At 38.5% G+C, this 72,089-nt stretch overlaps 1 protein-coding gene and 2 pseudogenes across 1 annotated transcript; all 3 read left to right on the forward strand.

Moving 5' to 3' along the window:
• The first annotated feature begins 10,160 nt into the window (after window positions 1-10,160).
• On the forward strand, window positions 10,161-12,211 carry LOC149802068 (leukocyte elastase inhibitor-like; annotated as a pseudogene).
• A 15,891-nt stretch (window positions 12,212-28,102) lies between these two features.
• Window positions 28,103-32,256, forward strand: LOC149802069 (serpin B3-like). The gene has a single exon (XM_089954380.1). It carries the CDS (start codon window positions 28,650-28,652, stop codon window positions 29,121-29,123), a length of 474 nt encoding a protein of 157 aa, XP_089810506.1. The 5' UTR covers window positions 28,103-28,649; the 3' UTR covers window positions 29,124-32,256.
• Window positions 32,257-40,810: 8,554 nt separating this feature from the next.
• LOC149802070 (leukocyte elastase inhibitor pseudogene) lies at window positions 40,811-42,742 on the forward strand (annotated as a pseudogene).
• Window positions 42,743-72,089: the final 29,347 nt, after the last annotated feature.

The raw sequence follows: 72,089 nt of genomic DNA on the forward strand, positions 1-72,089 counted from the left end.
GCGCAGGATAGTAGGATTGTGTATTTGGATAGTATTGAAAAAATATGTGTGGGATAGTATCTAAAGATTTGAGATTACATATCCCGTACACTTCTGTTTGTATATCTATAAGTATAGATTGTATATATAAACTCCTACCAGTGCCAAAGTGTGTGTGATAGTTGATTATATTTATACGAGGATATAGAGTGTGTATAAACACTCCTATCATTGCCTACTTGTGTGTGAGAGTATACTATGTTTATGTGAGTGTATATAGTGTATAAATACCCGTATCCTTGCACGATATTATGTTTGTATGTATATAAGTATAGCATGCGCCTATAAATACTTGATAGCAAGGTTTGTGTTGGAATGTAGGGTGCGTGTTTAGATATCGATCATAAAGCAGGTGCTGTTTGCTCGGGTATGTGTTTGGTTTGTAGACAAAAAGTCAGTTTTGGGTAGTAGGGTGTTTGGATGGAAATAGAAAAAGAGGCTGGATAGTGTATGTAGTGTGTTGGATTGTATCTCTATATTTTTACTTTCCTTCTAGTGGTGCCCCTAACTGCCTCCAGCATGTTAACCTATGGCATAATGCTGATTCCCACTCGACCCTAAGAGTTGAAAAATGTATAGGGCTCATGGGAAATTTAACATTGGGAAGGATTTTCCATCGTGCCCCAAAGTGACTTCCGCATGTTAACCTGCAATGTAATGTTAATTCGCATTATGCCCCCCAACCTCGACACCAGCATGTTAACCTAAGGACAATTTTGGCATAGGGTTTCCCTTGTGTACCTACTGCGACTAGTATTGAGGTCAACTCTGACAATGTAATAATATGGCCCCAATTAAAGTCAGTCACTTATAATGTTATCTATATTTAATTTGATTTGTTCGTTATTTTTTTCTGATTCAGTATATGCCGTTGATAATTGTATTTTTGACTTGACCTTGTCCAAAATCAAGTTCTTTTTCTTCCTGAACTGAATCATTTTTTTCTTCTTGTATTCTGTAAACAAATAGTTTCCTATGAGTATGGATTATCTATTAGGAATATTATCGTGGCCTGAGTCAAGGACATTGGGTTTATCACATTTTACATTCAAATTACAAATAACATTTTATCTTATAAACATTAGAAACCTTCTAGAAGGTCATTTTCCTCTAAGTAATTGTGTTTTATTTTAATAACAAATGCTAATTATGACATGAGGAAAAACTGAGTACCATAGAATCTTGTTTTTCTAGAAATTATTCATTCGTGCTTTAAGATCTGAGAGAATCTTTGTATTATTGCAATGCGCAGTAGCTAATCTGGGTTGTAATTTTATTTATTCAGATTATTTATTCACTTGAAATACAACTGATAATAAAAAAATAACATTCTTGGAAATAGAGACTTGAATATTTAGTGACATTTCAAATATGGATTTATTCTTGGAGTGTAGTATTGTTATCCAACAAAAGAATGTTGGAACATCACCACTACACGGACCATCACAGGCAGATCAACAATTCAGCATTAGATTTAATTTGGATTTCCACTAGAGTTTATTCGGAACTTTAATCATTAGGATTTGTGTCTGTAGCCTTGAACGTGTATTATCGCGGTACTTAATGTCGTTATCTGTATATATTAAAACCGTTCTGTTATTGCTGCATTGTTAAAAAAAGGAAAGCGTCTCTGACTTTCCCTCTATTATTCCTATATTAAAAAAATCTCTGTCAGTCCAATCGCGTGAATGTAAATAAAACAGCATATGGCGTCTGATCCAGATTATCGTACGATGGGGGAACAACTCTATATTATCGCGGTATTTACCTAACTTAAGTATAGTAGCATGCAGATATTATAATAAACATAAACTTCAATTTAGTGATAAGATTGAATGTCCACGCTTTAACTGGCTGAATATTACAAACAAAATAAAGGATCCAGTGACTAAACTGAATACACTAATGTCAGTTAAGTTGAAATGTTAACAAATATATATATATATATATATATATATATATATATATATATATATATATATATATATATATATATATATATATATATTATTTGCAATGTGGACCAAAAAAATCTATATATACAAATGAATATTTTATTAATATTATTATTAATACTGAAATATTACTGATTTAAAAATAGTTTAGCTATTATTGCTTTCCTATTGATGTCGGATTAATAGGATCATATGTCTTATCAATTTTCTATCTTGAAATGAAGTTCCAAGCGTAACCTTGTAAGGACACGTATCTGACCATCAGTATATGGCCTATAATCATCAAACATCAGACGATACACTGAATATATTTCGTAATCAAAGTCAATGCAGGTTTCGCAAATTCAACTGGAGTTTTGTATATGATGGTCAACGTAATTGCATGCACTTTAAAAAAAAAGTGATGTTCATTCTTTTTCATCGTAAACTGTTAAAAAAAATGTTGACTTTTTAGAGGAAATTGTGCTATAAGATATATGCGTCCTTACTGGCTACAGCTTTACACATGTAAACAGCCGCTAGACGGCGCGTGTCAAAAATTAATCGGAAAACCCCGTTTATCGCGATAATATAGACCCGCCATAATACAGTATTGGAGTATAATTCTAGGATTACTTGGGATTTAATTCGCAATGCTGTAAGTTTCTTTTTTACATCTTGACTTTGTATTCTAAGGAAATAAATTATTTGTTGAACTTACAAATCCTGTTGCTTCTCACTCTTTTCTATTACTTGTTTCAAGATCATAGAGTAGTATTAAAAAATTGGGGACTTCTCCGGGATAAGAATTCATCTAAAATGTTTCAGAAAGGTTTTTTTTTTTTTTTTTTTTTTTATAAAAAAATTGAATTCACCTTGTTTTGGATTGTTCTAAGTTACAGGTATTATTTCCCATTTTAGAAATCTTTAGTGAAATCAAAAAGCTTTTTCAAAAGTCATCTAAAGTGGATAACTTTATATCACATACTATCCAGGAACGGCTAGACTCCTTGTAAAAGGATGAATCGCTCCAGCTTGCCAAAAAATATGATCTTTTTGAGGCAATGGCTTCTTTAACAAAGCAAGAAATACAAAAATATTTTGGTCGAATATTTGGTGGTAAAGAATGTTTTGGATAAAAGTACTTTAGATTTGCTTGTTGATCGCCATCTGTCTCTAACTTAAAAGTTATGGAACTGAAATAAAAATACAAGAATGAAATAGTGTTAAGAAAGCGTGAGCTTCAGGAAAGACAATTGCAATTAGAAAATGAGGAAAGAGCAGCGAGGAAAATGCAAAGAGAAAGAGAAAAGGAAGAAAGGGAATTTCAGCTTAAAGGAAAATAATTACAACTGACAAACGAAATTCACTTCCCCACTTTACGTGCAAGTTCAAGTTTTAATGTTACTAAGAAGATAAGGCTAGTACCCCATTTTAAGGAAAAAGGAAGGAGATATGTATTTTCCTCATTTTGAAAACATTGTAGAAAATTTGATCTGGCCATGGTAAAATTGGGCTCTGTTATTGCAAGTGCACATTTTGGCAAAGCTCGTGACATCTACAATTCTCTATCAGGGCAGCAGAGTGCTTATTACGATATGGTTAAGGAATGTATCTTGAAGGGTTATAAGTTGGTACCTGAGGCTTATCTACAAACGTTTAGGGACTATAAATAGTAACTGGATGGGGCTGAGGCCATGTAGGTCGAGACAGGATGATATTATACCCATTGGGATTCTTCCATCGTCATCATGGTAGGTGCCATAGCAAACGGATCCACTTCTGACTTAGAACCTTCCAAAGAATATCGGTAAATCAGTTTTTTTTTTAAATAATCAAATACGTCTAATTCTCTGGCAGTTCTTCTGTTTTAGTCTTTCTTGCAACGTATTTATGAGTGTTGATAGTTTTCGACGTCTCGATCGGCCGTGTCTTTGCTGTGGCGTGAATGAGGAACAAATGTCTGGTCATCAGAGTGCAGCGCACTTATAGGAGTTTCTCGGTGAGCCAAAAGGTCTTTTCCACTTTGAAGCAACGCATTTGTACATGCTTTCAAGAAGTTTGGATTTTGTTTGTTGATGATGTGATTTTGGAGGAATTCATTTCCGTTCTTGAAAGCGGCATCTTTCAGAGCACACACTCCTGGCATCGGTTTTAAGACGGGAGCTACCGAACGAAACGCAAATTCGAGCAAATCTCCTAAATCATATCCTTAATGTCGAGCGACTATTTGGTCCAAGATACATGACTTACAAGCCGGTAGAGAATCGTTCTCGAAAATGTAGAAAAATGGAGAATGGAAAATTTTGCCCTATATCTCCTTTTATACGAACGTTGACAATGTCGAAATACGACGCACTGACAGGCAAATAATGAGAACATAAAAATTCACGGTGAAGATGATATGTGTTTCCACCCTCATCGTAAGCAGCCACGAGAGAATCCGCTTTGAAAAGAATGACTCTCAGTAACTGCGCGGCTGTGTTTCCTACCACATTATACTACACCACATCGGAGTACACAAAGATCAAAATCAGTCCTTCGTTCAGTTCCACGGGATAACGAAAATACTTGTAAGGGCGATCTTTGTTGTTCACGTGTATGGAATTTGGGGTCATTTTAACGTGTACTTTTGTCCAGGGCTTTGTCAAACTGAGCGTCGAAGATAGAGGCAATCGTTTCTACTAGATATTGAGCACAAAAATAATAGCCTTCAGGAATTGCGATGATATAGATGATCAGTTAAAAATTGGATCGCGCTGTTCGTTTTAGATTTGTAAAAACCGGGATCGTTTGCATTCACGTATTCTTGTACTTGTTCGTTCAGGATCTCAACGATAAACCTCGTTTGATGTGCAATGACATTTTAGACTTGTGTGGGATGAATGATTTCTGCCACAGCGATTTCCCAAATGCGCTTCGTGATCCATTTGGATACCCTGAGGTAATTTGGCCAATTGAAAAACAGTACAAGGTGTTGTCCGGAAACACATCTATGGAACTGTCACTGGGTAAAGTTAAGTAAAATTGGTTAATATTAATTCGAGTGTTCTGCTTTCCGATGAGCTACTCAGGGTCAAAGGAGAAAGATCTTCCAAAGGTTCCAAAAAAGGACTGTTGGTATTGTTTTGGGATGACTGCCGCTGGTCGGAAGGTTCCCGTTGCTTTTTGATTAGTTCAGGGAAGGATGCGGTAGAAGGCAACCGATGCAACTGTTGAGTAAAATAGCCTACAGTTATTCGTCTCCTTGTTGCAAACTCAGGTCGGCGATGGGGGCTACGATGCCACAATACGTCACAAACATTTGGCAGAAAAAGACGATTTGCATTTTAAGCACATGTTTCCCGCATCATACCAACAAGGGGCGCTCATGTATATCTGGAAGAGAAGAACCAAGTTGCGGTCGCTGCTGCTGTGTTGAACGGCATGATGGTCACTTCTTTTTATAGTCGATGAATTGCGAACCGTCGATCCTAGAATCTAAACTCGGGCAATATCCTTTCCAACGCGCTTTCACTTCTTTGACTTGTAGTTTGTCTACTTTACGGGTTCTTCTATTGAGAATGCTTTCAATGTCATCCACATCATCTTCTTTTTGGTCACTCTGGTAACTCGGGGAAGTAGAAAGTTCCTTTAAACTCTTCGACGTTCATATCGTCCAATTTATAGACGGGAGGATTGCGTTCACACACTCATCCAGTGACACGAAACAATTCGTTGGTCTAGTTCGGTCAATAACCTTTGTTGAGGGTGCGTTTGGTTTTTCAATGCGCACCGGATCTCCCGTCGTTTACAGACCCCGATGGAAACATTGGTTGTCAGCTTTGATCAAACGCGGTACGACGTCGATGTACTTGAGGATGTGTTGATACGTAAACGTTTTCTACATGCGTTCTTTTAAAGTGCGTCGAAAACGTTCCACATGATGGCTTTGGTTTCGGGATTCTCGGTGGTGATAAAGTAGAGGTCTCCTTTCTTCAAGACTTTTGGGAAACCTTGGTTCAGAATTGTGGTGCCTTTGTCAGTTTGCCATTTGAGAGTATGTTGACAGCTTTATTTCAACACCAGTTTTATGGCTTGTACTAACTCGGTCATCGTTTTGAAATTCAAATGCACGACCCAGGGAAATTTGGAAAAGACGTAAATGACACACACAAAAAATATTTGTAGCCGCGATCGTAGGTGCCCAAATGAGAGACATCAGATAAATCAGTTTGCCATTGATGATCTTCACCCTCCACTTTGGTTCAACATCTGGAAAATGTTCGTCGTGTGTTTGTGCAACGTGTATGCGGCTTTTTTTTTGTAATCATTGATGCGCCTGGGGTAAGCGTACACGTTTCAGTGGAACTTCTGTTACCACGATATAATGTATAACTCCTGCGTAACCCACATGATGGGCAGGATTGTAGCAATTGCTGACTAAAAGATTCTCCATAAAGACTCTCTTCAATAAGTCAACGACTTTTCACTGATGCTACTTTTGGTTTCGTGGCTCATGGAGTCTGCTTGACATGTCCGACGTACCATAAAAGCTGGAGCCGAGGGTTTTGGTGGTGGCAAAGGATTACTTTTTTTTTGTTTCACTTCTGGCTTCCCTTCTTTCCTTTTCTTTTCTGTGGAAGACGGTGTCGACATCATCTTTTTAACGCAGGCTTTGAGGTGTTCTCGCTGGATGTGGGGGTGGGGGTGGGATGGAGCCAACAATGACGTTGTAATCTTAGTAGGGTTGGCAGCAGACGACGCTGAAAAATGTCTCGTGCGGCTTCTTCCTCTGGCATCTTTGTGGCCGCGTCTCTCTTGATCGCTGAGAATTTTGGTTGTGATTGGCTACGTTTAGTTCTTTCGACTCAAGGTTTCTGGTGAATGAGTTCAAGACGTTGCAATATTTGACAGTACCGTTGCGATTTTTCCCTTTCTGACAAATCGGTGCGATCCATCAACGACTTTAATTTGTGTTGTAACTGTGACATCTGGGCCAGTTTAGGATTATGAGGTAAATGAGGGGTCCGTTGTTCTTGCCAACAATGGAATTCCATCCATCGCTTGCAGGGCATTAAAGTCAGCTTTCGTCCTTGTATGAGATTCCAAAGTACACACGTGAGGCCTTTCCAGACGGAGTCCTTTTTACCTTTTTCTTCCTCCTTATTTGTTTGACGCTGGCTTAAAGTTGTCCGATAAGCCCTGCAAACAAAGGAGCAGGTATTCCTATGAACAAGGGCCATGTCAGCATGAGTGCACCAACATCTTTTTCTTGACCGATAGGTATTTTCTTTTAGACCATTTTGGCGAAGAACGTTTCGATGTTTTTCAAAAAGTTCTTTCTGGTGCTTGGACAAACCTGCCGTTCATACACCGTATTAATGAATGCTTTAGAGGCTGTTTGCATGCGTTGCTTTCGCATGCGCGGGTAGGATTTCGACAGTACTGAGAACACGTGCGAATGTTTGGCTAAGCAAGGGGACTGTCAAATCCGTTTTCTTTTTATAGCAGGAGATTTGTAGTGATGTGCACTTATTTGTGATGACATATTATTTCTTTCAAGGCAAAAAGTCACTCAAGCTAATTGTCTGGCACATGTCTTTTTATCATGGAATGCGTCTCCACTGAGTGTCGATACGTAGTATCATCTTCATGATGGGTATCACTCGACGTTGATGGGTTCGCAGCGGACTAAATGGTGACAGTTCTTGCTTCGTTAAGTTCATAAACTTTGTAACATTCCCGATCTCTCTTGGACTTTCGATCTAGAGGGAATGGAACTATTTACGCCTGCCGCTTCCCCTAAAGAAGATATCGTTTGTCGTCGGAGAAGTTCCTTGAGAAACGGATTTCAAGTTTTTCATCAAATTTGGAAAGACTTGTGTCAAATCGGTTTTAGTCGGCATAAAGAGCAACGGCGAAGTCGAAGAAGCTCCTAAAGACATGGTCATTGAGGGTCGTGGTTTGGAGGAGTAGGGTAGCATTCGGACATCACTAACTCTCTTTCTGTATGAAGCTAGTTTCTTAGGACTTTTCTTTTTCTTAGGACTTTTCTGGGGAAAGAGTTTAAGATTTGACCGTACCGTTGTGATTTTTACGTTTCTGACAAATCGATGCGATCCATAAATGATTGTAATTTGTGTTGTAACTGTGAAATCTCGGTCCGATTAGAATTTGGAGGTAATAGATGGGTACGCTGTTCTTGCCAACGTCGGAATTCCATCAATCGTTTGTAGGACACTAAAGTCAGTTATCGTCCTTCCATGAGATTCCAAAGTACACGAAAGAGGTCTTTCCAGATACGGAGTCCATTTCATCATCTTCTTCCTCCTTATATTTTGTGCCTTTTTTGTAACGTGTCCAGTAAGTCGTCTACAGAAACGAGGAGCCACTCTTTTAGGCAAATGTCCTATCAGCATATGTGTGTGTGTGTGTGTGTGTGTGTGTGTGTTTGTGTGTGTGAAATACAACTGTATGTATATATGTACATAATGTTTGCTAATATGTAATGTAAATATGAATGTGTATGCACATATAAGTATATATCTCTGATATTGACTGAATGCTGAATGTACATGTCATAAATTTGATTTTATTGGCTGAGTCAAATGTAATATGAATTTATGTAGCAAACGTATATGTATATATTTCCTTGTGGTTAATTCACTGAATGGAAATACAGACCGTTTTCTTCCTCATGCCTGTACAGCTAGAGGCCTGCGCTGTAAATGTACCTTGAATGTGTTTGGATTCTGCTTGGACTCTAAGAGTTTTGTCATCATGCCCGTTTGTTGTAAAGAGTTGTAACAGTTATAATAGTGAATTAATTAATGGATAGGCAGACAAAACAGCAAACTAGCTGCTCACTCATTAGATAGATTGAAGACAGATAACGGACAAATAAAGCTGTATCAAAATTTCTGGTAAATAGATATGGCTATTAATGATCTAATTTACATGGGGGTGATATGATATATGTTCAACGCACAGATAATGATCACTGAGTTGTACTCGCATTCACATTCGGAACCATCTGTGTTTTTTTTCTCCATTAGATTACTTTCATCTTTTATTGATTTTAAGTGTACTCCAACGCTGAATTATCGTGGGCTCTATCATATCGCGGCAAGCTGGGTTTTCCGACTAATTTTGGACACGCGCCGTCTAGCGGTTGTTTACAGACGTAATGCTGTGACCAGTAAGGACGCTAATGTATTAAAGCACTATTTCCTCTAAAATGTCAAAGTCTTTTACAAATTTACATTTTTTTTGTAAAGTGCATGAAATTGAATTGATCCTCATATACGGAACTCCAGTCAAACGTCCTATACCTGCATTGGCTTTGATTACGAAATATACTCAGCGATGTTTGATATGATTATAGGTCATATGCCTATGGTGACGTACATGTTCTTACAACGTTAAGCTGGAGTTTCATTCTATGATAGCCAGTATTTACTAAAGTTGCCAAAATGTTGCTTATGATCATACTTATCGTACATAAATAGGAATTCAATAATATTTAAACTTTCTTGAAATCAGTAATATTTAAATAATAATAATAATAATAATAATAATAATAATAATAATAATAATAATAATAACAATAATGTTGTTGTAGGGTTTAACGCCATTTTTCAGCACACAATAGGCTATACATGGCAGCCAGTATTAATGGTGGAGGAAGAACTTGGAAAAAACCCCGGAAAGAACCACCGACCCACGAGAAGCTACCGGCAAGCTTTCTCACATACCGACATTAGTCGAATCCAAGGCTTGAACGCACGCAGACAGATGTGAGATGGCAGTGATCCGTAAAGGAGAGCACCACTCGGGGCCCCAAAAATAATAATAATAATAATAATAATAATAATTTTATATATTGATATTTCTTTGCCCACAATGCATTCAAAATTCATATAAAGTTAAATAAAATAAATTTTTAATTTGTAATGTTGTTATTCATGGATTTCCACTTTAATTACATTTGTGTGTTCGATCTAATCATTGTATCCTTTCGTTTCATGTGGATATATTCTGCCAGTGCAAGCGTGGACATTCCTTCTCATATGTAAGTTACATTTTATGTTTATTATAATATGTGCGTGTTACCATTCCTAAGTTAGGTCAATACCGGGTAATATAGAGTTGTTCCCCCATGGTACATCAATCTGGGTCAGCCACCATATACACTACCGTTTTATTTACATTTACGGCTTCGATTGACAATTTAAAAAGAAATAGAAGGAGGAAAAGTCATTAAAACTTTACAAATTGTAATTATCAACAATACCAAAACAGTTCCAATATGTACCGATAAGAACATTAAGTACCGCGATATTACAGCGTTTTAGGCTGGACGTATATGATCACACTTACAACCGCGAGCGTAAAATTCTAGTTGTGTGACTCAGACACATGTACATATCACCGTAATAACTAGTGAGCATGACTGGCTGGAGTAAGCTGTACATAAACCAAGGAAGATAGGAGACGGGGGAACACAAATAGTTAAAGGCTGATGGATAGACACTACACATCTCTGACTAAACTAAATGCCGAACGGAACTTGAATTATTGAACTATCACTAAAGAATGTGGCTTCTTTGTGATGCATGAAGTATGACGAGTACCATATAACAGGTGAAGCTGAAGCATATCCTGATAGTAATAGGGTGTTTTCTCTTAAAGTATCGAGATATTATTATTCATCACTGTGAGACGGACGATTTATTCTGGTGGAGCAGAACATATACTGCTTAGTATTGTCAACTCTTGTGCGGATATATGCAAAACCAAAATGGCCCAATCGAAGCAGGACACTACAGATCTGCCATCTCGACGTTTAAATGATGGTCCTACGGCTTTTTCCTTGAACCTGTACAAATTGTTCATGGAGGGCAAGGAAATCATTTTTCTGTCCCCTTACAGCGTGTGTGCAGCCATTTTGCAGGGTCATTTCTGGGCCAATGGAGACTCTGAAATTCAAATAAAGAAAGCTTTTGGGCGGGACCAGATGGAGGTAGATCTGGTACACAAAGAATTCCAAAAGATTAGAAAACTTCTGAATGCAAAAACTGCTGATAACACGATTGCTGATGGCGCGTCAGAAACGTCCCGACTTCGTGTAAATACCTGGGTTGAAGAACAGACTCGCGACAAGATCAAAGATGATTTGCTTCCGGCTGGTAGCAATAATTCTCTGACTGTGCGGTCCTGGTGAATGCCGTGTACATCAAGGGAGACTGTGACTCCAAATTGGACCTAAAAGAACCGATAAAAATGAATTCCATATTTCTAAGACTGAGACTGTGAAAGTTGATATGAATCAGGCTAGGAAGAAATATTGCTTCCTTACAAATGACAAGCGGAAGTACTCAGTTCTTATGTTATCGTATAAGGACGGGAATCTTTCAGTGGTGAATGTGCTTCCATACGAAACAGATGGGCTGAAGGGTGTTGAGAAGGCTCTTACTGCGCATGCACATAGTTCTTCTGTAAAGATCTGGCACATGGTGGCAGGCCTGAGACCATCATAGTGCTTCCAAAGTTCAAGATGGACGTCACGTATGAGCTGACTAAGACATTACAAAAGCTCCACATACCCGATATTCTACAGTAAAAAAAGCAGATTTTGGAGCCATGTTGGATGGCCATCCAGATGTGTTCATCAGCGACGTCATCCACAAGACATTCATCGATGTGAACGAGTAAGGGACAGAAGCTGCTGTAGCCACTGGTATAATGATGATAGAACGTATGGTGATGCCGTTGCCTCCAGAAAAATTGATTGCCGATCACCCATTCCTGTTTCTCATACGGGACAATGACACGGGGACAATTCTTTTTATTGGGCGCTACGCATTCATTCAGTGGAGTGAATAAAAACTATTTTCCCCCAGCGGTCAATAAACATAGATACATTATGACCAAGAAATTTGATCTGCCGCTTTGTCATTTGGTTGGTCTAGTGGTAGCCGCTTGTCAGGCATGAGTAATGAAGGTTCAAATCCCTAATTTATCTTTAATATTACAGTGCTGCTTTTGGTATATGTGGAGGTTTTTTTGCCTCGAGGTAGGACAGAATTATGCTACTACTGATATTTTCTGTGCAAATATACACATTACAGCATCATCTAACCAATCAACAGCTGATATTATTTCATGGGATATCTGCTACTTCAGTCTCTTATAAATATTTCTAGCCGATAAGTTTAAGCATTAAATATTAAAATTTGTTTATTCTGATTAAATAACGGATATATTTAATCTCATGGGTGAAAACCTAAAATATTTTAAATACTGAGACAATAATGGGTATTATTCATACTGATTTTCCGTAACTAATTTATTTGGTCCAAGTGAAGAGTGCATCTTTCAACTTTCATGGTTTTCACTCACATTTGTATCAGGTTTTATGCCAGCCTGTCCTTTGTTCAGCGTACTTTAACGTTGCCCGAAATAACCATGATTATGTTTAGGTACCTTCAGCTGCATGTAATAATAATTTTTAGATCACTTTTCAAGCATGGTATGACTGTAGTAGAATATAAATGTAGAATATATTTTCACATCCAGAGGTAGGTAACACAGGTACAGTGTGTGTGTGTGTGTGTGTGTGTGTGTGTGTGTGTGAGAGAGAGAGAGAGAGAAAGAGAGAGAGTCAAGAAGACAAAAATGGCCAAGAAGAGCTAGAAGTTTTCTTTTTAACTTCTGAAATAAAGCAAAACCATGTACTCTGTATTCCAAATTACACCCATCAATTATACACGAACATAACGCCAATCCATATACTCATTAAACCAAAATAAACCCATCAATTATACACCAATATAAAGCCAATCCATATACGTTGTAACCTAAATTATACCCATCAATTATACACCAATATAAAGCCAATCCATATACTCTGTAATGCAAATTATACCCATCAATTATACATCGAAATAAAGCCAATCCATATACTCTGTAAGCCAAATTACACCCATCAATTATGCACCAAAATAAAGCCAATCCATATACTCTGTAACCTAAATTATACCCATCAATTATACACCAAAATAAAGTCAATCCATATACTCTGTAACCTAAATTATACCCATCAATTATACACCAATATAAAGCCAATCCATATGCTCTGTAATCCAGATTACACCCATCAATTATACACCAATATAAAGCCAATCCATATACTCTGTGATCCAAATTATACCCATCAATTATACACCAACATAAAGCCAATCCATATACTCTGTAATCCAAATTATACCCATCAATTATACACCAATATAAAGCCAATCCATATACTCTGTAACCTAAATTATACCCACCAATTATGCACAAAACTAAAACCAATCCATATACTCTGTAACATAAATTATACCCACCAATTATACACCAAAATAAAGCCAATCCATATACTATGTAACCTAAATTATACCCACCAATTATACACCAAATAAAGTCAATCCATATACTGTGTGACCCAAATTATACCCATCAAATATACACCAATATAAAGCCAATCCATATACTCTGTAACATAAATTATACCCACCAATTATACACCAATATAAACCCAATCCATATACTCTGTAACCTAAATTATACCCATCAATTATACACCAAAATAAAATCAATTCATATGCTCTATAACCCAAACTATACCCATCAAATATACACCAATATAAAGCTAATCCATATACCCTGTAATCCAAATTATACCCATCAATTATACACCAAATAAAGTCAATCCACATACTCTGTAACCTAAATTATGCCCATCAATTATATACCAAATAAAGCCAATCCATATACTCTGTAACCTAAATTATACCCATCAATTACACACCAAATAAAGCCAATCCATATACTTCTGTAACCTAAATTATACCCACCAATTACACACCAAAATAAAGTCAATCCATATATTCTGTAACCTAAATTATACCCATCAATTATATACCAAAATAAAGTCAATCCATATACTCTGTAACCTAAATTATACCCATCAATTATACACCAATATAAAGCCAATCCATATGCTCTGTAAGCCAAATTACACCCATCAATTATGCACCAAAATAAAGTCAATCCATATACTCTGTAACCTAAATTATGCCCATCAATTATACACCAAATAAAGCCAATCCATATACTCTGTAACATAAATTATACCCACCAATTATACACCAAAATAAAGTCAATCCATATACTCTGTAACCTAAATTATACCCCTCAATTATATACCAAAATAAAGCCAATCCATATACTCTGTAACCTAAATCATACCCATCAATTATACACCAATATAAAGCCAATCCATATACTCTGTAATCCAGATTACACCCATCAATTATACACCAATATAAAGCCAATCCATATACTCTGTAATCCAAATTATACCCATCAATTATACACCAATATAAAGCCAATCCATATACTCTGTAATCCAAATTATACCCATCAATTATACACCAATATAAAGCCAATCCATATACTCTGTAACCTAAATTATACCCACCAATTATACACCAAAATAAAGTCAATCCATATACTATGTAACCTAAATTATACCCACCAATTATACACCAAAATAAAGTCAATCCATATACTGTGTGACCCAAATTATACCCATCAACTATACACCAAATAAAGTCAATCCACATACTCTTTAACCTAAATTATACCCACCAATTATACACCAAATAAAGTCAATCCATATACTGTGTGACCCAAATTATACCCACCAATTATACACCAAATAAAGCCAATCCATATACTCTGTAACCTAAATTATACCCACCAATTATACACCAAAATAAAGTCAATCCATATACTCTGTAACCTAAATTATACCCATCAATTATATACCAAATAAAGCCAATCCATATACTCTGTAACCTAAATTATACCCATCAATTATACACCAAATAAAGCCAATCCATATACTCTGTAACATAAATTATACCCACCAATTATACACCAAAATAAAGTCAATCCATATACTCTGTAACATAAATTATACCCATCAATTATACACCAAAATAAAGTCAATCCATATACTCTGTAACCTAAATTATACCCATCAATTATACACCAATATAAAGCCAATCCATATACTTTGTAATCCAAATTATACCCATCAATTATACACCAAAATAAAGCCAATCCATATACTCTGTAATCCAAATTACACCCATCAATTATACACCAATATAAAGCCAATCCATATACTCTGTAATCCAAATTATACCCATCAATTATACACCAATATAAAGCCAATCCATATACTCTGTAACCTAAATTATACCCACCAATTATACACAAAACTAAAGCCAATCCATATACTCTGTAACATAAATTATACCCACCAATTAAACACCAAAATAAAGTCAATCCATATACTATGTAACCTAAATTATACCCACCAATTATACACCAAATAAAGTCAATCCATATACTGTGTGACCCAAAGTATACCCATCAAATATACACCAATATAAAGCCAATCCATATACTCTGTAACATAAATCATACCCAGCAATTATACACCAAAATAAAGTCAATCCATATACTCTGTAACATAAATTTTACCCATCAATTATACACCAAAATAAAGTCAATCCATATACTCTGTAACCTAAATTATACCCATCAATTATACACCAATATAAAGCCAATCCATATGCTTTGTAATCCAAATTATACCCATCAATTATACACCAATATAAAGTCAATCCATATACTCTGTAATCCAAATTACACCCATCAATTATACACCAATATAAAGCCAATCCATATACTCTGTAATCCAAATTATACCCATCAATTATACACCAATATAAAGCCAATCCATATACTCTGTAACCTAAATTATACCCACCAATTATACTCAAAACTAAAGCCAATCCATATACTCTGTAACATAAATTATACCCACCAATTAAACACCAAAATAAAGTCAATCCATATACTATGTAACCTAAATTATACCCACCAATTATACACCAAATAAAGTCAATCAATATACTGTGTGACCCAAAGTATACCCATCAAATATACACCAATATAAAGCCAATCCATATACTCTGTAACATAAATTATACCCACCAATTATACACCAATATAAAGCCAATCCATATACTCTGTAACCTAAATTACACCCATCAATTATACACCAAAATAAAGTCAATCCATATACTCTGTAATCCAAATTACACACATCAATTATACACCAAAATAAAGCCAATCCATATACTCTGTAATCCACAATATACCCATCAATTATACACTAATATAAAGCCAATCCATATACTCTATAACCCAAACTATACCCATCAAGTATACACCAAAATAAAGCCAATCCATATGCTCTGTAACATAAATTATACCCACCAATTATACACCAATCTAAAGCCAATCCATATACTCTGTAATCCAAATTGTACCCATCAATTATACACCAAAATAAAGCCAATCCATATACTCTGTAAGCCAAATTACACCCATCAATTATACACCAAAATAAAGTCAATCCATATACTATGTAACCTAAATTATACCCACCAATTATACACCAAATAAAGTCAATCCATATACTGTGTGACCCAAATTATACCCATCAATTATGCACCAAAATAAAGTCAATCCATATACTCTGTAACATAAATTATACCCACCAATTATACACCAAATAAAGTCAATCCATATACTGTGTGACCCAAATTACACCCATCAGTTATATACCAAAATAAAGTCAAAAGTTGTTTTTGATAATATCAAAGATATACAAGGTTGTTGTTTTTTTTTAATTGCCAGTATAACCAAATAGGAAAACTATTCTTTTTCTTTAAATTTAAACCCCATGCAAATTTCGAAACATTGGAGTACCTTCTTAAAACAAATATGAAAATTTCTGCAATTGCTATTTTCTTTTTCATAGTATCATGAATGATTTTCTCAGAAGAATGGTACATCAACATGGATGTATGTATAGATATAAACTAATCATGCTGGTTGTGCTTCTGGTTATGCAATATTCCATGGGGCAATAGTGTGTGAATGATCTAAATTATCATGATACTAGAAGGCTTTGAACACTGAAGTGAACTCAACTTAAATTTAAACATGTTATGTTAAATGAAGGAAACACATAATATGTATATATGTAAGTATAGTGCATCTATAATCACTCCTACCCTTTTTTGTTGGATAATGTGTTTGTATGTATGTATTGCATAAAACTCATACCCGTTTGTTTTATAGTAGGGTGATAGTGTGTGTGCTTGGATAATAATAAAAACGCGGGCGCTTGATAGTAAGGGTGTGTGTTTAGTATATAAAATATTGTGTGTTGGATAATATCTAAACAGTTTGATATTACATCTCCCGTAGACTCGTATTCGTATATATACAAGTATAGCATGCGTATATAAACTCCTATCCTACTACTTGTGTGTGATCGTATAATATGTTTATGTGAGGTATAAAGTGTGTATAAACACTCCTATCCTTGCCTACTAGTGTGTGATAGTATAATATCTTTATGTGAGGGTATAGAGTGTGTATAATAATCCTTTCCTTGCCTACTTGTGTGTGATAGTGTAATTTGTTTATGTGAGGCATAAAGTGTGTGTAAACACTCCTATCTCTGCCTACTTGTGTATGATAGTATAATATGTTTATGTGAGGGTATAGAGTGTGTGTAACGCTCATATCCTTGCCTACTCGTGTGTGATAATATAATATCTTTATGTGAGGGTATAGAGTGTGTATAACACTCCTTTCCTTGCCTACTTGTGTATGATAGTATCATATGTTTATGTGAGGTTATAGAGTGTGTATAAACACTCCTATCCTTGTCTACTTGTGTGTGATAGTATGATATGTTTATGTAAGGGTATAGAGTGTATATAAACACTTTTATCCTTGCCTACTTGTCTGTGCTATTAAAATATGTTCATGTGAGGGTATAGAGTGTATAAACACATGTACTCTTGCACGATATTATGTTTGTGTGTATATAAGTATAGCATGCGCCTATAAATACTCCTACCATTTTCATTTGCTAGTTAAGCATGTGCTGGAATATAGGGAGCTAGTTCAGATAGTGATCATAAAGTAGGTGCTGTTTGGTTGGGTGTGTATTTGGTTTGTAATCAAAAAGAGGCTGCTGGATAGGGTATGTCGTGTGTTGGATTGTATCTAAATATTTCAAATTTACATTCCCGTTGTACCCCTAACTGCCTCCAGCATGTTAACCGATGGCGTAATGTTAATTCCCGTTGGATCTCAAAAGTAGACAAATTTATAGGGCACAACGGGAATTTAACATCGGGAAGGCCCACCTCAAGCATGTTAACATAAAGACAATTTTGTCATAGATTTCCCTTACGTACCAAGTGTAACCAGTATTGAGGTCAGTTATAACAGTTTAACACGATGGCCTCTACTGAGGTCAGCCACTTCTAAGGTTATGTATATTCAATTTGTATTGGTTGTTTTTCTTTCTTCTTTCTTTCTTCTCTTTTTTGTTCATTATATGCCTTGGATAATTGTGTTTTGACTTGACCTTGTCCAAAATCCTGTTAATTTTCTTCCTGACCTGAATCATTGATTTGCTATTATTCTGTAAACAACTAACACATAACAAATAGTTTCCAATGAGTATGGGTTAAACATTAGGATTATTATCTTGCCTTGAGTTAAGGACATTGGGTTTATCAAAATTTATATTCTAATTATTGCTAAGATATTTTTGTTATAAACATTTGGAAACTTCTAGAGGGTTATTTTCCATTAATAGTGGCTTTAATTTTCAGAAAACGCTTATTATGATCTGAGGTCAAGTAGAGTACTATATAATCTTGATTTTCTAGCAATTAGTCATTCGTGCTTTAAGATATGTAACTGGGACATATAAAATTTCTTTTAACACTTCGCCGTTCATGTCTTTTAATTTAACGATGGGAAGATTGCGTGCACGCACTCATTCAGTGACACGCAACAATTCAGTGGTCTAGTTCTGTAAATGACTTTGTCAAAAGTGTGTTTCGTTTTTCCAATGCGCATCCAATTTCCTGTCGCCAACATACTCCGTTTCTTGGGGGCAGTAGGGGACTTTCCGAACAAGAACTCAAACACGGTCACTGGGGGCACTTCTTTGGGTGAGCACCCGATGCTCCGATTGTAAGATTGATAGTAAGCCTCGACCAAACGCGGTGCAACGTCGATGTACTTGAGGGTGTGCTGATGCGTAAAATATTTCCTCTTCCGTCTTTTTAAAGTGCGTTCAAAATGTTCCACAACGCTGCCTTCGGTTGTGAAAAAATTGATGTCTCTTTTCTTCAAGTCTTTTGGGAAAGTTTGGTTCAGAAATTCGGTGACTTTGGCTGTTTGCCATCGGAGAGGGTAACAACCTCTTTGTCTCAATACCAGTTTTAAGGTAAGCACTAAATCGTAGCTCGTTTTGGAAGTCAAAGACCCTGGGAAATTTGGAAAAGATGTGAATGACACCGTACAAACTATCTTAGCTGCGATTGTAGGTGGCCAAATGAGAGACATCAGTAAAAATCGGCTTGCGGTTGATGATCTATACCCTCCACTTCGGTTCGATGTTTGGAAAATTGTTGTCGAATGGGTTTGTGCAATATGTTTATGGCTTGATCGTGTAACCATTGTTGCATATGAGATAAGTTTTCACATTTCACATTTCAGTTGGGTTTTGGCAGCACGATACAGTTTGTGAACTGTTCCGTATCCTGCAAGATGGATAGGATTGTAGAAATTGGTGACTAAAAGATTACCAATTATTACTCCCTTCAACAAGTCACACACTGCTCACGGATGCTACTCATGTTTTATTGGGGCATACAACATGTCCGACGTGGCGCGAAAGTTGGAGTCAAGAGTATTGGTGGTGGCAAAGAAATCTCTTTTTTATCGCTTTCCTTGTTCACTTCCTTCTTCTTTTCCTTCGTTTTCACTTCTGTAGCAGAATAGGTCGACATCATCTTTTTAACCCACGCTTTGAGTTAATCTCGGTGGAGAGTGAAGCATGGGGTCAACAAGGATGTTGTAATCTCACAAGGGATGACAGCATAGGCGTTGAAAGACTTCTCGTGTGTCTTCATCCTCTGGCATCTTGTCCGCGACTGTCTTGGTCACTGGTGGTGCTTGTGGAGATTGGCATTTAATCAAGACCTTGAAATCTTTCAGAGTCGGTTTGGTTGTTTCGTCTGGTGAAAGAGTTGAAGACGTTGCAATATTTGACCGTACCGTTCAAATTGTTCCGTTTCTGACAAATCGATGCAATCAATCAACGATTGTAATTTGTGTTTTAACTGTGACATCTGCATCATATTAGGAGTCTGAAGTAAATGAAGGATCCGTTGTTCTTGCCAAAAAATGGAATTCCATCCATTGTTTGTAGGGCACTGAATCAGCTTTCGTCCTTCTTTGAGATTCCAAAGTACACATATGAGGTCTTTCCATAAATGTAGTACTTTTTATCCTCTTCTTCCTCCATAATTTTGGCCGCAAACTTAAACTTGTCTATTAACCCTCCAAATAAAGAAGATGACACTCCTTTGAGTAAGGATCATATCAGCATGGGTGCACCAACATCTTTTTTTTTAACGATATGTATTTTCTTTCTGACCATTTGGCGAAGAAAGTTTTGATGTTTTGCAAAGAGTTCTTTCTGGTGCTTAGACAAACGTACCGATCACACACCCTATTGATAATTGCTTTAGAAATTGTTTGAATGCGTTGCTTTTGCATGGGTGGATAGGCTTTTGACAGTACTGACAACACGTGCAAATGCTTGGCCTGACGAGGAGACTCTCCATTCTTTCATTTTTTTTGGCAGGAGATTTGTTGTGGTGTGCATTATGTTGTGGGTTAAATATTTGTCCTTTCAAGGGAAAAAACCTACTAAAGCTGACTGTCTGGCATAGGTCTTTTCTATACTAGAATGGATCTCCACTGATTGTCGATACGTCGTATCATCTTCATGATGGATATCACTCGACGTTGAGGGGTTTGCAGGGGACTAAATGGGGACTGCTCTTGCTTGGTTAAGTCCAGTAAATGTTATAACATTCCAGATCTCTCTTGCAATTCGATCATGGGTGAATGAAACTATTTAGCGTCCGCCGCTAAAGAAGATGTCGTTGCCGGAGGCGAAGTTCCTTGAGAAACGAGTTTTTACATTTTTTATCAAATTCGAAAAGACTTGTGTCATATTAGTTTTAGGTGGCATGCCGAACAATGGCGAAGTAGATGAAGCTGTGGAGTCACGGTCACCGAGGATCGTGGTTTGGGGGAGTAGGGTTGCATCCTGACAGCACCAACTCTCTTTCGGGTAGAAGCTTTATTATTTTGGGTTTTTCTTTTTTTTGGGACTTTTCTTTTTCTGGGGATGTGACCTGGTCGTGTTATTATTTGTTCTTTCGATGATTCGGGGAGAGGATTTGTTTCTTAAGGCATTAGGATCCCATCTTAAGAGGGAACGAATGATGACACCATCAAGAGAATCGTTGCCTCCAGGTTTCAAAATGATTTGCTTTTTTGTTTGAGTATTGATTTTTAGACCTGCAAGGTGTGACAAGGTCACTTTGTATTTGTTAAAAATGCCTTTGGTTTGGTGAGGGATGTGAATGATGCATTGAAATAACTGACCTGCTGTCACCTTAATCTATCGTAAAATTTCTTTGAGACTAGCCTGACTGACACGGGCACACACATGTGGATTTTATTTCGCGACTGATACTGTACAGGTTACGAATTAGTTTGGCTGAAAGATGAGACTGAGATAAAGTCTTGTTGACAATATGTGATCACAAACGAATTATAAGACGTTTTCATATTTTTTTTTCACGCCGATGGGAACGTATAAACTACTGGCCATCCGTCTGGCCCCAGGGTTTTATGCGCACATCATTACCTTCTATGGTGGTCGTAGTGGTAGAAAAGTGTCACTGTCGTGCTTAATCGATGTCGTAGAGTACGGCATTGATGAGATCGTTAGAGACAGCATCGCACTAGAGTTTCTCGCTGAATTTGAACACATAATTCACGTATGACTGTAAAGTGACTCATGTTTCTTGCTCTGTTTTTCTCCTCGTGAATTAAGTGTCGATCTTGGAAGTCTTCCCATTTACATACCGGGCAATATTGGCGTGTCCGAACGGTAAAGTCAAGTGGTTTGTAAGTCGCATTCGCTTCTGGTAGACGATTTTGATTTTTTTCTTCTTCCAAAAGTCGACAATTATTTGCTATTCGTAGGTAGTCTCTCTAAAGTGTTAATCCTCTCCAGACTTCAGAGCTCCTTTCAGTATACCAAAATTGACTACATGACTCGTTCGATGATTCACTGTCAATCCTTTGACTTTGCAGTCTGTGTGTATTTCTCCTTGATTGTCTCGGTATTCGTAACCGGACATTTTAGGACCGCCACTAACAAAACTGAGAATCTTGTTTTCGGGGCGATATATATATATATATATAGATGCAACTTTCTGTATCCAAGTACAAGACTCGATCTCCTCCCTGGTATAAGGCGTTGTACAATTTTAAGCGAGGGTAGGCAGCAATGATGATTTCAAAATTCATAGGTCAGAGCAAACTCTGGCTCTTCTTCGTAATTTACAGGGTTTCAAATCTTTGTTAACGACGTCCACCTGTTTCATATATTTTCTTTCAACATAAAGCATGTTGTAGTAGCGGGAGAGTTCTCCCAAGTACACCGTCTTTGGAAAACATGTTCGTTCCATTTTCGCCACAAGCAATTCATCATGACTTGGCAAACGAAAGTCTTCCTTCGTCCTTTTCGACGTGATCTAAAGCGATGCCTTCCTTGGAAAGGTACTCGTCTTTGAATTGAATTGATCTTCGAGAGTTGAGTACCAGAAAGGATAGCCGCTGCCTTCTTGTGTGAGTTTCAAAAAGGCATCGATGTAGTCCGGGAAAATGTCGTTGTGGATGTCATCATCCATTTGGTACTTTTCTGTCTTGTGAAAGTGATAATTTTCGTACTCTTCTTATACCTGGTATCCCAGTTCCAGAGCGGGAAACGATTCCACGCTGACAAACGTTCCTGTCGAAGCGCGTTCTTAATTGGCGTGGTGAAAAAGTTGGTCTGGTTACAGGTTTCAGCACAGGTACGACTCAAAGGAAACACCAGCTTTTCTTTGCATTAGTAGCGTAAGACAGGATGTTACATGTCAGTGGGAGGCAAGACTTTGCATTTGATCAAATCTTCATATTGTCGCATGTTTTTCATGTCGATGTGATCCGTCACCTTGTGTGGATGTACTGATGGAAAGTGACAATATCTGCACAAAAAAAGGATAGAGCGAACACAGGTCCAGGTATCTGATTTCTTCTCCTTAATCCTCGTCCGCGTCGTACAGCAAGCATGTGGCTTTCGTACGCCCTCAATATAAACCATCGCGTGGGTCGAGAGGGTCTACTAGGTTCTAACTTTCCACGATGCGCTTAAACTCGGGATCGGTTTTCAAACGGCGATCGCACTCATACCCTTACATTTCACCCTGGTTGGTATCCTACTTGATCTAACTTTAGGAGACCTTGCGAAGAGTTCTGGTACAATCGCTCTATGGCGCATTGTAATAATTCGTTTCTCTTGTAACGTAGAGAATAACAGATCGGGCAATAGTGAAATGTCACCCATTAAATTCATAGATGATCCTAGGTCTTCTAAGTCCCAGCCATCCATCGAATATTTTCCAATGGTCTTTCCTCCTTCTCAGTTTCGGATATAATGGATCCATTTGACTTCTTTTTCGCACAAGTAATGTAACCAGGCACAACTTTGGTCCGTTTGGGAAATCGAGTCCTCGAAACAACAGCGGTCTGCGCACCACTTGAGGGTGGACTTTTGACGTGTAGCGTGGAGCCAAGACGTCTTGCAATTATTGCGTTTCAGGAATTCCACAGACCATGCCTTCGGAAGGCCTGCCTGATTTAACATAAGTTTTGCTTCTCTCTGTTGTTTGCCTCCGTCCGATTTTCGAATGCTCTCCCAGGGTCCTTTCCAGTCAGCCGTGTCTTCTTGTCAGCCTTCGTCCGCCCCAAAACGATGGCTCAAGCTAAACACATCCATTCGTGGTCGTTATTAATTTGCACGATATTGTGTTTGGTGCTGCAAAGTTTGACCGTCAACAACACGTTTCTGCTTTGCCCGCTTTCTTTCGGAAGGAATGCGTGAGCCACGTAAAGTGTTACTCATCCATTGATGATGTGAAACGTATCGTTGGATTGCTGCACGCATTGAATCATATCGATGACTTTAGAAGGTGTAAATTCTGACGGTCTGCTTAACTCTATCCAGATGGGGCACTTCAAATTATCGTGATAAATGGCAAGTCTCAAACGATCGTCTTCTTTGTCTCGGCATTGTTGTTTTAGTGTGGTTTAACAAGGAATCCCACAAATCGGTGATGAAGCTTTCTGATTTCGAAAGCGGCACTTTGGACTTGATATCTTTAAACTTCACCGTGCAAATGTACGCCGTGGTTCACAATGTTCCTGAGGAGTGTTTTTCTGTCTCTCAAATGTGGTAGTACTTTTCGGGTGCAACTGGCTGACTTTGCTTGGATGTAGATTCTCTCGGTCTGGGCGCAGTCGTGGAATGTGTTGATTCCGGCTCGCTCATGTAGTCTTCAAAATCGCTGCCATGGATCTGAGCCAAGAATTCAGCTCGTGTGCTAGGCGACATGTCACATTGTGGCCTCTTACTATCTTCTTCTCTCTCACTGAAATCGTGCGACTGTTTTACCTTGATTGAAATTTTTTATTTGACTAGGTTTTACAAGCAACGGACCTATAAAGAGAGTGAGTGCCTTAGAGTTAGTGTAATCATTCAGTTCTCAAACAGTCAAGAAGATGGAAGAGCCAACACATATAGAGCTTCTGGTCAGAGCTTTGACGGGTGTCATACGAAAGTTTACTTCAGAGAGGACGAAGAACTGCTCCTCTTCCTTTAGAGATAAAGTCAAAGTACTTGCCACATCTGTCAGAAGAAAGGACAATGGGTTACAGAATGTCCACAACGTCAAGGCTAGAGAGGATTGAAGAAAAATACTTGTAATCATAGTCAGGAGAAAGGGCATTGTTCTTCAGAGTGCCCTAGTGAAAAAGAGAACCAATCAAAGAAAAAAAGAGTAGGAACAGAAGAGGCCTTCTGAATTCAGACGAACCCTCCGAAAACGAAGAAGAACCCAAGAAATTCAGAGAGAGAGAGAGAGAGAGAAAGAGAGAGAGAGAAAGAGAGAGAGAGAGAGAGAAACAATGGACTTTGTGTGATGTGTTGTGAAATTTAATTGTGATTTTCAAAAAGTGGGAATATACTACAATGAAAACGAAAGTGTCCTTTTGTTTTGGTTTTTATAATAAGGACCAACACGCACGCGCTCACACACGTCCATCATTTAAACTTGATGGGAAAACAGATTCAAGTTTTACTTGATTTCGCCAGCTTTGAGCAGTCTCTCTTTTATAGGGAGGTGGATGGCCTTGTAAAGGAACGTTGGGTGTTTATTTTTGTAATAACGAATTAACGAATTAGATACAATGAGCATTGACTGCCTTATACCCTTGCCACGACCAGGTCCTACTTCTTCGCCTGCTACTGTGGATGACGTGGTGGTGATTGCTGCTGCTTCAAATGGTCTCTCGGGGATAGTTAGCTTAGAGGTAGTGATGGCTGGGTTGGAATGTTTGACCCGGGGATAGTTAGCTTAGAGGTAGTGATGGCTGGGTTGGAATGTTTGACCCGGGGATAGTTAGCTTAGAGGTAGTGATGGCTGGGTTGGAATGTTTGACCCGGGGATAGTTAGCTTAGAGGTAGTGATGGCTGGGTTGGAATGTTTGACCCGGGGATAGTTAGCTTAGAGGTAGTGATGGCTGGGTTGGAATGTTTGACCCGGGAAGGTCTTTTCTCTTAGGTCGAGTAAAAGAAGTCTTTCACATTTGTCTCAGGTACCTTAATTCTGACAAAATGTTTAACAGCTCCGTCACTGTCTAACTTTCACCGTCCTTCTTTTCTCCTTCTCACTTTTTTGCTCTTCTTCTTCCTCTCGTTTTCTTCCTTATTCTTCTTACTTTTGCTGTTGAATTACATAGGCTTGTTCTGCTTCTTTCTGCTGTTGTAAAACCTTCTCTAATTATTTTTCTGCCTCTATCTAGTAACCTCCTCCCAGGGTAAAGAAGGAGAAGACGGTGAATGACTGTGTAAATGACTGCGAAGAGGCCAAAAAATAAAAAAATAAAAAAAATCGACTGAATCCCAATTAAATTCATTCTCTTCTGGAAGTATAACCGTGACTGTTTTGGAAGATTCATACCATCACTCCTCGTCTCCACCGCATGTACACCCTAATACACTTCACAGGGGCTCGTTACAAAGAAAATTAGGAGTTTCCGTCAATAAATCGAGGGCTGGGGGTCGAACCTGTAACAATATAACACAGGGGAAGACACGAGACTGCACCCATCGATATTTCCAACCCTGCTAGTTTATCCTAATTTCGTCTGCTAATTTCCAACTTAAGCCAGTCGTAATCAAGAATAGTTCAATTTTCAAAACAGCTCGAAACACGTCTTCCGTTTGTGACATAGTGAAAAAAAATGCAACAATTGTTCGCCGATTTTGACGCTTGGAGAAGTACCGGAAAAAAGTGCCGTTTACATTCGGATAGTCCTGGAATTCGCTATTGACCGAAAATAAAGAACAGAACAACCTACTCTCTCTCTCTCTCTCTCTCTCTCTCTCTCTCTCTCTCTCTCTCTCTCTATATATATATATATATATATATATATATATATATATATATATATATATATATATATATATATATATAGAGAGAGAGAGAGAGAGAGAGAGAGAGAGAGAGAGAGAAAATGTATGAGTTTAAATATGCATGCCTAAATATGTATGCGTATGTGTGTATGCATATCTAAGTATTCATCTTTTATTTTGTTTGAATATTTCTATGTGATAAATTTGATTTTATTGTCTGAATCAAACTTCTCGCTACTTATCACCATGCATCCATGTAACAAATTTTAACGTATATGTGTATATTTGCTTTTGGCTTATTGATTGATAAGATAATATATAATTTTTTATTCAGACTGTACAGTTTATACATCGAAATTAAAATATAAATATAAAATAAACGTATTTTAAAAATTAAAGATTATAGATATACTATGTACAAATATACAGACAAATCTTCTATGTTCAGCATTGTTAACAATGGAATTATGTAAGAGATTTAAAAAGTAACATGTTCCATCTATTTATAACAGGACAATGTAACCAAACACCATAGTTCCGCAGAGATTTCAATATACAGTTCTTACTATTAGATATTTTTGTAATTATTGAGAGCATATACATTCTCATTACTTTTTCATAACTGAATACATTATAGTTTATAAACATGTTGGAGGTATTGTTCAATCTTGGAAGGCTTAATAGAAAAAAAGACTATTATTATAACCAGTAAATAGTTTCCTTTTCATACATTCAGTAAAGTTTGTCCGCAGAGGAGCGCAATACATTGTGCAGCAATAAGATTTGCATAATCTAATTATTTTTACGTAGAAACTTCTTTGTTTGAATACACATAAATCTAAATTAACGCATAACTGACAAATAGAAACTATCGGCTCAATCAGCAGGTTAAATTGATGTCATAATTGACAGATATAATACTGTTGGCTCAATCAGCAGGTAAAATTGATGTCATTATTGACAGATATAATACTGTTGGCTCAATCAGCAGGTTAAATTGATGTCATAATTGACAGATAGAATACTGTTGGCTCAATCAGCAGGTAGAATTAATGTCATAATTGACAAACAGAAAACTATTGTGTCAATCAGCATGTAAAATTAATGACATATAATTGACAAAAAAAAATCTATGGCAAAATTTCGGGTATAAATGTGCTGCTGTTAGTGATGGACATTTCATGGCGTGGTACGGTACATGGTAAACGCTCAAATATTGATGATCGTGTTGTAAACTCTTTCACTTTCAGAACGATCTGCTTTTTTCCTTTAGATGACATTCTGCCTTATAATCGACTGTAAGTGTACATAGAATGCCACACTTAAAACAGCAAGCGTAAAATGATAGTTGTGTGACACATACATCTGTATATATCACCGTCATTCATAGTGAGCATGGCAGGATTCAGCTATAAATAAATCGTTGTCGATAAGAGAAAGGTATCAAAGGCACCTAACTGCTTGTCAGATAAACAACTACACGTTTCTAATTGAACAAAGTGCCGGTCGGAACTAACGTAATGAACTATGACGTAGCGTGGGGTTTCTTTGCGATGCGTATGGTGAGTACCATATAACTCTACTAAGAGCACCTGACTATCCGGCAGTTATTCGGGTGTTTTTATTTCGTTACCTTACTGACATATTTCCCATTACTGGATGAAGGGGGATTTGTTCTGGTGGCGCATATCATATGCTGATTAGAGTGTTGTCAGCTTTGTTGGTGTTGTTGTTGTTGTGAAGATCTGCAAAGACAAGATGGCCATATCGAAGCAGCTCACTATAGACGTGCCACCTCTAGGTTTAAATGATGACTTGACGAGAACGAAGGAAACAATTTTCTGTCTCCTTAAAGCGTGTGCGCAGCCATGTTGCTGGCTCATTTAGTTGCCAAAGGAGACGCTGAAGCGCAAATAAGGAAAGCCCTTGGGCTGGACCAGATGGATGTAGAGCTGGTTCACAAGGAATTCCAAAAGTTGAGAAAAGTTCTGAATAAGAAAACTGCTGATAGATCGACACTTGTCATTGCTAATCGTATTTTTGCCACGATGGGGCTATCTGTACGAAAGGACTATACGGAGAAGTCCCTGCTTTATCATGGTAGTGAGATTGAGTGCTTGGACTTTGCTGGCAAGTCAGAAAAGTCCCGACTTCGTATAAATACCTGGGTTGAACAACAGACTCGTGACAAGATCAAAGATTTGCTTCCGGTTTGGGGAATTATTTCCCTGACCCTGGTGGTCCTGGTGAACGCCACGTACTTTAAGGGAGACTGGGACACCAAATTTGACCCCCAGAAACCGAGAAAAATGAAATCCATAGTTTTACGATTGAGACTGTAAAAGTTGATATGATGCAGGATAAGAGGAAATGTCATTTCCTAAAAAAACAACGAGCTGAAATACCCCGCTATTATATTACTGTATAAGGATATGAATCTTTTAATGGTGATTGTACTTCCATACGAAAAATAATGGCTGAAGGTTGTTGAGAAAGCCCTTACTGCGCATGGTCTTAGATCCTTTTGCGAAGATTTGGCACATAGTGGCAGTCCTGAGGTCATCATAGTACTGCCAAAGTTCAAGATGGAGATCATATATGAGCTGGCTAAAACTAAGGGTGTAACGATATACCGATTTACCGGTAAATTGCGATAAAAAAATTCCCGAAACGGTATATCGCGATACGAGCATAGTAATACCGGTATACATTTTTTTGTTCTTCACCAACATTAGTCCGTCCGGAACTAGCTTTGAGCACACCAATGTCTTTTATTAGGCTTAACTTAATTACCAAAATGACGGCTTCTGTGTATGAGCTAGTGAAGAACCCAAGAGCAAAGAGTTCTGTTTGGAATAATTTTTCACTAAAAAGGGAGGCTAGCACTAATTTAATTGACAAAACTGTCGCTGTGTGTAATATGTGCAAAACCGAAATCAAGCACGCAGGCGGTACGACAATCCTCTCGACTCATTTACGGCATCACCATCCATCAGTACTTTCCACAAGTACTGTGCAACAGAGTGACACAACCTCTAAAGCAACAGCCGAAGGTTCCATTAAAAGATTAAGTATTGTTTTAGATCGACAACCAAAGATTGCGGATATGCTAGGTGCACAGACTAAATACAAATCTTCATCACAAAGGTCCACAGCTATCACTCGTGCCATTGCTAGTTTCATCGTTCACGATTTGCGGCCTTACATTGTTGTATCAAACAAATGATTTTTAAACATGGCATCGGTGCTTGATCTACGATATGTTGTGCCATCTAGACAGGTATTCTCTGCGAAAATTATCCCAGATATGTATTTACAAGTCATGGAAGACATAAAAGCATGCTTGCACTTAGCATCTAAAGTTGAATTAACAACTGACAGTTGGACTTCCAACAGGTGCAAATATTGGTGCAGTTCTGTGGTCAGCTGTTAATGAAAGGGGAATTCCATCCAATCATCCACTGGTAACTTACAATGCTTCAGACATGGCTGTCGCAGCATCAGAAGCAGGATGTAACCCACATACAGGTTGCTATGCACACACTTTAAATTTAGCTGCCCAGAAAGGCCTAAAAGTCAATGATGTTAGCAGACCTCTTGGCAGTATCAGAAGATTGTCAGCGTTTGTCACCGCAGTGCAGCTGCTACAGGAATACTCAGCGGCAAAATTGAGCTCCTAAACTTACCGAAACACAAACTAATTCAAGATGTTTGTACCCGAATGAACTCAGCAGCTGACATGATTGAAGGGTTTCTGGAACTACAACCAGCTGTATATGCTGCCCTAACCAGCAGAGCGGTGCGCAGTGTAAACAAAGATGTAAGTACACTGGGAAGCTGCTGTCCTTACTGCTATGATGTCTGCACATAGTTGCATGCTGTTCCATCCAGAAAAATACATTGCAGATCACCAATTCCTGTTTCTGATACAGTACAATGACACGGGGTCCATTAAGAGTATTGGGCGGTAAGCAAGGTCACCACAATAAAACTGCAGGACCATGGATCAGTGAACAAAATTTCTGTATCCCAAAATGTACGCCTTTGATACCAGCAAAATATTACTGTATGAAACTTGTGTATAGCTTTTGCCTTTTGTATCCGCTTCTCTCCACTTCAATGTTACTTGCAAACTGTAGCTTTGTTTATAATGTGACCGCACATCTAGGTTTTCTACATACTTCGGGCTTTTAACCAGGCTTGTAGATTTCGAGCAGTAGTGATTTTTTTTCTATTCGATTAATATTACAGAACGATCCCTCTTGCATTCATACTCGGTAAGAAAGAATGTTTGGGGAGACAACTTGTATTAACAAATTTACTTTGGATTTCCTAGTTGAATCTCCTTTTAACGAGTTTGTCCATCTCTTTCAAAACCTCGACCAGCAGCTGTTATTGTAGGACCACGCTCCAGTAATGTAATGGCTTTAAATAAAACTATAGTGTATATCATAATGTAATGTGAGTATGTCTTGTAAAACACACACACACACACACACACACACACACACACACACACACGCCTGTCTTTTGTACATGCATACCAGTGTTGATAATTTACTACAGGTAAGGTCAGAGCATAGTGAAGGTGGACTTTAAGGTCATTGTAAGTACCATAAAGTCTCATTTAAGGGCGCCTTCTCTATGACAGAGGTCATTTTCACAGATTCCATTAGTGGATTTATTTATGATAATGTTTGCACTGTAAAAGAAAAATAGAGCTTACGGATGTCAACTTGTGGCTCCAAATGCACATACTGAATTTTGTCATATGCCATAAATTAAGCCACTGGACAGAGCGAACCCAAAGAATGAAATGTTCATCCCAGAGAACGTGTGTGTGATAGAAATTGGGGTTAGGAAAATTCTAAAATGTTTTCAAGGCTAAAATCAAGATTTTAATTTTTTTAAAAATTTAAAAACTCAAACGAAAACAAAACAAACAAAAAAGACCTGAAAATATTTATTTTGTTTAAAAAAAAAAACTTTTTATTCCATATAATTTTCCGATTACGTGACAAACTTTTACTTGCCCGGGAAATTTTTAACTTCTCCCCCCTCCCTCAGGCCACATCGGATCGTCAACCGTCTTAGATGTAGACTGTGCTCTTTTACAATGCGCTGAAAAGGTGTGTTACTATTACCTTAAATAAAATATAGTACTCAACCTAAATTCTTGTCAGGTTTATTTTTTCTCTTCTTGGATCGAACACTATTCCCACTCAGTTTACGTTAGATGTTGCCTTATCATAATTCAACATAACTAAGCTACCTGATACTGACATAAAAACATCCTATTAACGTGAATTTATATATTTTCTATCGGCTATTCGCATTTCTACTGGAACCATAACATAATTAGACCTCATAGATAAACCATTACACCCCGCTGTGGGCTGTAAATTACTAGCTGACTATGTTAGTCGGCACACGTTCCTAGTGTTCACACCATCGATTGTCCGTTGAAAGCAATTCACAATTTAATTACACAAATGGATTAATGGACTTCATTCCTTGTTCTAAATACTTTACTTTGCTAATTAGCAAGGAGAAGAGATAGTGGCGATTCTCTGATGATAAGCGAGGGAGGGCTCGGGAATGCACAAAGATGTTGGCTCAATCACATACAGTATGCATTGATGTAAGTTTGTACATCTTTGTGCATTCCCGAGCCCTCCCTCGCTTAACATCAGAGAATCGCCACTATCTCTTCTCTGGGTCCGGGTCTCTCAAATTCTTCCAGACCCACGTTCCTTAGCCAATTTATTTAACGAGTGAAATTTTTCATTAATTCTCTTCGGAATCCGCCAGACTTTCCCCTCGGCAGATAAACTTGGACTCCTAGAAAATCTTTGTATGATACTTATATTGGTAATTCATTCATTGCACTTCCAGAAGCTGGTATTGTCTAGTCTGGCAAAATTCATTTTCCCTATTTTATTAGCTGTTAGGGATAGTGTACTTTAGACTAATTCAGTTATTATGTACTTTTGAGAGAGTGACGTATGTAAGGTGAAGTTGTTTGCATTTAGAACATGCACAATGGAGAGAATGTTGGCATACCTCTGTGCCACATTAACATAATGTGGATGCTATTTCTTTGGATATTGTACCTTTGGAAATTGTACATGATCTAAGCACACTGCTAACTAAAATGACTGATTCCTTGTGCTAAAAAATCAGCCTGAATTAGTCTAAAGAACACTGTGCTTTGCTCCTGTAAACTTATTAAATGCTGGTTGAAGGTTGTAAGAATTCCTTCAATTCGCCACCCACACCAATGCTATTTAATGTTGAAAAGATTAGACGAAACTAACCGTGTCACCTGGGCTACCAAAGTTAAAGACAAGCCATTTCTCTTCGGTTTTGGGTATGTCTGGCTAAATCAAGAAGTTGGAGAGGAAAAACAATTTTTCTCACTATTTTTGCAAAGAATTAAGGATTCTATATTCAAAAACTGGCAAAGTGATATTAGCAATTTACCTAAATGTGTATATTATAGCATGCATAAAAAAAACAAATTAGAACTGGAAAAATACCTCTCATGTGGATTATATTTTTTTAAATTAAGTTACTTGCTAAATTTAGGTGCTCAGCGCACACACTGAAAATAGAGACAGGTAGGCATGACAGGATTGAGAGAAGTAATAGGTATTGTGAACTATGCCACGAAAATAATGTTTATTTGGTGGATGTATTCCATTTTGTTTGTGTTTGTCCAGCTTATGGCCATTTAAGAACAAAAAACAACTTTAAGGACGTTTATTATTTCTATCTGTCTGTAGTCATAGTCATATAGTAATTATTTGCTTTAATATTTAATTTCTTTACGCCATGGCGCACATTGTATTTACTTATATTTTGTATCATGGGCCGGTGGCCTAAATTACTGAATAAGGTATGCTAATAATAATAATAATAATAATAATAATAATAATAATTTTTAAAATAATAATAATAATAATAATAATAATAATAATAATAATATTATTATTATTATTATTATTATTATTATTATTTCGCTTATCGAATTGTATAGGATACTGTCAAAATTAGACATTGGTATGCATTTTGCATAAAAATACTTAAATATTGATAAATATGTGATGCCTTTAATAAATACAGCAATGCAGATTGCTTGTACATACAAAAATCCATTTGTCATGTGAAGTGAGTGTTGCCCATACTAGATGACAGGTTGCGCACAGTAGAAGAGGAAATAAGCTCAATTAAATTATCATTTTATAACTTTCATGATTAAATTATTTAACTTTTAGAAAACTTGTTGGATTTGTTTCTTTCCGTTACTTAACTAATCACCATAAAGTCGTTATATATATATGGCAGAAAGGTGGACATTTAAAATTTATATGATTCACGAGCCCCCCCCCCCCCCCAGTCGGCAATGCCGACAGCCTAAATACACGAACAATTCAAGGTGAAATATATAACAATTGAATCAATCTTAATAATGAATCAAACTATTCAAGTAATTTTCCAATTACTCTTCACTCATAAATTAATACATTAGTTGGCATATTAACACATGTCCTTCTTTGTTTCATCACTTGAGAGTTAACGTTCTAATAAGAGAGCTTCCCTTCAGTGAGTAGTACCACGTGATCATCTGCATTAGTTTCCATCTTCTTCTATTCTCCCTTCTTCTTCTCTCCTACACTCTTCCTGTACCGCTTCTTGTGCTATTTCTCCTTTCTCCTCCACTCTTCCTGTGCTAATACTTGTACTCTTTTCCTTATGCACCCCTGCTGTACTAATTCTAGCACTTTCTCCTTCCCTCTCATGGGATTTCAGTGCCGTCTCTTACGAGTACCCCGGGAGCTTCCTGTAGAAAGTATAAAGGACGTGCATCCTGTTCTCCATATACTAATCTTCGTAATCTACGAATCTCTCACGGACAAATAGCAAACACTTTACCACGCACTTCTCACAACTAATGTCTACTTATTTCATACACGCCTCGCCCCACATACAAATACTGTTACTTACTAAGTTCCGTAGCACATTCACCATCTAAATCTTAGATTCTGACAAAGCAATATGCCGATGTTACGGTAATCTTTCACACTGCCTGTGTCCTACTAATTATAGTGTGATACATAGAAATACGTAAATGCACATGCATAAAAATCCACTCTGTCTACGTCGCATAATTCTTAGCCTACATACTGATATATGCAAATAAACATTCCAATTCAATTTTCTAAAAGATTCAACTATACATTATGATGTAATATTCTCTGAACAAATTATACAATATGTTAGGTTCCATGCCCTATATAGCATTATCATACAGGTTAATGTTACTTATTCACATTTTTAAAATATAAATATAAAATATAATCAGAACGAAAAGTGATGTCACTGGATTCTACGGAGAATGCTTGATATTACTAACAGAACATTTTATAAATGCGAATAAGTAGCATTAACCTGTACGATGATGCTATTTATTCATATATTATTCATACAGGTTAATGATATGTATTCATATATTATTCATACAGGTTAATGCTATTCGTTCATTTATTATATACAGGTTAAAGCTATTCATACAGGTTAATGCTATTTATTCATATATTATTCAGACAGGTTAATACTATTTATTCATTTATTATATATAGGTTGAAGCTATTTATCCATATATTATTTTTACATGTTAATGCTATTTATTCATATATTATTCATTTATGTTAATGCTATTTATTCATATATTATTCATACAGGTTAATGATATTCATTCATTTATTATTCATACAGGTCAGTGCTATTTATTCATATATTATTAATGCAGGATAATGCTATTTATTCATATATTATATACAGGTTAAACTATTCATGCAGGTTAATGCTATTTATTCATATATTATTCATACAGGTTAATGCTATTTATTCATATATTATTCATACAGGTTAATGATATTAATTCATATATTATCATACAGGATAATGATATTCATTCATTTATTATATACAGGTTAAAGCTATTCATACAGGTTAATGCTATTTATTCATATATTATTCATACAGGTTAATGATATTAATTCATATATTATCATACAGGATAATGATATTCATTCATTTATTATATACAGGTTAAAGCTATTCATACAGGTTAATGCTATTTATTCATATATTATTCATACAGGTTAATGATATTAATTCATATATTATCATACAGGATAATGATATTCATTCATTTATTATTCACAAAGGTCAATGCTATTTATTCATATATTATATACAGGTTAAAGCTATTCATGCAGGTTAATGCTATTTATTCATATATTATTCAAACAGGTTAATGATATTCATTCATATATTATTCATACAGGTTAATGCTATTCATTCATTTATTATATACAGGTTAAAGCTATTCATACAGGTTAATGCTATTTATTCATATATGATTCAGACAGGTTAATGCTATTTATTCATGTATTATTCATACAGGTTAATGCTATTTATTCATATATTATTCAGACAGGTTAATGCTATTCATTCATTTATTATTCATACAGGTCAATGCTATTTATTGATATATTATTAATGCAGGTTAATGCTATTTATTCATATATTATTCATACAGATTAATGCTATTCATTCATATATTATATACAGGTTAAAGCTATTCATACAGGTTAATGCTAATTATTCATATATTATTCAGACAGGTTAATGATATTCATTCATATATTATATACAGGTGTGAAGTGGCAAATTTTATGTCGATCTAACAAGAATACATTAGTTGAGACCAGACAACCATTAATTAGATTTATGGAGACAGGCGCGTATCATATCGCCATACTACCGTGTACGGTAATGTCCTTTAAGAGGGAGAATTCTGTTCCTAATTAAACATTTGTTTATACAGCAGCCAGGCGGACAATTTAGGACAAGGAAAACTTCATTTTCATGGTAAAGTTGTCACAATTGAGAGAACGCAGAAACTCTGTTACTCAAACTATCAGGGTCAAGTTGACCCTGACTTTGGCGCCTCTGGGAAAAGGCGGCAGAGATATTTGATTCTGATTGGTACGTTAAATGAAAGGGCGTGTTCCAACACAAAATTTCATAGGTTTTAATATCGCCCGCATCGAATTTTAATCAGTCTAAGCTTTTCCTCCAAGTGGAAACCCCAAAAAGGTTACGACTCCGGGAATTTGCAAGAAATTCTCGTTAAAAAGGAACTGTTGTCCAAAAAGGGGACGATTGTCGAAAGGAACCGACGAACTTATTTACCGATTAGAGGGAGGAACGTTGAAAGCAAAGGGAGAAAATAGCTCCAGAGACGTATGGGACGAATGAGGGATGTTATTCTGAGACTTATATAGAGAAGCATAGAGAAGAGTGCAGTGAGACATATAATCCTGTGACGCAACCCTGCGACGTATTAATTTCTGAAGAAGTATTTTGAGAATATCCTGAGACGGGTGGTAGAAAGTATCATCCTGAGATCCAAGGGTCTGAACAGCGACAGAGGAAGCAAAAACAGACTGAGGACGAGCAGGTTATGAAATCGTACAAGACGTTGACTTCGAATGTTCACTCGATCCTATGATGAACTAAATCTATCAGTAAACAGATCGACTATTTTATTTAGATCTATTTGCGTTTTTCTTTGTATTTCGGTGGAAGTTTAAATTTCTAAAAGCAGAGTACATTCCTGATGTAATGAATTTTCACAGTATTTGTATGTAATTGATTAAATTGTTTGTTTACATGTACGGGAGCTCGTGTTGGTTTGTTCTATATACCTGCTCAGATCTCTATCTATTCCACCTATAAGTTTCTCCACTTATATTTACATTTACTCGAACCGGGCAATAACATCGAGGGCGGTCAACCCCTAGATAACGAAAACCATATACGGAGGGACATTCACTCCCCCCGTGTAACAACAGGTTAAAGCTATTCATGCAGGTTAATGCTGTTTATTCATATATTATTCATACAGGTTAATGATATTCATTCATATATTATCATACAGGTTAATGCAATTTATTCATGTATTATATACATGTTGAAGCCATTTATTCATATATTATTCATACAGGTTAATGCTATTTATTCATATAGTATTCATACAGGTTAATGCTATTTATTCATGTATTATTCATACAGGTTAATGCTATTTATTCGCATTTATAAAATGTTCTGTTAGCACTATGTATGTATATATATATATATATATATATATATATATATATATATATATATATATATATATATATATATATATATATATATATATATATATATATATATATATATATATATAATTATCATCATGATAATCATCAATCCCATAACCCAAGAGGTCATTGGGGTACCATAGAGGACTTCACAATCAATTCTCACCACCTTTACCTGTTTTCCACTGCCCTTTGGAAAATCTCCAAACCCCATACCTGTCCACACTTGAATGTTGTCTTCCCACCTCTTTTTCTGTCTGCCTCTTCATCTGCACCATCACACTGTGCCTTGCATGATTGTTTTTGCCAATCCAGATGATCTTGATACATAACCGTACCATTTCAGTTTGCGTTTTATGACAGAAGTCAAGAGGTTTTCATAGGGATCATTGGCTCCTTGGCTCTTGTTGTGGACCTTGTTGTTGGTTACATGGTCAATGTATGAGATGTTTAAGATCTTGTGGTAGTATCTAATTTCGAAACCTTTTGAGTAGATCTTATGTGAGGGTTCATGTTTCACAAGCATACAGAAAGATGGATATGATAATTGGGCGCATCAGCTTTATTTTGGACTAGAGCAATGCTTATTTCCTTCTATATTGGTCCAAACATTTGTATTGCTGTTGTTGTCTGGGTGATCCTGCAAAGTAGTTCTGGTTTTCTCCTTCTCATTTGTGACGATTGATACCGGGGGCCCCGAGTGGCCGAGTGGTCTAAAGCGCTCTCCGTTACGGATCACTGCCATCTCACCTCTATCTGCGTGGGTTTCAAATCTTGGATTCAGCCAATGTTGGTATGTGAGAAAGCTTGCTAGTAGCTTCTCGTGGGTCGGTGGTTCTTTCCGGTGTTTTCCCGGGTTCTTCCTCCACCATTAATACTGGCCGTAATGTATAGCCTGTCGTGTGCTGAAAAATGGCACTGACCTTTGTTTCTGCACTGATGCCATTAGTGTTTTTTGTCATCAGTATTTTTTTTTCGGTGCTAATCTCCATACTGTGTATAGTTGAGGTTGTGTCGAAGCGCTCAACCAAGTCATCCAGTTCTTTGTCATCTCCTGCTAAGCCATCAATATCATCTGCAAAGCGAAAGCTGGTGATTCTTCTTCCTCTGATGCTGACGGTGCTCCCGTGGTCTTGTAATGCATCCTCCATGATCCTTTCCAGGAAAATGTTGAAGAGTGTAGGTGACAGTATACATCCCTGTCTGACGTAAAATGCTATTCGTAACCAATTTCCTCTGTTGCCATTGATGAGGACAGCACTGGTGACTTTCTCATAAAGGTGCTCAACAACCCGCAAAAAGTTTGAGCTGATGTTGTACTTCCTCATAGTTGCCAATTATGCCGCATGCCATACTATATCAAGACATCTTGAAATCTATACAGACACAGTATAGATGATGGCTGCTGTTAAATGTATTTCTTGCAAAGGAGTCTGACATTGAAGATTTGTTAGGTGGTGCTCCTTTCTGCTCGGAAGCCTGCCTGCTCTTCGGCAATAATTTTCTCTGTTTGAAGTTTTAGGCTGTTGAGAATTATCTTCAGCATGACTTTGTGTGGCTGGCTGATTAGACTGATGGTTCTGTGGTTTGGCATAGCTGTAGGTTTCCTTTCCTGGGGACCACGATGACCAAAGATTAAATCCATGTTGTGGGACATTCTCTTGTCTGCGATATATATATATATATATATATATATATATATATATATATATATATATATATATATATATATATATATATATATATATATAGAGAGAGAGAGAGAGAGAGAGAGAGAGAGAGATACAGACAGACAGCAAAAGACATATACCCCTCATAGATGTTTTTGCAATACCAACAATATATGGAATCAGTTAGGTTAATTTCTAGCGGCAATTTAGAATTAGCTCTATTTACAGACAGAATGTACCGGCAGAGATAAAGAGTGAGTCACTGAAATATACACTAAAACCTGCTCAATATAATGTTATACATGAGTATCTATAGCTGATGACTTTCCGTATTTTATAAAAGTGTATACCATTTTGTCAGTATAGGTTGAATTAGATTGCTAGAACGAAACATAATAAATACGATTGCTCTCTTTCTCTCTCTCTCTCGAGCGTACGTGCGAGATTCGGCATGTTAACCAATGTTGGTGGAATAAGGGCAATAATCAATGTAAGAGCGCCATCTGTCATAATGAGTCATTTCAGCAATCACCATTATAACAGCAGATGGCGTTGATTGCAATATTCCAACTTGCATTATGTAAACATCTTAGTTTTAACTTTCATTCTGCAACATTGTATTATACTGATATATTTGTTGTAACTTTCACTTTGCTACATTGGAACTTCTACGTTGTGTATTTTTACAGTTATGGTGATTAATATGTAATCAAAATGTCAGAATGCAAGGAGGAGACTTAGAAAAAATGCACACGGAATTTGAAGATCTGAAATGACAGTAGTCTAATATCACGCATATGCGGCATATACAATTTAGAACGATTTATTGTCAGATGTAAACATGCCATATTGAATATGCTATCGTACACATTTAAAAAATGAAAAACAAAACCACTCTCAATAATGCAGAAAAGAATATACATCATACATGTATAATAATAAAATATAAATGGTTAGACTTATGGAGTTCATCCCCCTCCATAAATGATAGTTGTGTTACTCATTCACCTGTATATATCACCGTAATAACTAGCAAGCATTGCAAGTGTGAGCTGTAAATACATCACCCAAGAATGAGAGGGGCGTAAAAGCACTTGACGGCTTAAAGATAAACACTACACATGTCCGACTAACAAAATGCCGGTCGGAACTTGACGTATTGTATTGAGGCTTCTTTGCGTTACATAAAGTATGGAGTGTACCATATAATACGAGTGGCTGACGCATACCCTGCTAGAAATAGGGTGTTTCTCTTAACTTATTGATGTATTTTTCTTTGCTGCGTGAAGAACGATTTATTCTGGTGGCGCAGAGCATTGCTTAGTATTGTTAACTATTTTGCGGATATCTGCAAAAACAAAATGGACCAACCGAAGCAGGACACTACAGGCTTGCCATCTCCAAGTTTAAATGATGGTCTTACGGCCTTTTCCTTGAACCTGTACAAATTGTATGCCGAAGTTGAGGGAAACATTTTTCTGTCTCCTTACAGCGTGAGTGCAGCCATGTTGCTGGCACATTTAGGGGCTAAAGGAGACTCTGAAGCGCAAATAAGGAAAGCTCTTGGGCTGGACCGGATGGAGTTAGAGCTGGTTCACAAGGAATTCCAAAAGATGAGAAACGTTCTGAATGCGAAAACTGCTGATAGCACGACACTTGCCATTGCTAATCGTATTTTTGCCAAGATGGGGCTATCTGTACGAAAGGAGTATACGGAGAAGTCCCTGCTTTATCATGGTAGCGAGATGGAGTGCTTGGACTTTGCTGGCGAGTCAGAAAAGTCCCGACTTCGTATAAATACCTGGGTTGAAGAACAGACTCGTGAAAAGATCAAAGATTTGCTTCCAGCTGGAAGCATTAATTCTCTGACCATTGTGGTCCTGGTTAACGCAGTATACTTTAAGGGAGACTGGGACACCAAATTTGACCCCCAAAAAACGGAGAAAAATGATTTCTATATTTCTACGACTGAGACTGTGAAAGTGGATATGATGCAGGCTACGAGGAAATGCCATTTCATTAAGAACGACGAGCTGAAATACTCCGCTCTTATGTTACCATATAAGGACGGGAATTTTTCAATGGTGATCTTGCTTCCATACGAAAAAGATGGGCTTAACAGCTTTGAAAGGGCGGTTACTGCAGATGCCCTTGATTCATTTTCTCAAGATTTGGTACATGGTGGCAGGCCTGAGGTCATCATAGCGCTGCCAAAGTTCAAGATGGAGATCACATATGAGCTGACTAAGACGCTACCGAAGCTCGGAATATCCGATATTCTGCAGTCAACTAAAGCAGATTTTGGCGCCATGTTGGATGGACATCCAGATGCGTTCATCAGCGACGTCATCCACAAGACATTCATCGATGTGAACGAGGAAGGGACGGAAGCTGCTGCAGCTACTGGTATGATGATGAGATGTATGGCGATGCCGTTGCCTCCAGAGGAATTCATTGCCGATCACCCGTTCCTGTTTCTCATACGGGACAATGACACGGGAGCCATTCTCTTTATTGGGCGCTACGCAAGGCCAACACAATAAAGCTGTAGGACCATGGATCAGTGAACTAAATGTCTGTATCCTAAAAAACTTTTAACACACAATAACTCTTCCGCTGAACTACTAGAAAACATGATTTTGCGAACGAAACTAGCGTGAACAGTTCCTTCTACATTTTATCAGATTGGAAATATTTATTGATTACATATGTGGTGTCTTACAAATAGATAAATATATTTAGTTAACTGCCAATAGAATACACAAGTTTTAATTTTAATTTTTAGTTTACATAGCTTCAATAAAAATCGACAGTATCAAACAATTATGACATCAGTTTTTAACGTACCCCTTACACATGAAATTGTAAAGTGAATTGTTTCTTATACCTGAAATTGTAAAGCGAATTGACCCCCTAGCCATGAAATTGCAAAGTGAATTTGTTCCTTAGACATGAAATTGTAAAGTGAATTGCTTCTTAGACACGAAATTGTAAAGCGAATTGACCTATTAGCCATGAAATTGTAAGGTTAATTATTTCTTAGACATGAAAATGTAAAGTAAATTACTTCTTAGACATGAAATTTTAAAGCAAATTGACCCCACAAAATTGTAAAGTGAGTTGTTCCTTGAACGTGAAATTGTAAAGTGAATTGAGTATAATTATATCAAGAAACAGTCCCCTTACAGTGACCTCTGGAATTTCCTTTGTTATATATATATATATATATATATATATATATATATATATATATATATATATATATATATATATATATATATATATATAGCCTATCTATCGTTTGGTTTGTCAGCGAAGTTTGTATTTCATTTCAAAGTGTTTGCCGCAATTATGTTTAGGTACCATCAGCTTCATGTTTTAACAACTTGTTGAGTTCTTAGCTCAGACATGTCTTGTCTGCAATATAATTTTACAGTTCCTGGTAGGTGACACTGCTATGAGAGAGAGAGAGAGAGAGAGAGAGAGGGGGTATTTCATTGCCGTGAGACGAATTTGAATTGCTTGTTCGTCTCAACGAGAAATAATGTACTAACAGTGTGCTATATCTTCAATTTATCTTAACCAGTATTCCAGCGCAGATCCAAGGCGACATGTTTGAGCGGGTTTCTTGGTACGTACCTTTATGGAGGGAGCTAGGGAAACTACCTTGCAACAGTTTCACCTACTGACTCACTTCGGGGTTAATGTTTTGCATTAAACTCAATCATAGTGTATCAGCTCTGTTGGACAGATACCAGGAGAGCTTGTGGGATGACCTTTGTCCGTCATCTGTCGTCCAGAATCCGTCCGCCCGTTAGCAACAGTCGTTACCGTTACTGCTCCAGAACTAGTTGAAGGATGTCATTTACACGCATATACATCGCAAAGTCTAATAGCTCCCCCAACCCCCAAACTGAAAGTCATATCGACACGGGGTTTTCACAAGAAGATCTCGTATAATGTCTAGTAAATGAAAATGGCGTCGATCGGACATTTAATATGGCTATCACAGCTGCTTTCTGGAATCTTGGTATACGACTTGAATGGGTGGCCATATCAATATGACGTTTTTGTGGAAAGAATTTTCATGATGGTACCGGTCTGCGATCCATTATGGACGCCAACTACATGGGAAGTTATATCGATATTGGGTTTTTACCAGAAGACTTCTTATGATATCTAGATCGTACTAAAGAAGCACTCTACATACATTACGTACTTCTGACTGAATGAAAGGTGTAAGATGAACTTGTCTGCGTTTGCAACTCGCACAATGGAGAGAGTGTCGGCATACCTCCATATTACTTTCATGTACTCTATCTGATATTTCTTCACATGCTGTAATTGCGGAAATCGTGCATGATCTAAGCACATGTCTGATCAAAATGGCTATCCCATGTCCTCGCAAAATCAACCTGAATTAGTCCGAAGTACATAAACTTAGCTCGTATTAAGTAGAGAAATGGATTTTGGCCTAGTAGGAAATACCTGCTTCTGAAAGTGCAATAAATGAATCACAAAATACATTTTTTAAAAATTAAAAAAGTTACCGGCATTGGGAAAAAAATCATCGTCTTTCCATTCCAGTTTGCTTTTATGGATGATAAATGTACTGTATTTGCTTCGGCAATACAAACGAATAATACGAGTTTCTTTTCATATTATTAGTATAATGATTCTTTACGAAGTAAGCATTCACAAAAAGCTGACTTTCTTCGCAAGAAAAGAGTTTTTGAAAAAGCAATTTCTTCTCGAAGAAACTTTAATCACGAAGATTTGTCATACCAATTATTTTACGTAAAAGCGTGCCTTGTTGTCAAAAACTGTATATACTCCTCATAAAGATACGTGCATGTGAAGTTTATATCAGTGCAATTTAATTTGGATCGAGTGAGCTGTAAAAAAATCAATGGAGATTTTAGAGAGGGAACAATATCATAAGACGTCACGTGAGACAATCATTACATAGCTCTGACTATTAAGTGGCGATCGAAACTTGACCTTTTGAACTATGACTACCGCACAAAATGTAGCTGCTATATGTGAAGTATGGTGATTACGATATGGTACTAACATTTACTGCATATCCAGCGGGTATACGGATGTTTTCCGTTAAAATTGTTTATAGATCGTGTTCATCACTGAAGGAAGGACGATCGATACATTTTCTGTTTGCACTGAAATGGTACAAATTTCAGTGCTTGTTTTCAGCTATTACATTGGGTCCCGAGTGGCTGATTGATCTATAGAGTTCGCCTTACCAATCACTGCCATCACTCCACCAAATGTAGATATGTAAGAAAGCTTGCCAGTATAATCCCTTGGGGGTTGTCAGGGATATTCCTTCACCTATTATTCTGGCCGCAATGTATCGCCTATCGTGTTCTGAGAAATGGCATTAAACCCAAAATAAAAGAAACAGAAACTATTTTGTTTAGATGTCTGCGACGACACAATGGCCCAATCCAAGCAGCCCACTACAGGCCCACAAACTCGTCGTTTGCATGAGGGCTTAACGACTTGTCATTTTAAAACCAGTTTATCTGTTTCTAAAGGATGGAACCTATCTATGTCTCCTTACAGCGTAATTACAGCCATGTTACTGGCTCGTTTAGGGGTCAAAGAAGACTCTGAATCTCGAATAAGGAAAGTCCTTGGTCAGGATCGAATGAAGGTACGGCTGGTGTACCTGTGGTTCCAAAACACGAGGATGTTCTGAACTGGAATACTTTTGATAGCACAACACTCGCAATTGCTACTATCTATCTATCTATCGGTCCATCCATCCATCCATCCAACAATCTATCTATCTATCTATCTATCTATCTATCTATCGGTCCATCCATCCATCCATCCAACAATCTATCTATCTATCTATCTATCTATCGGTCCATCCATCCATCCATCCAACAATCTATCTATCTATCTATCTATCGGTCCATCCATCCATCCATCCAACAATCTATCTATCTATCTATCTATCTATCGGTCCATCCATCCATCCATCCAACAATCTATCTATCTATCTATCTATCTATCTATCTATCTATCTATCGGTCCATCCATCCATCCATCCAACAATCTATCTATCTATCTATCTATCTATCGGTCCATCCATCCATCCATCCAACAATCTATCTATCTATCTATCTATCTATCTATCTATCTATCTATCTATCGGTCCATCCATCCATCCATCCAACAATCTATCTATCTATCTATCTATCTATCGGTCCATCCATCCATCCATCCAACAATCTATCTATCTATCTATCTATCTATCTATCTATCATAGTGTTTATTTGTAATACGGGCCACTGGTCCATGATACATATACATACATCATGAGGTACAACAAGATGTTTTAGTGTCTAACAAAAGAACATCGTATCTGCTTAAAGTGTTTTACATGAAATTAATCATTATTGCCTGTTTCGAAATGGGTGAGATGCAAGCATACATTACATAGTAATCACACAAACTAATTTAAAGAGAACCCTAAGACTTGCATGGATCAAGTGTTGTGATATTGGTAAAGATATTTTTGCAGCAGGTGTCGATAATTAAAAGGTTTATCTAATATGTAAGGCCTTTATAGTAAACACTGCTAAATAATCAGAATTGTAACAATATTATTTTGTATAAAATTCCTACTTTTTCTAAGTTGGATCTTTATTTACAAAGGTGGGTAAATATGTTCTTTGTAATTCTACATGAAAAGGACAGTCAGTAATAAAATGGAATTCACTTTCGATATTAACGTTACAAATTTGACACAATCTTTCTTCTTAACAAATATTTGAATATCGTCCTGTGTTACCTCTGACTGGCAAGTTCCCCTCTCTGAGCACAGTGATTATATAACAAAACTCGCTATCTCCTAACAATTCTAGATCTCTTGGACAAGTGAATTATTCTCCCAGTGACTCATAGAAACGCAGCCTTTTCCATCGACTTAATACATCCTGCTGTTTTTGCCTAAAAGTATCTTCACATCTCTGGCTGAACTATCTAATAAATTTATTTTCATCACTTACGCCCTAAGTATACCAAATATTGGCAAATCAAAGTTAAAATAGAAGCTTTTAAAGACAGTTTTTTGTTATATATACTTAGTATCTCTTGTTTGTTAGTTTTTAATTTTTTAAAATTTTTATTTCATTATCTCTATCTGGGTCTTGAACTTTGGAAATGCCTTATGAACTATCTGGTGTTTACTAAACATTTAATATTATAAACTTAGTAACATACTAATTATAACTAAGATTTGTTTTTGTAAATATTATGAACCTTCCAGAAGGTTAGTTTCCATTAGTTAATGGTTTTTCAAATAGAAAAATGTTAAATGCGAGCTGAGGTCAGGCAGAAAACTATAAAATCTTGTTACTGGAAAAGTTATTAATTTATCTTTAAGATCTTGCAGAATCAATTTTGTAATATTGTTGTGTCCAGATGTTCAATTGGGATGGAATTTATTTCTTCAAATTATTGAATTAAGTGATTTTTTTCTCTGGAAAAACAGAGTGCTCCTAAAAAGTAATATTCTTGCACAGAGACAAGCATTGGGATTTATTGTGAATTCAAACCTGACATTATATTACTGTGTTTTAGTAACGACTGTTGGTACAACACCACGATACAGGGCACCAAAGACACGTCTACACCTTAGCGTTGGCTTTATTTGGATTTCTACTAAAGTTTATTACGAACTTTTATTATTAGGACTTGTGTCTATAATTCTATGATTATTTTGGGATTTAATTCGCAAGACCGTAAGTTCTTTTCTTATTTTCACTTTGTATTCTAGGGAAATAAACCAATTATTATATTTTACGAAGCTTGTTGCTTTTCACTCTTTTCTGTTACTTATTTTAAGAGCACAGACTCCTAACATAGCCCAACAAACCCACCCCCTTCATAACTGTAAATTGTAGCATTGCTTATGATATCTGTCTTCTTGCATTTTAGAATTCTTAGCCAATAATTTGAAAACACTTTAATATCTTATACTATGCATACCAATTCTTCCTAATTCGTTATATACGAATGCATTTGGAGTAGACTTAGATGTGCGAAGAATATATTTAAAAAACGATAAATGAGCTTTCTCAATATCATGGGCATCGTAAAACCCCAAAATCTCGGTCCCATAGTTAAGGATGGAAGCTATCTTCGAGTCAAACAGACGAGGCAGTCCAGTTATTGGGTAATCTGCTACATTTTGAAAGACTTTGCTTCAACATCTGTATAACCTTCAGAGGCTGTAAAGGTATACCTTTCTGGCACTTACACCACGAGATTTTTGAAGAAAATATGTCACGATCCTCCTACGGTATTATTTAAAACCCCATAGAAGGACGAACAATTTAAATTTAAATAGCTCCAAGCCCCCAGTCAGCAATTAGGACGGTCTAGGTGTATAAAAGACTCAAAGTGAAAGGTAAAACAATTTAATAAAATATTAACGTATTCAACTATTTTATCGACAATTTCTCAACAATAATTCTTCGACATACAAACAATGATCTAATCACAGTTGCAAATTATTATCCTCATATGAAATTAAAGTCTTAAGAGAGTGTGTTTCCCTTCGGTGTCGATTCTGTTACTCGCCTGTCCGCCTCTCGTTTTTCTCCTTTGGTACTTCCGGTGCCCTCGACTCCTTGCACTTGCGGAAGGAATTCTCTTCCATGCTTCTTTCCGCTACTTCGCCTCCACCCATACTGCTTACGTCATAATAGACCTCCCACGTATCGCAACGTGTCTTCCTTAACTCCCATTGTCGGGTGTCGCCTCTCGCTCCCACTCGGAAAGTTTCTTCTGGAATTCGAAGGGACTTATAACAATATCAGTATTATCAACGACTTCTGATACATGCATACACATCCCTAATTGTTAACTTCTCTATCTAGTAAACTTATATATATATATATATATATATATATATATATATATATATATATATATATATATATATATATATATATATATATATATATATATATATATATATATATATATATATATATATACATACTAATAAAGTAAGAACAATTCTAACTCAAGTCAGTAATTAATTCAGTCACGCATTACGATACAAACATAGCAAATTACACAATTCAATCTACATACGTTAATCTTGCATCTTAATAATTCGCTAACATTGAACATTCCTTTTCTAACAAGTGAAATGTACATAATAATCCATCAATCTTACTAGAGTAAGGAAAATTCGGGCTAAGATATGTTACCTCAGAAGCCTTCAGTTCCAAATCCAAGCTAGAATTTCACAAGACTTCCTTCTCATCCTTTTACGAATGCACAACTTAAGCTCTCGGAGTATATGTCATGGCTCTCAACTTCGTTGCGATCTTCTACTTACGATATTCACAACTGTACTAATTTTCCAAAATAAATGTAGTCGAACTAACTTCTTGATTGCGCGAGAAACTCCGCTCTAAATTTGAATCTCTTGGTTCCGATTGGTTGCGGTCCGGTCTTCTTGAAAACTGCCCTGGAGTAAATTGCTCACTTACCTGTCGCTATCGAATTACCAGTCGTGACATCGCTGACTGAGTGCAAAACAAACAAAGGCCTCTCAAGTCAGACGTATTATTTATTCCTTTAGAATTAAGCCCCGAACAGGTCGTTCCATACCTGTTACACAACAGACAGGCAGTTTCTTTGTCCAGAATCGGGTCTATATTCGAAATCTTGCATAATACGTATTGCAATTATCCGTTTGTTTTAAGCTACGAAATAACTATAAGAAAATATATGTATACATGAACCGCGAATCATCAGCAAATTTTCGCCACAACGTGACAATATGCATCCTAAATACTTATATTTTGATTCAATCCTTACCTCTTTATGGCCATGGTACCACTTTTAATAACATCTGAGATAACCTCCTCTGCAAAATACAACCTCTTTTGTTTTTTCCATATTAACTTTTAGTTTGGTTCTACTTTAGGCAATATGCATGCAGCCTATTTAGCATATTTTGCAACTCGTGAGCAATGTCACAAAAGACAATTAAATCGTCTAAACAAAACAGTAAATATAGTTCTAAGATTTCTACCAACACTCCCCTATTTCCTTCAACTTAAAATGATTTCAAATCGTTCAAAAATAAAGGAAAGATTAAAGATGATGAAACAAAACCTCGGCGCACGTCTGAAGAATAATTAAACACATCGGTAATAAGATTATTAGACTTAAGACACGCTTTACATCCTTATAAATTGTCCTAATGATTCTTAATATTTTTTCCACTAATATTGTCATTAATTAGCTTTTGGTACAGTCTCTATGGTATCAGAGGCTTTTTCAATTTCAGAAAATATTGCATAGAATCTACCACTGCGTTTTCGTAAATCTTTACAAATTAATATATTGATTATAATATATTGATTATAATAATAATAATAATAATAATAATAATGAGGACTTTGTATAGCGCCTAATCTTTAGAAGCTCTAAGCGCTTTATAACAATAGACAACACCTTTAACATAAGAAACGTATATAATGATATGATTACAAAAAACAAACACCATGAAATTAGAAAACATAAAATACTTGCTGAAATATTTAAGGTAGAAAACATTATTAGGTCTTTAAGTTTTTGTTGTTTCTTTGCAGTCGAAATAAGTGAGTTTTAAGAACACTCTTGAATGGGATCACTGTGTCTTTGTGTCTAAGTTCAGTGGGCAATTCATTCCACATTGCTGGGCCCTGGTATGCAAAAGAACGTTGTCCATATGACTTCGTTTTCATAGTGAGAATAATGAGTATACGATTGTCAGAAGAGGATCGTAAGTATCTTGGTGGTGTGTACACATGGGTGACATCGGATAGGTATGTTGAACTGGAGTCCGTCAGTGAAACCTAGCACAGAGAACAAATTTTGTGTTTGATTCTGGATCGAATGGATAGCCAGTGTAGGGTACAGAGCAGTGGGGAGGTGTGCTCTGATCGTGGTACTCTAAGTATGATCCGAGCAGCTGTATTGTGAACCGTTTGAAGTTTCTGGAGTAGATATTGAGATGAATCAGACAGAATTGAGTTATAATAATCCAGTCTTGAAAGTACTAATGAACACACAAGTGTTTTAGTGGCATCAACTGAAAGATATTTGCGAATGGAGCTGATGCGTCTCAGCTCAAGATATGCAGCCTTGCATATGTTTATGACATGGCGCAATGTGAGAGAACTGTCCAGAGTAACACCTAGATTTCGTACTGACTGTGTGAATGTAATGTTGGTGGTGCTGATATTTATTGTTTGAGGTAAAGGATGTGAATGAGAAAGTCTTTGTGTTGTGATCAGAATGGCCTCAGTTTTATCATCATTCATCTGCAGCTTCTTACATGTCATCCATGATTTCACATCAGAAATGCACCTCTCTACACCTTGGATGGTAGCATCAACTTCAGATGGGTGACTAGATTTGTATATTTGTGTGTCATCAGCGTACAATTGATGAGACACTGAATGATGATCTATGACACTTGAGAGCGACTGAGTGTATAGAATGAAGTGAACATGTCCAAGAACAGACCCCTGTGGACACCACACCATAGATCAACCTGGCTGGAGTGTATTCCATTTGCAGACACAATGTGTGTCCTGTTGACCAAGTAGGACTTGAACTACAGTAAGTCTGTATCACGAATGCCAAATACATGCTGGAGACGGTGAAGTAATATATCATGGTCTATTGTGTCAAATGCTGCAGACAAATCAAACAGGGTGAGGACTGTACTCTTTCCACTATCCAAAGCAGAGACAATGTCATTTCCTACTTTTAGAAGGGTAGTTTCAGTACAGTGGCAAGGATGATATGTAGATTGTACACTGCTGAAAAGACTGTTTGAATTCAGATGAGATACGTGCTGGGATAGAACAATCTTTTCTAAGATTTTTTATATGAATGGAGATTAGAAACTGGGAGGTAGTTCTTTAAACCGTTATGGTCTAGTGTTGGTTTCTTCAACAGAGGCTTTACAATGGCAGTTTTGAACAATGATTGTAATTCCCCAGATGAGAAAGAGGTATTAATAACATCAGTTAGTGAAGGCAATACTGGATCTAAGCACTCAAGCAGCAGTGATGTTGGAACTGAATCAAGTCCACATGACTTTGGTGCACTCTGCATCAGGATTGTACGTACGAAATTCATAGAGACAGGTTCAAATTCTGCTAATGGTTGCCGCTCAAATTCTGTATCCCAACTGTATGGTGACGACGAGTCAATTGTAATTGTGTTGTTAAGCATATAATGCAGAGGTGACCTGATGCAAGTTCGTGGGATACCAGGGAGGACCGTATAATGTTATCGTCAGGTCTATGAAGAATCCAGTCTAAAATGTGACCATGTTTATCGGTGGGTTGGTTATCTGACTGTTTGAGGTTGAAAACAATAATGGAATCTAGAAGTTTTGATGTGTTCGGGTTCTCGGGACTGTCAAAATGAAAGTTGAAATTTCCAAGAATAATTAGGTTGGCACCTTTCGAATTTCCATACTCCAGGAGGTTCGGAAATTGCTCCAAAAAGAGAGATTCAGTCAGCTTGTGTTTTCTGCTAGGAGGAAGGCGGTATAGGCAGACAAAATGGACTGACCTTTGCTCCAATGTTAGTGTGGTTTGGACTAGTTCAAACGATGTGTGGTAGAATTTAAAGTTGTGGTGTGGTTAAGACGTTTGATCATGGAGTTCTTCGCGATGACAGCAATTCCACCTCTGCGAGAGTGGCGGGCGAACGACTTCATGGAGTCACCAGTGGGTGTTAGATCCGCGCACTTGGGCTCATCGCCTGATGTTTTTAGCCATGTTTCTGTCAGGAAAAAGACGTCGATATTCTGGTCGTTGATAAAATTAACAATTTCTGTGCGCTTTTCCGGTGGTCCCACTGATTAGGCATTGAATAATGCAATACGCAGAGATATCTTTTGGATAGTTAACACAAAGGTTGACGATTTAATAGCGATTTGAATTAGGTTATCTAAATTAACGGTCGAATTTTTAAATTGTTGAGCCGGAAAGGACATACGGGAGATAACTGGAAATCTTTTTCCTGTTCTATTCCGGCCTGCTTTGAAACAACGTTTTTCTTTTCGCTTCTGTTTGCATTTAAGTAATGCTAAATGTAGTCCCAGTTCGCTTGGTCTAGAGCACAATGTAGTGTGGAGAGTCAAGGAGTGGTCATTTAATGCAATTGATGAGGGTCCATCATAGTATAAACGGGTTGACTGGCGAATATCGCGTGATAGCTGTTTGTTCAACAACAAAGGAAGTTGTTGCAGTGGAGCAAGACAGCTGAGAAAGAGTCTAATTGTTCTCGTTTCCAAAACAAAAAGATCAAGAAACACATACGAACTGAACAGCCAATACATGACGAACACAATAACGTAGACGAAGACAGGCAACAAGCACATATATCATGAAAACAGCACAAAAAACGAACAGCTGCTTCAAGGCGGTTAAGCGATAGCGGCCATCGTGACATAGCTCTGCTGTAGAATACCTCGCTTTAAGTCCGGCGTGCTCTTCGACCAGTAATTCGTTTTCGTCCATCCATTAATTTATCCTATTATTTAAAATCGATGTAAACACTTTGCTTAATACAGGCAGGAGACTAATGACTCTGTAACTGAAGGGTTCATTTGCATCTCCTTGTCTTCGATATTGGGATGATGATAGCCGTTGACCAATATTCTGGACAATATCCAACATCGAAAAGTTTATTGAATAATATGGGTAATATTGGTGCAATAATGTTGCCCGTACGTATAAAGAAATCGGTGGATAAAGCATTCATGTCCCTAGATCTAGTTTGTTTCAGTTTGCTCAACGCTAAGCGAGGCGAACCTTCTCTTCAGTGATTGTTCCATCTAAAGTCGCATGAAATGCCTGAATGTTTTCATTTTCTTGTATCAGGTCAACAAAACTGGAAACATTAAATGATTCTGACAAATATTCATACCAAGTTGCAGACATAATCTTTGAGTACCAGTACTTGACTCCTTTACAAGGTGCCAGAAAAGTTGTGTATTTTTATAGCATATTGCAGAAAAAGGCTATTTTCGTTTTAATTCATATTGATATGATATCATTTAAAATCTTATCCACATTTTGATATGATAGATTCTTGCAATTTTGGATTAAATATAGACCGTCTTCTTTGTTCCATATGTATCTATGTCGTTACCCCCGGTGACACTTAAAGCATTTTGCTCGAGTTTGCCAACGAAGACTAGGTTTTCCGTATCATCCATTTTTGGGCACCTTACATACAGATATCAAGTAACTTGATTGCAATCACGATTGCTTCTCTGTTATCAACACATCTTTTAACAAAGAAGGTCATGGGGACCTGGCTTAATATGCATAGGTTTTATCTTAGGTTTATGCCTTAAATTCAAACCAGTCTCTTTTTACATGTTATATGTTTTCATATGGCTTTATATTATATTTGGAGGCCCCTCTAATTTGACAAGAATTTAACGCAATATCTTGTATATGCAAACGAGACATTGTTAGGGACATATACTAGTATCCATGTTAATCCGTACGTACGTCCTTATCATGTATATTACATTTTGTGTTTAGGTAGTTTTAGCACTGTGATGGGACATCTCATTCCCCTGTTTATTTGCTTTTCTACCTGCAACCACTCATCACTGCCATCTCACCTCTGTCTGCGTGAGTTCGAGACTCGGATTCGGCTAATGTGGATATGTGAGAAAGCTTGCCGGTAGCTTCTCGTGGGTCGGTGGTTCTTTCCGGGTTTTTCCTGGTTCTTCCTCCACCATTAATACTGGCCGCCATGTATAGCCTATCATGTGCTGAAAAATGGTGTTAAACCCTACAACAAAAACAACAACCTGCAACCACTCGAAACTTTGACCATTAACTGAGTTGTCGGTATATCTAATTTTTGTATTTCTAATTTGCTGTTTACAAATATAACAAATTGCATCCTCTACGATGTAGATAGTTTAACCATTTTGAACTGCATGCTATAGAAAAGCTGTCTATTTCAAAAATGTTCAAATGGTCAGAAGAGATTCCTACAAATGGACAGTTTATAAGGGCAAATTTAGAATCTACCTCCTGAGCCTAGAAAACGCAAAGAACTATCACACCCAACAGTCTTAATAAGGACATCTAAATGTTATACGAGGACTGATTGCTTTGAAACTGTTTAAATGGTCAGTCATTTATTAACAGAGAATGCATTGTAAGATTTACCATGCCACGACTTTTGTCATCAGTGTTAGACCAAATTCCATGGAAGAAAGTCATAGACACCGTTCAAGATTTATTGGATTCCAAAATACTTTTAAAGGAACTCATTCCCCAAGACGAGAATATTCATTTGAAGTTTGGAGATCGTGTAGTGTGTGTTTGTGTGTGTGGGTGGGGTGGGGTGTGGGGGTGTGGGTGTGTGTGGGTGTATGGGTGTGGGTGTGTCTGGGTGAGAGAGAGAGAGAGAGAGGTTTCGTTTAAAATCGGAACCTTTGGCAAGTTTATAAAGAGTACATGCAATGACATGACAACCAATGGGACTTGAATAAATGTTTATTTTTAATTGTAAAGTGTAAGTTATGGTTTAGAATGTTTTTGGAAGTTAAGTTTAGGGTAACTGGAATTTGAAAATAATAGTCATGAATTCTCTCTTTTCTGATTTCAGTCCAATGAGGTAGACAGTGATGGATATGGATCAATCGTGTCTTATTCGACATCACCAGCATGAACTTCTGCCAACACTTCTTGAAGAGTGTCGGGTCACACAACGTCGTTGCCGCTTGGGTTCTGATTTCACCCTAGAAATGTGTGATCGTTTCATGATGTGACATAATTCAAATTTAATTTACTAGGTTAATTTCCTATCATTATATGTTGAAACCTTCGCATGCTGAGAAAATAAACTCATTTAGTTTGCAGTATGTGAAGTTGGAAGAGTCAAATCACATGGTCCTTCTCGTCAGAGATTTGCAGAGAGACATTTGAAAGTGCACTTCCAAAAGGACTTCTGCCTATTTGTCTCGAAATCAAAAGACACCGGCTATGCCTGTTAGGGAAAAGAACATTGGTCTTCAGAATGTCCACAATGTCAAAGAAAAGGAACTTCTAAGACAGGTGAAAAGACAGACAAAAATAAAGATGATCATTATCAATGTCAAGAAAAGAGGCATTGGCCTTCAGGGTGTCTCAAGGAAAAAAGACAAGAGGGAGAAGTAGGATCAGGAGGGTCCTTCCCAAACAGAAAAAGAAGAGCCCACACCCACCAAGAAATTCAAGAAAGCAAGACAAATAGAACAAACTGAAGAGGACGAACCTTGTTTAGTTAGTTTAAGGCTCTTGTGTTCCTGGTGAATGCGTCTACCTTAAGGGAGACTGGGACATCAAATTTGACCCAAAAAGTACATAGAAAAGTGATTTCTATATTTCTACAACCGATACTGTCAAAGTGGACATGATGCAGGCTAAGAGGAAGTATTTTTTCATTACAAATGACAAGCTAATGTGCTCCGGTTGTATGTTACCCTACAAGGACGGAAATCTTTCAATGGCTATCATGCTACTGTATGATACTAATGGGCTTATGAGTATTGAGAAGCATCTTACCGCAAAGTCTCTTGGCTCCTTCTTTGAAAATTTTGAATTTGGCTGGAGGCCATCATAGCACTGCCAAAATTCAAGATGGAAATCACGTATGACCTTACGACGACCACCTAAGCTCGGAATAGCCGATATTCTACAATTTGCAAAAGCAGATTTTGGCGCCATATTGGATGGTCATCATGAGGCGTTCATTAGTAACTTACCCACAAGACTTTCATCGATGTTAACGTGCAAGGTACGGAAGTTGCTGCAGCTACCAGCATGATATCAGATTCTATTGCAAAGCCGTAATCACCGGGAAAATTCATTGCCATTCCTGTTTTTCATTCGTGACATTGACACCGGGGTCATTCTCTTTCTAGGGCGCTACGCAAGGCCACTTCAGAAAAGTTGTAATAGTATGGACACAGAGCTCTACATATTTTTGTTAACAGCAACAGATTTTTTTTTTTATGACGTTTTTGAATATATGCGCAATGGAGTATATATACATATGTATTTCAAAGACGCAATTTGACTATTTGCTTGTCAGAGATAATGAACTACAAACCGATTTTAAATTGCATTTAATTGAACAACAGGAATTATAGAATCCCAGATACTTCAGTTCACACAACTTGAAACGTTCTTATTTATGACTGATATGTCAAGGCGGCGTATTTTTTAATATATAAATTTATGTTTATCAACTGCTTATAACGACTGGTGTGTGAAAGCTGTGTGTTTATTTACACATTTCTATTAGCCAACTGCTTATAATGGCGTTTTTGTAAAAGCGATGTGATAATTCAAAGGCCTGATGTAGCAGCTTCTCGTTGTCTTCTGATGGTTTCATAAGATGGATGCTCGAGTTGACATTTTTTATAGCTTCAGTAGTACACTTGTATTAATTCCGTTTTAATTCAGCGTGCTTTCACTGTATTCTTTAGCCTTTACCAATCCTTTTGAAATAACAAATGCCCGGATCTCAATCTTTTAGATGCAGTTTACCGTTCTGCACTGTTCATCTCTGCACAATAATCTGTCCATCACGTAATGATTTTACCTCTGTCCGTCTCTACAAATGTTTGTTTCTTTGTATGTATCTGTTCACTACAGGAAGCTTTTATCTCTCTCTCTCTCTCTCTGTTGTTTTCTCTTCCCAAAAGAGCCACTAGAACACGTGTTATTTCTTCAATGAAACGTTTGAGCAGTGCCAGTGTCGCCTTCATTTTACAATATGATGTTGTATGTGAGTAGTGAAGGGGGGCACCCTACGTACAATGGGAATTAGCATTACAGACCCCCCTGGGCAAATCTACGTACAATGGAAATTTAACATGGAGAAAAATCGTGGGCAAATCTACGTACAAGGGGAATTAACATGGGAATAAATCGTGGGCCACTTTACGTACAAGGGGAATTTAACATGGGGAATAGAGTTTGGGCTTGTTTAGGGACAAGGGGAATGGAACATGGGATTTTTTTTTTTTTTAAAAAAAATTAAAAAAAGGGGTTGGCAATGGAAAGGCTATCTCTTTTCGAGAAATATGGCTGGCCCTGAAAAGGGCCTTTGGGTTTATGTTAATGTATTCATTAACATAAAGGACACCGCATTGGTCTTCTTCTTGTCCTTAGGCTGCGTCTCACTGTTGGCCCGTAAATCAGGACTCTTTTGAGGCATCCTTGCCTCTCCACGTAAATCCTACGTATCCACAGGCTGGTGTTTGTCCTGTGGACAACGGTCCACTTGGATCGGACATACATGAGCATGTCCGTCCTGAACATCATGGAAGACACAAGCGTAGAAGATTGCACATCGGTCCACATCTTGAAGCGACGAGAACAGGTGAATCAATGCACTGAACTGCGCTTATTTATAGGTAGAGGGAGGATTGAAACGGATTGAGTTCATTCACCAATCCAAACACGCGTTACAAAATTCAGTTACCCCGCATCCAATCCGAAGAGAGCAGTCTGTGACGTCAGTTGGTCTATATAGATTCGTTAGCGCTTGTGTGCAGTCAATCTATGCGACAGTGATTCAACATGACGGAAACTCAGAAAACGATCCATTGGGGTGCACCAACAGGGGAGACTGCCCAAGGGAACCCGGACTTACTTTCAGAAGAGGTGAATTGGGATTTTGTGGATTTTCTCTCCTCGCAAGAATTTGTTCCGGAACCTTCGTTACCTTCTTCATTACCGCAAGTGGAGAATTTTAGACAGAGACAGAAAGAAGAATTGGAGAAATTTATACAACGACAAAAGGAAGCGGAACAGGCTTTTCTCCTACAGCAACAGCAGCAAGAAGAAGAGGTAAGAAAAAAACAACAGCAACAACAGCAAGAAGAAGTAGCAGCAGCAAAGAAACAAGAGGGTGAAAAGGAAACGGTCACGGTACTGTTGGACATTTTAGCGGAGTTAAGAAACAAATGTATCAGACTTCTTTATTACGACCGAAGAGAATACGACCTTCCCGAGCCAAACATGTCAACACTGTGACTAAGCCTACCGTACCACCCTTTGTGATTTCAACCCAATCATTATCATCATCATCATCAACATTATGCAGTCCAGAAGTTGGCCTTGGCCGTGGCAAAGGCTTAAGGCAGCTAAAATTGATTGCTTAAACTCACCCCTACACCATAAAGAAAAAAGGCCCTTTTCAGGGCCACCCACATTTCTCGAAAAGAAATACAATTTCAATTTGCCAATAACTCAAAAAAAAACCCCACCAATTTTACCCCTATAGTACGTGTCTTTGTATGAGTGCGTGAGTGTAGCTTCTTATTTTAAAATCAAAACTCAAAGACACTTACCTTATATCATTAATTTATTCTTTTATCCATTGTTACAATCCAATTCACAATTCACAACACAACACTTTAATTAAAAGTTCATTGACTTCTTCTGTCTCCTTGTCTCTCTGTTTTTTGAATTTCTTCACCGTCACACTCTTTTCCTCTTCTTCCTCCTCACTTTCTTCCCTTCTTCTTTTCTTCTCCTGTTTCTTTTTCTTCACCTGTCTGCTTTCTTCCTCTGAAGAATCCCTCTCTTCCTCTGAAGAATCCCTCTCTTCTTCTGAAGAATCCCTCTTTTCTTCTGACTCCTCTTGTTTCTTTTTTGGGCAATCTGGAGACCAGTGTCCTTTTTCTTTACAATAATAACAGGTATCTTGACTTCTGTCTTTTTTAGCCCCTGTTTTTGTTCTTTTTTGACGGTCTGGACACTCTGAAGACCAATGCCCTTTCTTCTGACAGATATAGCAAGTATCTTGACTTTTATCTCGAAAGGAAGGAGAGTAAGCCGTAGGCTGGTCTGAAGAGAATTTTCTAATGACCCCTCGCAAAGCTCTGACGAAACGTTCGATTTGGTTAGTCTCTTCCATCGTTGTGCTCAGCTTGAGAGTGAAATGAATAGTGAAAGGACAAGACACACACCCTTTTATATACGCTGGTCTGCCATGACTATAAATTAGTCTATGGTGTTTAAACTTGAGTCATTTGACGTTTTTCACTCAAGATGAAACGATCCTATTCATTCGAGAAGAAAGAAGAAGAAGAAAGTAAGAGGCAGAAACGTGATCTATCGCCTCGTACCAGGGCTGAAATCTTGGCACAAATTCATGCCAGTGATTTTGAAGAGGACATGAGTGAACCAGAATTTGAAACCTCTAAACCAAGTTCACCACCCTTAGTCAACCCTGAAAAGTACTATTCCATTCGAGAGACGGAAAAGCGCTCCTCTAGAAAATTTAGAACCACGGCTTACAAATACACAGTGAAGTTTAAAGATTTCAAGGCTGAAGTGCCGTTAGAGAAAGCAGAAGTGTTTATCAAAGGGGTGTGGGATTCTTTGCTCACTTCACTCAAGCGACAATGTCAACCCAAAGAAGACGATCGCTTGAGACTTTCCATACAACACGACGGTTTGAAATCCCCTGTTTGGATCGAGTTTAGTACCCCTGCAGAATTGACTGCTTCCAAAGTCATGGACAAGATTCAACACGTACAACAATCTAATGATCAGTTTGACATCACCGATGGTAAAGCCACACTGGACATGACCCACGTCTCTCCTCCTCAAGGGACCGGACGCAAAAAGATGTTATTGGTGGACGACCTTCGCAACACCAAAACAAGTCTCGTCCGAATTAACAACCCTCATGACCAGATGTGTGTAGCCCGTGCCGTCGTGGTGGGACGAACCTATACCAACAAGAACGACACGGTAGAATGGAAAAGAACCTGGAACACTATTCAACGATCCGATCGAGCCAAACAACGAAACGAAGCAGAACTCCTGTTGCAACAAGCTGGCCTGTCCAAAGACACACCCTGTGGCATTCCTGAGATGCAAAAATTGCAAGATGCCCTAGCTCCACGCTACACCTTGAAAGTGCACCCTCAAGAAATGCGCGGGCCTCTGTTGTTTCGAGGCCAACATTGTAAGGACGGAAAATACATTCATGTTTATTATCACGATGGCCATTTCGATACCATTACCAGTATCACGGGATTCCTGGGATACAGTTATTACTGTGAGAAATGTGACCATGGTTATAATAATCGAGAGCAACACAAGCATTGTGGATTGAAATGCTCAGGATGTTTGGCCTCTTTACCCTGTCTGAGCGAAGAAACAGTGCCTTGTTCGACTTGTCTGCGCACGTTTGTCAGCCCTACTTGTTACCAACAACATTTGAAAACGCAAGGTTCACAGAAGAAATGCGCTTGTCAACTCCTGAGATTGCGCCCTACCTGTGGACAAGTTATACGTACCAATAATACCAAGGCACACGTATGTTCAGGAAAGAAAAAATGTCACATTTGTCACCACATCGTGGACTTGGAACACCAATGTTACGTGCAAAAATACCAACCCCCACCAGAGAAAGAGGACGGTCACAAGAAGAAAGGCAATTTCATCTTTTTCGATTTCGAATGCATGCAAGAGACCGGCATTCACATTCCTAATTTCTGCGTGGCTCATCGAGCGTGCGAGAAGTGCATTCAAGAACCTATCTTCAGTCATTGCCCTCACTGCAGCAAGATTCCTGGAGGACGTGAAAAAATCTTTCGAGGACCGAACACGTTAGCCGATTTTGCCCAATGGGTCTTAGACCCCGTCGACAAGACGTGGAGCCAAGAGGACATCGAACTTTACCGAGATTGTCATCGTCATGCCACGGTGATGGCTCACAATTTCTCCGGATACGATGGACAGTTTATTCTCAGATACTATACGGAACAAGGCACTGAGCGTCCTAAAGTGACTTTGAACGGAGCCAAAATCATTTTCATGCAAGTGGGACAAGTGCAGTTTAAAGATTCGATGAGTTACTTGGCTATGCCTTTGAGTCGAATGCCTAAAACGTTTGGAATGACAGAAATGGCTAAAGGGTACTTTCCACACTTTTTCAATACGGAAGCCAATCAACATGCCGTTCTACCCCATTTACCTGAGGCTCACTATTACGACCCCGACAACATGCGTACCGAACAACGAGAAGCTTTCTACGCTTGGTACCAGGCTCACGCCTCGGACGCTTTCGACTTTCAGGAAGAAATGCTAAAGTATTGTCGTTCCGACGTGGACATTTTACGGCGTTGCTGTGGAAAATTTCGAGAACTGTTCATGGAACACGGAGGGGTCGATCCTTTGAAAGAAGCTTGCACCATTGCCAAAGCGTGTTCCTTAGTGTATTGACAACGATTCATGCCTGAAAACACCGTGGCTGTCATCAGCCCTCAAACGACCCACTTTGTCAAACGTCAATACTCGGTCAAAGCCCTACACTGGTTACATTACTTGTGCGACAAGGAAGACAAGTGGATTCAGCATGCCCGCAACGGAGGGGGCGAAAAGACCATCGGAACGTATTCGGTAGATGGTTGGGACTTAGAAAACCCCAAGATCGTGTACGAGTTTAACGGTTGCTTATTTCACGGATGTCCCGTCTGTTACTCTGACCGTGGCACTAAAAATCAGTTTTTACAACGAACCATGGAAGACTTGTACCAGGACACTTGTCAGCGGCGCCTAAAGTTAGAACAGCAAGGATACCAAGTGGTGGAAATGTGGGAACACGAGTACGATCACCGTATGAAAACCGATCCCGAGTTTAAACGCCTCGTGGAAAGTTACCAGTTCATGGACCCGCTGAACCCGAGGGATAGTTTGTACAGAGGAAGGACCAATGCCACCTGTTTGCTGTACCAAGCCGACGAAGAGAAAGGAGAAGAAATCAAATACTTGGACGTGTGTTCGCTGTATCCCTACGTGTGCAAATATTGTCGCTTTCCTGTAGGGCACCCGCAATTGCTGACGGAACACATCGACCTGAAAAACATTCGACAATACGAAGGCTTGATCAAGTGCAAAGTTTTGCCTCCCACGAACCTATATCATCCCGTCTTACCTCACCATTGTCAAGGCAAACTGATGTTTCCCTTGTGCCGTACTTGTGCCGAAACGTGCAACCAAGATCAGCCTTGTCAGCACAGCCAGGAAGAACGGGCCTTGACGGGAACCTGGGTCAGCGTAGAATTGTTCAAAGCTCTGGACATGGGATACCAACTGTTAGAAGTGTACGAAATTTGCCACTTTCCCAAGACACAACAATACCACAAGGGTGACCCTACTCAGAAAGGCATTTTCTCAGACTACGTGGATGCCTTTTTGAAACTGAAGCAAGAAGTCAGCGGCTATCCTTCCTGGTGTCACACTCCCGAAGACCAAATACAATTCAAAGAGAAATACTACGAACAAGAAGGCATCTCTTTAGACCACATCGAGAAAAACGAAGGCAGGCGATCGTTTGCCAAAGTGATGTTAAATTGCTTGTGGGGTAAAATGGCACAACGACCGTGTTTACCCAAGACGGAATATTTGACAGAACCTTCCCGCTACTTCCAGATGATTCACGACAAAACCAAATACATGAAACACGTGGACGTCGTTCGAGAGAATTTAATCTTGGTCAATTACGAAGAAGATCTGGACTTTGTACAAGACGACCCTTTTGGAAATGTCATCATTGCGGCTTACGTGACAGCTCATGCTCGCTTAAAATTGTACGAAGCTTTAGAACTGTTAGAAGAACGCGTCCTGTACTTTGACACGGACAGTTGCATTTACATCCATCACCCGATTCAACGTCACCCTAACATCGAAGGAGACCGTTTAGGAGCCTGGACAGACGAGCATCCCGACGACAAGATTCTAAGTTTCGTCAGTGGCGGTCCCAAAAATTACGGCTACGAATACCGGGACAAACAAGGAGAAGTGCACACGACGTGCAAAGTGAAAGGACTGACTCTGAATTATCGTACCAGTCGAGTGGTGAACTTTGGGGTATTGAAAGAAGCCTTGCAATCGGGAGAGGATGGAAACTTTAAAGTGACCACCTATCAACCGAACAAGATTGTACGTTTACCCACTCACCACATCGTCAGTCGACCCTTGGAAAAAGTCTATCAAATTGTGTACCAGAAGCGAGTGCGACTTCCCAATCACTTTACGTTGCCGTATGGTCACGTCGGTATTGGTCTGTATATAAAAAAGGAACCCTAGGCAAGATCGATAGTTCATTTGGACTACCAAGACCGAGCGAACAAGATGAATACTTTCAGAGAAACACAGAACAAGTTCTTGAGAAAGGCACAATTCAAGTGTGAGGCTTCGGAAGTGGAATGCGATTGTGAGCCTTGCGATGGGTACGATGCTGTACCTTGTGACCTGAGCGATGCCGTAAAGCATCATGGGAACTTTAGTGTCCCTACCCCTATCATGGAAAGTGATGCTGTGCGTGTCAAACCTGTGGGATGCGAAAGTGATGCCGCTCGTCCTCTTGGACATTTTACTGGGTTTCGTTTTAAAGGGGAATGTTCACCTTCACGTCTACCCCCCTACGGATGTCATCCAGCCCTGAGCAAACTCCTGTTCATGTCACCCAACCCTCATCGAAACGAACCTGTGAAAGACGAATATTCGTTTCCTGTGCGTTTGTCGGAATACTGCGACTTTGAAAATCGTCTTCAATCGTTCAAAGGAAAATGGCCAAAGTATCTGGGAGGACCGAACCCCGAAGAATTAGCCAGAGCCGGATTTTTCTACTTGAGTGAAGGAGATAAAGTCAAGTGCTTCAGTTGCGGTGTGTCACTTCACCACTGGGAACCGCAAGATTCGGCCTACGTAGAACATGCTCTATGGTCACCGAATTGTCATTACTTACCCTTAGTGGGACCGAGACATTGAAGTAACTTCTTACCATAATAATCTGTTCATGGATACTTTACAAGAGAACATTTGTGCTTTGCCTGTGGAGTTGAGAGAACGCATTTATTGAGAACTAGTTAAAATACAAGTGAAACGTAAAGAACAATTGCATCCGTTACGTCACCGGTGTTTCAACCACTGGTACCTGAAGGCTATACAAGGACTGATTCAATTGAAAGTGTTCCATCGGACGGACATTGATCAACGATCCTCTAGTTTTAAATAGGATTGGTTTGGTATGGACGATTCTACCTACATCATTGTAAACGTACTGCATCGAATTCCAGAGGAAGAGTTAACGAATTACCAACATCTTAAACACAATGTCAACTTGGTGAAAGTGGAAACTTCTGAACTAATTGTAATGTGCAAATTAGTGACTCAACGATTTAAATTCGACACTGAAGTAAAACCATGTTTGTGCAAAGAGTACATTTCTTGTGTCAGACCAAAGAGGATTTAGTATGACCTATTCATGGATACTTTGCTAGAGGACATTCGTGCTTTGCCTGTGGAGTTGAGAGAACGCATTTACCGAGAGCTGGTGAAAATACAAGTGAAACGTAAAGAACAATTGCATCCGTTACGTCACCAGATCTTTAACCACTGGTACCTGAATGGTATAAGAGAACTGATTCGTCAGAAATTGTTTCAATGGTCAGACCTTGTTCAATACTTCCAGGCCCCCGATGATTCACGTGTTGATCATTTTGGTTACTTCGAGATTCACCTAGAGCAACCCCTTGAGGAAGACGAGGTAAAGGATTACCAACATTTGTTACGTGGAATCTGCTTAGCGGAAGAGGAAACTTCTAATCGAACTCTGACGTTTCGGTTACAGTATGCAAGATTTACATTCCCAACTGGAAAACGAAGATCACTGGCTAGAAAGTACGTGTATTCTTTTCAAAACAAAGAGACTATAAAAACAGGCAGCTATGCCACGACTTATGTCGTATGTCATCCAACAGATTCCGTGGAAGGAACTCAATGACCATACTCAAACCGTGGATCATTACCATCGATTATTACAAGAACTGTATCCATTCAATTTGGGACGACAAGTGGTGTGTGTCTTAGTGACTTGTTTTCTGGGATTTCGTTTACCAGCCGATTCCTTGTGGACTCTTTACGATCAGTACTTACCACCTCAATGGCCTTAAATGGTCACGAAAAACTCCTTTTGCTCAAAGCCTTGCGGTTTCATCTGGATACTTCTCGACCTCAACAGGAAAAAAAGATTCGTCAACTATTAGCTACCCAAGACGTGTATGACGATGTGTGTGTAGCTTGTGACTTACATCCCCATTGGACAGATGTCCGTGCCTGGAAAGAATGGGGTTTTGAGGCTTGGACCCAAGAAGTGGCCCAATATGCACGAAAGTTGTTCAAGGAAAAAAGTTACTTTTCAACCCGTGTTAGTGACGGTGCCAGAAGAACCCGTCACCCAGGACAGGACTGTCGTGGACAGACCTGAAAGACCCTTTCGGGAGGACACTTGTGTGACCTTACCCCCTACTATAGAACTGGTTAGAACATTACCCAAAACATGTTGTTGTACAGACACTTGTGTTTATTCCACGTTCATAGTTATCATGTGCCTTTTATCCTTGTACTTAAGCCTTTGGCTTTTATGTATTTTTGTCTTTCGTATTCATGTTTGAAAAAAAACATTCAATAAACGTGTTCTGAAAAAGTATATAAACTCTTGTCTTGTTTGTTTTTCGTGTCACAAGTGACATTTCTCACACCATGACTACCTCTGCTGTCTCTGCTCCCTCTTCCTCTACTGTCAAAGTCATCGACGAACACTTAGATCGTGCCAGTTGGGAGGCTTTGTATCTTCGCCATCCCTTTAACATGCTCATTGCTGGACCTAGCGGTTCAGGCAAAACCGAATTCGTCAAACGTTTGATCGAACATAAACATCATTTGATCGATCGACCCCCTCAACGGATCGTGTGGTGTTACAAAGAGTGGCAATCGGCGTACAGCCTATTGCGAGAAAGTCAAGGCGATTCCATCGTGTTTGTGGAAGGCATTCCTAAAGAAGACGACGGCATCGTCTCTGACTCCCGTCAAACCCATTTGGTCATTTTCGACGACATGTTAGGAGAAGACGAAGAAGAAATTAAACTGTGGTTCACGCGCAAAGGGCATCACCGTAATGCCAGTGTCATTTACATCACCCAAAATTTGTTTCAACAAAGTAAAGCCCATCGCACCATCAGTCTCAATGCACATTACGTGGTCTTGTTTAAAAGCCCTCGAGATAAATCGCAAGTGTAAGTCTTAGCCAAACAGTTAGGAACGCCTTGGCTGACTCAGGCGTACGACGATGCCACTCAAACGCCACACGCCTATTTACTCGTCGATTTGAAACCTACCACTCCCGAGGATTTGCGATTTCGTACCCACTTGTTTCACCACTGGTGCCAAGACGGAGGGCCTGTCCTGTACACGTCTCCGTCCTCGACTTCATTTCACTCCCCATCAAAAAATCTATAAAAACCTCAGACCCTTTTTCGTCTGTCTCACACAGTGTGAACATGACGTCCCTTCAGTCGCATCTTCCCGTCAAATTGATTCGTGCCTTGTATGGCATCAGTCGAGAAAAAGATCCACAAACACGAGCTCGTGTCTTAGAAGCTAGTCTCAAAGAAGTCTTACGATGGTTTACGGTGACGGCACGTCAATTACTCCAAGGAATCATTCAGATTCCTCATCAAACCAAACGCTTTTTCGATCGAAACAAAGTCGCTTTGGTCCAACTGGCCGATCCCCGCATCGACACTCAAACCAAAAAACAAATCATTTTGAAACCTGGAGGGAGCGGTACTCTAGGAGGGGTCATCATTCGCTCACTCTTAAGATGGGATTCTAATGCCCCCAAAGTTATCCCCAAGACAAAAGTTCAACGAAGCCCCAAGAAGAAAAAGAAAAAGACCAGGTCCCCGAGGAGAACTTCTCCAGTGGCAGGACCCTCCTCTTACCAGACACCACCCCGGAAAAAGAAAAGAAGCCCGCAGAAAAAGAAACAGAGAAAAAGTCCTCAGAAAAAGAAAAGTCCACAGAAGAAAACTAGTCGCAAGAGAGGCACTTCGGCCAGGACGCAACCTTACACTCGCAAACCACGATCTGCCACGGCGGTGACTGCGTCTCCGGCAGCCTCACGTTTATCCACTTCTCCGTTGATGTCACCAGGAACTGAAGAGTACTTGGAGACGTTGATCACACCAAGAACTTCTCCGTTGATGACCCCCAAAAGAACTTCCCCAGTGGCAGGACCCTCCTATTTAGTGGCAGTGGCTGCTGCACACAAAGTACCTTCTCCCAAAATCAAAGTCCATGAAAGATCGGGCATGTTACAAAGTTTACTGGATTTGTCCAAGCAAGAACTGGCTCGATTTAGTCCGTTACGTACCCCTGCACGACGTGTCATGCCTGTCCTCAAACTGATACGCCGTAAAGACAATCAGTGGCGACGCGTTCCAGTATAAAAAAGGCCTGTGACCGAGTAGGGTATCAGTGTTTTTTTGGTGCTCCTAAAGACTCAAAGATGTCACCCTCCAAAAAACCCCAAGGAAAGAAAAGGAAAGGACTGCCACCACGTTTAGCCAAACATGGGGACCTGTTATCTGTCCTGTCCAAAGCTTCTCCACCCCTACGAAAAAAACTCATTCAAACGGCCTCCAAAGAGGTCATCGATACCGTGTGCGAATGTTGTTTGAACGTTTTGAAAGGCACGATCCCTTTGTCCAAACACCAGAAACAATGCTTAGGCAAACATCGTCACGTTCTTCGCCAAATGGTTCAAAAGAAAATTCCCATTCGTTAAAAAAGGAAGATGTTGGTTCAACGTGGAGGCATTTTGCCTCTCTTGTTAGGCCCCATACTGAAAGGAGTCTTGGGAACCATGTTGGGAGGACTGGTGGGAGCAAGACAAAAAGGCCTTCGAAAGTCCCAAGATCTTAGAATCGACCCCTGACAACCCCATGGAAGGACGAAAACTAGCTTTAGTGCCTTACAAACGATGGATGGAATACCATCGGTGGCAAGAACAACGCACCCCGCATTTACCTCCCAATCCCAATTTGAGCGAGATGTCCCAGTTACAACACGAATTGCAGTCCTTGATGGATCGCCAAGATTTGTCCGAAACAGAAAAATCGCAAAAGTACGGTCAACTCTTGCAACGACTGCAACTCTTTCACCAGAAAGCTTTAGACGAAACAGCTCTACCCACTCTAAAAGATTTTAAGACCTTGATGAAAAGTCCAGCACCATCATCATTACCACCACCACCACTACCATCCCCAAGGGTCACCAGAGATGCTACCCCACAAAGACCTGAGGAAGAAGAGATGCGCGAAGTGTTTCAAACACCGTCAGCAGCTCCCATTTCGAGTAAGATTGCAGCATCCTTGTTGACCCCGTCCCCCACACCCCAACGAGAAGAAATGAAAGCTTGGGTTAAAAAGATGATGTCCACGCCTCCTTCGACAGAAGTGAAAAAGAAAGAAGGGAAACCAGAAGCGAAAAAAGAAAAGAAAACCAAAGCCATTCCATTGCCACCTCCACCACCACCACCACTACCTTCGACTTCTACTCCCGTAGCCCATCGGACACGTAAATCCGTTTCCAAACCACCCTTTCGACCCACCCAAAGTAGCATCACCGAAGAGTGGGTGACTTATTAACACACAAACACAAAAAAAAAATGGAAAAAGTCTTAGCCAGCATTTACTACGATCCCTCGCATCCTGCAGGTTACGCAGGAGTTCAAAAATTGTATCGTGCTGCCAAAACGCGACTGAAAAGTCTCCGTTTACCTCAAGTGCAACGATGGTTACAAGAACAAGCTACCTACACTTTACACAAACCCATTCGACGCAAGTTTGCCAGAAGTCGCACCCAAGTGGAAGGCATCGATCATCAATGACAAGCCGATTTAGCCGATGTCTCTCATTTGGCCAGCTACAATCGTGGTTACAAATATTTGTTTTGTGTCATCGACGTCTTTTCCAAATTTGCCTGGGTCGTGCCCTTGACTTCCAAATCGAGCAGCGAGTTAGTGCGAGCCCTGCAACGGGTGTTGAAACAAAGCGGTCGTCACCCTCTTCGATGGCAAACGGACAAAGGCACCGAATTTCTGAACCAAGCTTTCCAAAAAGAATTAAAGAAACGTGACATTCATTTTTTTACCACCGAGAATCCCGAAACCAAAGCCAGCATCGTGGAACGTTTTCAACGCACTTTGAAAGAACGCATGTGGAAATATTTTACGCATCACCACACTCTGAAGTACATCGACATCTTACCGCACCTGGTGCAAGCGTACAACCAATCTTACCATCGAAGCATCGGACGTGCCCCGCAAGACGTGACTCCCGACAACGAAGTGCTGGTGTTTGAGCGCCTGTTCGGTACGTCCCCGACGAGGGCTGTCCCCAAGAAAAGTGGAGAGTTGGGTGCGCATTGGCAAAACCAAACGCACTTTCAACAAAGGTTACTTACCTAACTGGACGACCGAATTGTTTCGCGTCACTGGACGAGTGCATGGCCGTCATCCTGCCGTCTATAAATTGGAAGACATGAACGGAGAAGTGCTCAAAGGAACGTTTTATTTGCCCGAGTTACAACGTGTCACCAAAAAAGAAGACGACGTGTACGACATCGAAAGCATTCTCGAACGCAGAACCCGTAAAGTGGGCAAACGACGTGTCAAAGAAGTCAAAGTACGTTGGAAAGGATACACTGGACAACAAATTTTTACAAAAGTCATGTTACTGAAATAAAATTAGTCAATTCTTATCAATTTTTATGTGCTGAACACGAATATGACAGTCAAATTGCAAAATTGGCTCTAGTTTTTTTGTAATCTGCAAGAAATTAATGTTTACATAACGAAATGCATTCCAATAGTAAAAGGTCAACTGTAATAGCCTACCTATAAAAAATCAAGTCATTGACTACATCTTAGATTTCTTCGCCTGTCTCTTGTACAGCTGTTCGGGAGCATCTCTGAGGAGTGTCCAGCAGTAGTCAGCCAGCATTGTAGTGGACCATTTTCCCTGGTATCTTTGTTCCATTGTTGCGATATCTTGATGAAAACGTTCACCGTGTTCATCACTAACAATACCACAGTTGCTAGGAAAGAAATCCAAATGGGAATGAAGGAAGTGAATCTTTAGAGACATATTGCAGCCAAGTTTCTTATACTTCATCAACATGTCTTCTACTAGTTCCTTATAGTTTTCTGCCCTAACATTTCCGAGGAAGTTTGTAGAAACTAGGCGAAAAGCATTCCATGCTTGTTTCGCGTCACCTTCCAGCAAGTTGTTGAACCGGTCATCTTTGAAAAGCTCTCGAATCTGAGGACCCACAAAAACTCCCTCTTTAATCTTTGCTTCGCTGAGTCGAGGGAATTTTTCATGCAGGTATCGGAATGCTGGCAAAGTCCGGTCAATGGCTTTCACGAAGTTCTTCATCAAACCTAGTTTGATGTGAAGGGGTGGTAGCAAGATTTTCTGAGCCTCAACCAGAGCTGGGTGTTGGATATTCTTCTTTCCAATGGCTACATTCTGCCTGTGAGTCCATTCCTTCCTCATGTAGTGCATTTCCCTTGCTCGGCTATCCCACTCGCATAAGAAACACATGTATTTTGTATATCCTTGCTGCAGTCCCATTAAAAGGGCAACTACCTTCAAATCACCACAGAGGTGCCAGCTGTACTTGTTCTACTCAATGGAATTCAGTAGCTGCCTTAAGTTATCGTATGTCTCTTTCATGTGGACAGCATACGCTACTGGAATAGATGGAAGAATGTTTCCATTGTGCAAAAGCACAGCCTTGAGACTCAGTTTCGAAGAGTCCACAAATAGTCTCCATTCTTGTGGGTCATGAGTGATTTTTAAAGCATTCATGAGGCCCTCAATATCGGAACAGAATATCAGATTACTTTCCTTTCTGAAGAAAGGCTCCAATTGCTGGTGGCGCTTTCGATATGCAGTAATTGTGACATCTTCTTCTAGAAGATTCCATTGTTGGAGTCTTGATCCTAGCAATTCTGCCTTGTTCTTTGATAAGTCCAAATCACGAATCAGGTCATTTAGTTCTTCCTGTGTTATTCTGTGTGGGGTTGATGATGCACCACAGTGAAAATCTGGATCACTGCATGCTGATGGACCAGGAGAAGAACAGGTCGACTCACCTTTGTCTTCGTCAGATGAATCAAGAGAATATTCTGCTGGAGGTTCTGGAATAGGAAGTCCCTCACCATGTGGAACTGGTCTCAATGCAGACGGAATGTTTGGGTAGACTATTCTCGACTTCTTTCGCTTCGTTATTCCGCCGGAAAGAGGAGGAACCAAGCAGAAGTAACAGTCATTTAGGTGGTTGCTTGGCTCTCTCCACACCATTGGGACTGCAAACGGCATTGATGACCTTTTGCAATTCAACCACTGTGAAAGCTGTGTTGTACATGTAGCACAGCATATATGCGGAGCCCAAGGCTTGTCTTGGTC

The sequence above is a fragment of the Sinohyriopsis cumingii genome, chromosome 4 (assembly GCF_028554795.1).
Source record: "Sinohyriopsis cumingii isolate HCF-2022 chromosome 4, ASM2855479v2, whole genome shotgun sequence".
Taxonomy (NCBI): Eukaryota; Metazoa; Mollusca; class Bivalvia; order Unionida; family Unionidae; genus Sinohyriopsis; species Sinohyriopsis cumingii.

Excerpts from the sequence above, each read along its gene's own strand:
- LOC149802069 (XM_089954380.1), top strand. The coding sequence starts at position 28,650 with ATGTTGCTGGCTCATTTAGTTGCCAAAGGAGACGCTGAAGCGCAAATA.